The sequence below is a fragment of the Mytilus trossulus genome, chromosome 1 (genome assembly GCF_036588685.1).
Source record: "Mytilus trossulus isolate FHL-02 chromosome 1, PNRI_Mtr1.1.1.hap1, whole genome shotgun sequence".
Classification (NCBI taxonomy): Eukaryota; Metazoa; Mollusca; class Bivalvia; order Mytilida; family Mytilidae; genus Mytilus; species Mytilus trossulus.
The window spans coordinates 54,613,943-54,686,031 of NC_086373.1; the positions used below are offsets into that span (position 1 = coordinate 54,613,943).

Genomic DNA, 72,089 nt, shown 5'->3' on the forward strand with positions numbered 1-72,089 from the left:
AAATATTGCAGTCGATAGCTCATTTAACCTATGATTGATTTCTGCGGTGGGTGTAGCTAATGCATATTTAATAGACAATGTTTCATATCAACACTTATATAACACATACAGAAAAAAACATACATTTGTGCGATAATACCACAGCGCTCGACTATGAAATGGTCCCGTTTGGTTTTACAGTTATGTTTGTTGGTTTGGTGTTTACTTGTCGTTCAGACAGAGGATAAAATTATAAATAAAGAGACCGAAGATACTATGGACAATATTGTAAACAGTATTGTTCAGGTCAAAAGTAAAATCACAAAAATACTGCACTTATAGTCGCTGTCAGCTAAAATTCGTAGCGGTTATCGGTAAAAATAATCTAAACTATCAACCGCGTTCTCTCGAGATATAGTTTTTCTCATTCCATTCATAAATCGCAAAAAGAAAAACCACTACTGACCTACCTTTTAAGTGATTGCACTGTGATAATCCTGACCTTCACATTTTCCAGAATGTTTTCCATTGTAATTCCGCCATCTTCGTTTCTATGAGGATCATTTGTTTACATGTGAAATTCGTCATTTACGCAGTTTCCTGAAATGTTCTTTTCATTGATGTGATACGGTTTCCCGCGCTTTATGCAAATGTTATGAAATTGAACTCCAGGGGAACACTTCCGGAAAAAACAATGGCGGATTCCACCATTGAAAATAGTCTTGGAAAATGTGAAGGTCAGGATTATCACAGTGCAATCACTTAAAAGGTAGGTCAGTAGTGGTTTTTCATTTTGCGATTTATGAATGGAATGTGAAAAACTATATCTCGAGTGAACTTGGTTGATAGTTTAGATTATTTTAATTGATAACCGCTACGAATTTCAGCTGACGGCGACTATAGAGGAAAATCAATTCAGAAAGTCCATAATCACATTGCAAAATCAAATAACAAAACGCATCAAAAACGAATTGACAAGAACTGTCATATTCGTGACTTGGTACAGGCATTTTCAAATGTAGAAAATGGTGAATTAAACCTGATTCTATAGCGCTAACACTCTCACTTTAATGACAGTCTCATCAAATTCCGTTATATTTACATTGATGCGTTAAATAAACAGACACAATAAATAAAAAAGTCAAAATATGGGTACATCAGTCATCATCGTATAACAATTTTAAAAGGGACAATTTAACCGAACACAATTTTCAGCGTAACCACTACAAAACTTGTATTTCAATAAAAACATAAAAGTAACTTATCATATATCAAAGTGAGAAATAGCAAATACTCCTAGCAACCTTTAAAAGTATATTGATTCACAACTTTATATGAAAGTTCAATCGATTCATAATATTTGAGCAAGAAACTAGTCATTAGATAGAAAGTAATGACTGAAAGATTGACACACTTGTAATTAACATGATAAATGAAAACGTTTTTGATTATTAAAGTATTTTTGGTACGCGTAACTCTAGACTATGAAAAGAAGTGCGTATAGACTAGCAATAAAAATAGTTGCAGAAGAAAATATTGAATGTAGTATAGAACCAGAAGATGGAAACTTTAGTCGCGATTCCCTCATTTTTTTTTTATTGTAACGTTGTTTGTCTCAAGTCTAAATCGATTTGTGAAATTTGAACATTGATAAGCTACTCAGTTGTCTAAACAACGACTCCTTAAGAAATGAAAAATATTTTGGCATGACGATGATCAATGCACATATATATGTGGAAAATGAAGTTCACATTTAAATGTTAAAAAAAAATCCATTGTCTGATATATACAAAATAAATTAATTTTCATTGGAAAAATCAATCATTTATAATGACTTTATAAATGATGATATTAACAGATAAATAATTTTATTATTATCATGAAAATATATAAATGATTATTTGGAATTTAACAGGTCAAATTTGGCGACATCACGGAATGAAGATAACGAAACAAAATAACTTGAACATATAATATTGCTTGACAAATTCAAATAAAAGAGTAATGAATAACAGATGTCTCGATGTTGGGGACATAATAATCTTTGATTAAATCATTTTTATACAGTTTTGAAACGCTTTTCGATCAAAGATTAATTGTCCTTGGGGTTAACCATTGATAGTTATATTGAAACCATTTCGAGCTCTATATGCATAAATGAGTAATGAGAGAAGAATTCTAAATAACAACAGTTTACAAGTTGGATGTGTTTTTTTCAACTTAAGAAAATGTGTTCCCATTTTATTTCATACAGACGAAAAAAACAGTTTAATCCTAGTACCAAAGATCTTATGTGAAACCAAGAGATTTACTTATCCTGTCCTATATTTTTAATAACCCACAACAGGATACTCTGCTTGCACCAATTTTTGGCAAACGCCTTTTTCAATAATAAAAAAACAGTTTAAACACTTCATGCAGACATAATGACACAGTTGTCACTTCTTTACAATCGATACAAGGGAGATTAAAAAGGCATTGGGCATTGATGTTATTGGACAAAACTGAATCCTGCGAAGCAAAAGCTTTGAAAAAGATCAATTTAGAATAATATGTTTACCATTTGCTCTTTTTTTTTTTGTTATCTCTAGAAAAAAAATGAGTTCGATGTAAATCTACCTGTCTCTCTTAAACGGAAAACGCTGAATTAAACTTCTAATTGCGGTTTGTTTTGTTTATTCATGCAATCGAGATATTTCAAAATTAAAGTACCAAAAATACATGGTTACTGGTACAAAAAAAGACACATTGATCAATTTGAGTAACACATCTTCTATAAGATTTCTTTTTTTTTACAATTTAAAATATCAGTGTGAAAACTTTCTTCCAGAGACCAAATGACCTAGAATGAGCGTTATTCTAATTTCCTTTAAGGTTTTCAGACCTAGCTTTTAATAAGAATTTTTTTGAGTGTCCATCATCTATTTGTCTTGTTAGAAATATCCACATCCTGCTTCTATAACATATCAAGATTTTCTGTCTCTCCTTCTTTCTCTGTTGTAGTCACACCAAATCTTTCATCATAATTTACACTTAATTTTATACGTTCCCCAGCACCGCCATCTGTAAATATCCAATATGTTTCAATTATTTCATGTATTTTAACTATGTGGCAGATGCGGATAGTTACACAAGTTCTACACCTCAAGTACAAATCAAATAGATATGTATCAATCTGTTACAGACCTGTAAAAAGGTATTGGTGTGACATAGATAAATATATATAGTATATGGACGAGAGGCGTAAGATTATAAGGAGATGCTTAAACTCTTCGGTCGAACAAATCTGAAAAAGCCATAGGAGAAAACGAATATCAACAAGAAGACTAATAGTTAAAACAAAACGCAATATAGAACCTACTGTATGCTATGTATACACAAACCGCACAAAATACTTAGGGCAATAATAGTTACTATGGCAGGGTATCCAGATTCTGTTTCATTTCAGGATTTTTAAATTATGATTCTTGTTAATATACAAATGAGATGAGTTTTTTTTTGTAACTGTTAAACAAGGCAAAATTTAGTATTAAACCAATGGTTTTAAAGGCCTTCGTAGATTCTGGTGAAAACTATGGTTTTTTTTCTTCTTCTAAAAATCAAATCATCAAGTTCAGTTGTAGATCTACATAAAAAAACCAAAAGGGTCAACCAATAGGTTTAACATGTAAACATATTATATCTTAATTGAAACATGGTACAAATGTTTCAAGTGATAAGTGTAAGAACTTAAAAGTAAAATGTTTTCTAATAATAAGGATGTTTTTAACCCAGGCAGAAAACCCTAGCCTTATTTATCGCAACTTTTTGAAACTTTTGGTCCACTGTGCTCTTCAATGTTGTTCTTTTTCGAAATTTTTTCGTCTGAGTGTCACTGGTCAGTCGTATGGGACAAAAGGCACGTCTGACGTATTAAACCTGGTACCTTTCGTTAGCTAGTATTCGTGCGTTTCTCTGTCCTATATGTTCTCCCATTATTTGTGTTGAATTCATGTAATGTTGTCATTTTAATGTTATATTTAACATTGCCACAAAACCAGGTTTAACCCACCATTTGTTTTTTCTTAAAATGTACTGTACCAAGTCAGGAATATGGCCATTGTTATAATGTAGTTTCTGTGTGTGTTACCTTGTAATGTTAACGTTGTGTTTCTGTTGTGTCATAGTTCTCCTCTTATATTTGACGCGTTTCCCTCACTTTCAGTTTGTAACCCGGATTTGTTTTTTTCTCAATCGATTTATGAATTTCGCACAGCGGTATACTACTGTTGTCTTTATTTCTCTCTCCTCGTTTAATCATATTTGCATTTACAGACTAAGAAAATGACATTAAAATTAATTATACTTTTATACATTCAATGTATAACATCGAATTTTTCAAGTTCACATGATCTTAGAAATTCTGATAGGGAATAAAAAATTACTGGAAACTTGATATTAGTTTTTTCTTCTCCTAGGAGATGGTTTACCCTGCATATCATTATGCATTCACTCATACCGTTTGTATCTTTATGACGGAACTACACAACCCTTACTTCTTATGTCTTAGTTATAGCATTAAATATGGGCAACAGTAGTACACCGCTGTTCAAAGTAAAAAAAATATTGAGAGAAAACAAATCCGGGTTACAAACTAAAATCGAAGTGAAACACACCAACTATAAGAGGAACACAGTGGAGCAACAGGTCACACTGAAGTGCAACAAAAACATTCGCTGATGCAATATACATAGAACCGAAAAATTAAATAACAACTACCAGTAAAATTGTTACAGGGGTAAAATTGGAACAAAGACAGAAGGTAGGGGACATATAGCAAGACTACTGATACTTGAAACCGTCAAAGTCAGATTATCCTTGCATGGGAAGAAATTATTTTGATTCACGAATAAAATGAAGAGATTTTGACCCTTGAAGTCCACCTCTCCACTTATTATTGATACGTAATATTTTTGCGATAACTTATTAATTCTAACATTTAATCAAACTACATGCATATTTTTTATGTATGAATTTTTATTTTTTTTGTTCGTTTAATAAAAATTGTATCGAAAATAAATTATCCTTCCATAATAAAGAAGTATGTCGTGCCTTTCAACAGTAAAAGAAAAAAAGAAATGATGAAATTTAAATATGAACTTAATATGAAACCGATTAATAGAAAATGATTTGAAATAACCGTAATTATGATATTATAAAGTCATAAACCTTTCGTATCAGAGGAAGTGATCACATTTTAAACATTTTATGTAAATTCTAATAAGTGGAAAATATCATTTTATTGCCATTTTATATGAAGAAGAACACATTTTATTCACAGCTTCTTTTACGATCATATTGGCTATTAGAACTAATTACGCTATATTGGTCTTGAAAAAAATGTAGATTCTGTTTATGAAGGAAGTTTAGACGATAATTTTCTGTTGTACGTCAATAACATGTATCATAGTAAAAGGCTTATATTTATTCATTTTTTTTTTAAATAATGGGAATAAAACGAAAACAAGTCAATTAATGCTATTTACAGCTTAATCCTTAGTATAGACACTCGTCTAATGTTGTCATTATCTCTTTCTCGTTATTATCGTTCTCAATGAAGCGGAGGTAATAATGTGCGCTGTTTGCCTGAATATAAAAGATTCATAATAGCCAAGACAATCTCAGCAAACGACAATCGCGGTTTCAAAAACCTTAGCACAATGTTATCGCTTAAAAAGACGTTTTTGCACACTATGTTTATCTCCATAAGAACAAAAATGTCAACGAAAAAGGGTTTTCTATTAACCATCACGTTTTTATAGTGAAATCTTACTAAGGGTATAGGGATTTTCGTGCAACTAATGGGAGCATAGACGCAGAGGTATAAAACGCATGAGCATTAGATGTATCTTTAAACCAAAATATGGATTGTTCATGGGCATATTTTATACCAAATTAAACGATGAACAATGCTATGAAATAAACACCTCAATATAACTTGATACAAGGTTTAGAAACTTAAATATTGGACAAAACTGTTTTTCAAAAAATTATCTAGAAACACATTAAAAATTATAATATATATACTAAGGTGATAAATAGATGCCTGATACTCATAGCTAAGATAAGATAAAGGTTTATCAGCTGCTGTTTCGAATTTTAGACTGGTCTCTGTAGAATGTTTTTTGGAGATTATTTCTATTGATGACGGATTTTTTTCATGATAATTATTAATGTAACAGTTGTCTGTTACAGTAGTTATTGTCTTGGAATCCTAGTTTAGAATTCTTTTCATAATATCAGGGCAGATAACATTACGAAATTGTTTTTTCGTGTTATCTATAAAAAATTAATGTATATTGGTGTGTTTGTTCTCGTCTTCAAAACACATGGACATTTTGTCTAGATGTGTTTAAAGAAATATCAATCAAAACTGTACTTTATCTTTAAAGTTCAATACATTTAGTCACATTGTCTTCTAGAAAAACTGTCCCCGCAGAAGAAGAAAATACCATTGCATTTGACCTCGACAAACACGTATCATAATTAAAATGTTCATACGTGAGAAAAAGAGACCAGGGTATATGCATATAATAGTATAAACGATACCATTTTTAGTGCATCAGATACTTATTTCAACAATCAATGTCTCTTCCGTGATGCTCGAGGCCCACATATTTGAAAATCAAAAGCAAATTAAGAAGGTCAAAGAGCTATACAAGTACAAACATGTACAACCAAAGCCAGGCAAGACGACATCAAAACATAGCCATTAAAGGTCATGATTATTTACAGGTTAATCAATTTGATATGGTTGTTGACAAAAAGCAAGCGTTCATGCTTAATAAGAAGAGTTGTTTTGTGTAAAAACTTCCATCCCTTGACGCGAAATTCTGTTAGTTAATTCATTTTGTTATCTATGTATCAAGTATATTGATGAAATAAAATATGTGAAAACCAAACTCTAATTGCTGCAGAAATGTTGTGTGTGAAATTAACACAGATTATCAATATGTACTTCAAGAAAGAACACCAAACCATCATAAAGTACGATTGATTTGTACATGTACGAATATAACATATAACACTGATCTAAAATATAAGTTATCCATATTATCAATTCAAGCGTTTTCATAATGTTTAATTATATTTACTGCACCTAAATGCTATACATGCTCATCTATTGATTTCTCCCTTACCAGAAAACCAAATATTTAAACGTTCAGGTTACAGAAAAAACAATTAACCATGATGGATTTCTGTTTTTCAGGGAATACAACTACAGAAACTTGAAGCGATGTACTTTTCAAAATCGAAGACTTAAAAAAACATTGAATTAATTCTATAATTAACTATTAAACAGAACGAATACGCTGAGTGTATCACTCCCTACTGTGAAAACACTATGCGTAATGTAATATAAGTGATTAATACATAATCCTTTATACTGTCCTAATGAAAATTGAATGCCCAACAGGACTGATGTTTAACACTATTAATCACCAGCGTATACTATAGGTTCATCTACAAACGCTAATTTAGCTCAGTGAATGTTGATGAAAAAAAAAAGAATTAAAGTACTTTAAAACGACGTCATCGACCATGTCTTTCGAAATCAAATGCTTATTTTTCAATTCTGAAAGATACAATTGATTCATTTCAACTAACTTTAATTCTAATTGGTGCTTTACACGCAAAATTAAAGCTGAGAGAACATGCAGCTTCCAATGATTATTTATGTGTTTTCATCTACTTTGAATTAAGTTTTTTTAGTTGTTTTTGAAGTTTCTCTAAAATGTCAATTGACAACAAACTGAACAAAACACAAGTCGTTAGATAAAAACTGAATTAAAATAGTTTTGGTGCCAATAGTCTCTAAAATATTCTTCATCACTAAATCAAAAATAAAACGAGAATTTGAAGTTTCCGATATAGTTGTCTGATCTATAATATAACCGATTGTGACTTTTTGACCGAGTGTGAAATCACATGGTAGCTTGTGCATGCATATAGCAGGAGATAAAACACACGTCGACACAAAGGGTTTCGCTTCATTCAGAGTTACGCGATTCCCTAAGTTGTTGTTTGTTAAATTAATTTGTCTCGTTTCAATCGATTACGAGATTTGAACATCGGTAAACTACTGCCTCCTTAAGAGGTACATTTCAAAGATTGTAGATTGCATTTTTGTATTTCAAATATACCAATTTTTATTCAGTTGTAATATCCGAAACTACTCACTTTAATTAAGGGAATATGCTACGGTTACAGGGAAGGTAATGACGTTGCTAACGTAAACTGTGATTTTCCCGACGTCAAACTCGGAAAAGATGCATTTTTCGACTGCTTTTAATCATTCAAACTGATTTAACTTTGTAACCAGTTTATGACCCCTCTTTTCTTTTTAAATGAAATTCAGTTTGATTACGTATAGAGCTTATTTGTACAAAAAAAAGTCAATGGTGCAATTTTTTAGAAATCTAATAAATATACAGCAAAAATTACGGTTTCTTTTCTACATTCATGAACATTTAAAAACTTTTAGTTATTTCCAAACAAAATATTTCATAAATTTAAAAGATACCTATAAAAAAGAGAACTTCCATGTATAAACAATTTAACAAAAAACAACCTGTGTTTTATTTTAAAACTAAAAAGTACGTCCACAAATCCGATTTTTTACCTCATTTTACTCAAAAAGTAGCACATGAAGGTTCATTTTTTTATTATTACATATTTGATTTAAGTAGGTAAAAATAGCCTATATATCTTTAAGGAAAAATTGTCACAGTTAGAAATAAACTGATAGATATGCCCTTAAGTGTTCCTTACGTAAAATGGATGACATATATTTGAAATGAAGTAAAGTAAGCAACAAAAACAAAACAAACAACTATAAATATATCTTATCATGGTTATTTCACAGTTAATGTGATTATTATAAGAGTTTGTTGTTTCAAATATAGTCTTCTGTTCTGAATAATAACTGATTGTCACGTTTTGGCCGAGTGTGAAATCACATGGTGGCTGGAGCATGCATGTCAGTCAGGAGACACTCACCCTGTCGATACACATAGTATCGCTTTGAAGACCATTGAGAACCAAATAAAACTAGAGGTTTTTTTAAATACAGATAAGGCAATCTATAATAACTTGGGTATAGAACATCCGCATATATTACTTAAAAAAACAACGTTTGAAAATTTTTGAATTTAGGTGAATTTCAGAATATTTTACGTCAGTACATTTAAGGTGCATATTAAATACTAAAGGATCTACTACAAGCCTTGGAAGAAGACCGAGGGATTCCATCATATTAGGTATGATCAGAGAACAATATTTATAACTTATCAAATGAGAACAATATTTATAACTTATTAACAGTACAAGTGTTAGTGTTGTACCGTGTTATATTCTTTGACTCGGGTCGCTTGTCTAGAAGTGAGTCAGGATCCCATGCAAATATACACTACCATAGGACTTCCAAAGTCTAATTAATTCCAAGTAAGAAAATATTGATGAATAATAATTTTAGATAACAATGGAGACGGACGTTAGGGCAAATCAATCATCAACAATAAACACTTCATTAGATTGTATTTATTGTATTACAATATCAGACAATAAATTTGTATAAAGTATAATTCTTCTCAGGAGTCAATTATATCATTTCTCTTTATTAATCAATGAGACGTGTCAACTAACATAACATATAGTTTCCGACAGAACATATTTGCAATAATTAATAGTTCTGGGAAAAAATAACTGCAGACAAATCCTAAGATCATTTGTTGTTTCTTCCTTACGAGTTAAAATTGCATTTAACGTATAGGAATGTACATATAGTATTCAATCAAACCCACTTTACATCAGATTGAATACACTCGTGTATTACGACTTGTAGCCACGAAATTCAGACAAATTTTTCAGTTGTTACTGAGTAAATCTTTAAGGTTGCACTTGCATTCTTTTTAATTTGTTAGTTATAATTGATGCTTTCGCATTATATGTTTTTGCTCTCATATTCAAAAACGATCATTATATTCTTATCAACAGATAAAGAGTTCATGTCTTTTGATTATTTGAATAGTTAGAGAAAAAGACGACTGACCTGACATGACGAATTAGAGGCCACGGTTTTATATGTCAAATACAAGCAGCAGCTACATATTAAAATATAACAAATTGCTTGGAATATATTTTATATCCAGATAATCGTGTATTTGAGTTACAACGCGAATATAACAAGCAGCTGTTTTATTTTTGTTTGTTATGTTTGAATATTTTAGTATTTTATAAAATGAATGTACCTTTTGTATTGAAAAAGTGACGATATATTTAACCTTGTATGTCTGTTTTGTTCACACATCGTTGTAAATATAATGGAATTATATGCGACTGTCATACAGGTGAGAGGTTTAGCGCTATAAAACCACGTTCAATCCACTATTTTCTATATTTGATAATGCATGTACCAAGTCAGGAATATGACAGTTGTTGTCCTTTTGTTTGATGTGTTCTATCATTAAAAATTTTGATTTTGCCATTTGATTAGGACTTTCCGTTTTGAATTTTCTTCGGAATTCAGTATTTTTGTGATGTTACTTTGAAACAAGGAAAAATCATATGTAGTTGCCTTATCGAAACCATTTTGTTTAAATTGCATATCATGTAACCGTTGCTCAAAATTATATTACATGAAGGTATCACACTCAACTTCATATTACTTTTAAGCTTCTCTGTTATAAATCTAAATTCGTTCTATATAATATTTTTTTTTATCTTAAGGGGGTAGACCTTGGTTCAGGGAGATAACTCCTTAAATCAGTTATGCGTTTGTAAAAGTCAAGTTTTATCCATGTATTTTAAGCATTTATCTGAAACAGATTGGAAATAATCTATGTAACCTTGAAGCTTAGAATATATTTATGAAAATGGTTGACACAAACGTACTGGTGATTTTAAGAGTTATTTCCCTTAGCCTAGGTCTACCTCCTTAAACTGTTCGTTGTTTCGGTTTTATCAATCTCTCAATCTTTAATTTACTGTTACAGTAGTTATAGGGATATATTGAAAATAATAAAATAAAATTCGAATGTTAAAATAATACTTACCGTAATTGTTACTGTTCAATACAGAACTACTGGTTAACTGTGGTTTCTTTGTACTAGTAGAATTCATAGTTAGTTTTCGAACATTTTTGGCAGGATGGAAGACTATAATGTACATTTTTGGCGTAAACAAACACACTAGAATGACTGTTGCGCTCAGACTAATTGACACACTTAATGTTGTTATCTGGATCTGTGAAGAGAAAACAAACACATTTCATATGGCTTTCACTAATTTTATACTAAACAAGTACACTTTACATTCTCTCCAGAATTATGTCAGTAGTTTTTTTGCTTTAAATCGATCGGATCATTATAGTTTGGTCTTACATAATGTAAAGGGTGTTGTACCACAACTGTTCCATGTAAGGGGAGGTTTGGGTTCTATCAAATATATTTTATCCCGCCTCATTCTTCATTTTCTATCCCCAAATCATAGGCCTGCAATTAAATGGATGTTGTTTGTTGGTGTATATTCTATTTGTTTTTTCGTTTTTTGTGTTACTTAGGAATCAGTACGAATTGATTTAAATTAGTTATATCTGGGCCATTTATAGCCTTTTAAACGGTATGAATTTTGCTCATTATTGAAGATACGGTATTTAAACCTAAACTCACTAACTTCTACGTTATTTGATCTCTTGTTGAACGTTGTCTCAAAGGCAATCATACTAGATATTTTTATCTTTATAAATCAACCAAACTCAGATTCCTATATTGGTTTTAAGAGTACCGAGGCATATAACTGCCGTCTAATGTCAATGTAGAATACTGATTAAAACAATAAAAATACCAGTCTTATCATGCCCGTAATCAATTTACGATAAAAAGAAACGTACTATTTCTTTTTCTAATTAGTTTCTTTTATTTAACAGTATCAATAAAGTTACTGGGATTTTCTTGTATTAAAGAAACTAGTCCAAGAACTGTCTACTAGGTTGGTATAATTTGCCAAGCTGATCTAATATTAAAGGTTTCATCACAGACTTGTATAACTTAAATGAATTAATCAAATAAGGTTATAATAAATTTAGTGTCTTTGGTAACATGGTTACAGCTAATCTGTCGGCTTCGTCTAACTCTGTTTTATTACCATCAATGTATGGTGTTACAAAACTTCCGTTTTAAGAATCAAACGTGATCAATATACAACTATTTCAATTTCTCAAATTTCATTTATTTTCCTTTTTAACAGTTGATGGACAAATTTAGTTAACCTCAATAAAAACTAAGACATTTATTTGGAAGATCATTTAATTCTCTTGGGAACACTGAACAAACTTCTATAATAAAACAATCAATTACAAACAAATATCGATATCGGCTTCTTTTATAAATGTTAACTTATTGTTTTGACCTGACCCAATCAGAATTAAACCTTTCTATTTAGTAGGGTGCTATTCAATAAGAAATTAAACAGAACAGGCTGTCAGTAAAAATGTAGATTCATAAGATGATATAATCCTATGTCAAGTCAGGAATCGATACGATCTTCCGTGTTGATCCAGGCATGAAATTGTTCTGATACCGAAATGGTCCATAGAGTACAAGGCATAACTGGTTGTAGCAGATGGAAAAGATTACAAAATAATTTAGTCCCGTTATCATTAGTGGTACTGCAGATTTCATTGATGATGGATAAAATAAATACTTGTTAACAAATGATCCGTCTCTTGATAGAAATAATGAAAACACATTGAACTGTCACACTAATGTAGAAATATTGTGGCCGTTCTGCGTTTTAGCAAAATATATAAACTAACGAGATTTGGAATAATGATTGGCAATGAGACAAAAACTACCAGAGATCAAATAACGCGTAGACGTTCGCAACTATTAGTTACTGTTCAACCTTCAATTAATGAGCAAATCGCATACTGTATAGTAAGTTTTCATTGATCCCAATGTGATGATTGGTTTATTTATTTTCTTATGTGAACCGATTTTGATTGTTCAATTGATTTAAGTTATATTTGCAATATCAAGTTAATATAATTGTACAATATGTTTTATACCACAACGGTGTCCAGGACCTTTTAGAAAAACAACAATATCTGGAATATTCTATTTGGACTAAAATATCGTTATTCGATCTATCATTCCAAGAAAAATGCCGCGGTATACATTGTAAGACAGGAAATAAGAAATAAAATGTTTGCCGTTAAAATGGCTATAAATATAGATACATATTGACGAAGGTGTAAGAGAAAAGAGGGACGAAAGATAAATAATAATACACAAGTTCTCCTTACTGAAAAATTGTCAACATCTGAGTGAGTGATTAGTACAGGATTATGACACATATAAATAAATGGGTTGAAGGCTCACGTAATAAATAATAGTAGATGCAATTATATGTAATGACTTTGCGAAAGTAATTTCCAACATTAAAATTGTTATTGAAAATTGTATATGATTTATTTTTTAAATGAGGCTTCTTTCTATCGCGTTTGTAATCAGACGAAAACGAGGGAATTAAAAAGGATATTGCATTAGCTAAAAATGAATCTTTAAAATTACAGGCAATAGTTTAGAATACACAAATTAATTTTAAGCTTGTCATATAAAATTAATATTCCCATCAGTGCATTTTTATTTATCAATAGGCCATAATAAACAGTGATTAAAATGAAAAGAACAAATTCTTTGCTATTTATTTAAACAGATAAATGTAGCACTATAGAACCAGGTTTAATCCACCATTTTCTACATTTGAAAATGCCTGTACCAAGTCAGGAGTATGACAGTTCTTGTCCATTCGTTTTTGATGCGTTTTGTTTTTTGATTTTGCCATGTGATTATGGACTTTCCAAATTGATTTTCCTCTGAGTTCAGTATTTTTGTGATTTTACTTTTTGCATGCTAGTCAAAACGACTATGATAAAACTTTTAGAGCTAATTTTCGAATGATTGTAAAATGAGACTATGGTAGGCTTGCTAGTTTTGTTTGTATCAATGCTTGCTACAGCTTTCTAATTTGATTGACATATGCGCACAATATTCATAGGTAGAGTTAAACCTGCATTTTAATTATAATGCTTAAGCAATCAATTATATAAACAAAGCAAGCAAGTCAACAAAATGTTTACCTTTCTAGCATTAGAAAGTTAGCTCTAAAAGTGTCTCTTTTATCAAGCTGATAATGATTATTGAAAATAACTAGTCATTATCGCGATATATGGACTGCCCGTATGACAGTTGTATTCACTGCGATAGCGACAATGACATCGCCTAATGGTCAGTTCTTGTCGCTTTCTTAGTCAATACCACTGTCCTTTGGGCAGTCCATATATGACGATAATGACCAGTTTTTTAATAATCATTACGTAAATAGCTGCAGAAATCAGTTGTTCATGGTATGGTAAAAAATGCATGGGATTAGTGAAAGAACACAGCATGAGTACACGTTGTGTAAACAGCCTATTAGTGCAATCATCAATTGAAAGAGCATAGCAGGAGTTCCGAAATTAAATACAACCTATTCAAAAGAGCATGAACAAACACAATGTTAAACATAAGAGGTGAAATCCATTGTAATCCGCCTGGTCAAAAATGCACATAATCAATGCAAATAAATGCATTTCAAGGAAACCCTAGTTGTATACAGTCTGGTAAAAAGTACACGTAACCAATGTATGGATAAAACAGAAGAAATATAGTGTTATACATCCTGGTCAAATGTTCTTTGTGATCATAATGGGAGTTATATGTTGACAAGGGGCATGACGTAAGTTAAACGATGGAATAAGATGATTTTTTTGGTTTACAGCCTTGCGAATATGCCTGTATGTGTGAAGTTCCGAAACCGAAGTTATAAATAGTCTACATTTATTGCTTCTTTCATTTAAGTTCTTTATACTGTAAGTGCACTTGAACGTTAACTTAAACGGCCGATTTAAAAATGTAATAATCGATAAATCTTACTATATGATATGGTATTTTGCTTCTTGTTGCCGTATAAAACTTAAAAAAAATATTTATTTATACTCTCGCCATTTGGTTTCTGCAGGAGTGTTGCAATTTTTTCACATCGTTTTATATTTATACAGATACAGATGACATTTCTGATATCTTTCCAGCCCTGTTCCAAATCAGGAATATGACAGTTGTTATCCATTCGTTTAATTTGTTTGATTTGTTTGAGCTTTTGATTTTGCAATTTGATAAGGACTTTCCAATTTGAATTTTCCTCGACGTTCGGTATTTTTGTGATTTTAATGTAATTTCCTTGATGTTCTGTTTCCAAAACAACTTTGTTTCTTGCAGCAATAGAAAGAAAAAAAAATCGTCAATCTTAACCAATAAAAATCTTACCTGGAATGAATTTAAAGTTCCAAAATATATCGGAATGAATGCTAACCAAATTATACATGTAGTGTACATGGCAAATCCAATGAACTTGGATTCGTTGAAATTCTCCGGAATTTTTCTAGTTTTTATTGCAAAGTATGTACATATGATAATGAGTAGCATGTTATACACTAATGACATGAGGAATGATATATCGTCTGTCCTACACTTAAGAATAACCTCATCCCTTCGCTCATTTGGAGTATACAATCTGGTTCCTGGTCTTTCTAATACTAACCAGATAGCAGTGAATAATACTTGTATAAATATGAGAATACTAGCTATCACAATTTGTGATTTTGGACTTATAAATGGCGGTCTCCGTGCAGACCGTCTAGCACTATCAAAAATTCTAGAAATTCGGTTTGTTTTCGTCAGTAGCGATGAATACATCACAGAAAACCCAAAACCAACACCGAATCTTTGAATTCCACATATAAAGGTGGAAGGCTTGGCTATCAGCACGAATGTTATCAAATAACACAAAATACACCCTGACAACAACATATAACTAAGTTCACGTCCCGACGCCATCACAATGGGTGTGTCTCTAAAATTGAAAAACGTGACTATAACGGTACATGTCGAAAATAGCCCTACACATGCTAAAACGATGGGGATTATAGCGTATATTGTATTCCATTGCATGTATTTCTCAGCAAGAGAATGGCAACCCTTTTTATCCAGATCCGGCCATTTACCGTAGCCACACTCCTCACAAGTAAACTCATCTTTTAAATATTGATATTCTTTACACTTAATGCACATCCAACAACACTGATTCGCATTTCCATTTTTCCCAACATGCTTATATTCGTCGAATTCACATGGCCTGCTGCACCTTGAAGATGGGATATCTTTTGTTCCTCCAGCCCAGACGATCTTTTCTGTCTCTAGCTCCAAAGAAGTGGACCAGTTTCCAACTGCCACGTACTCATATAACCGTGTATTTCGATTAAGTTGATAATTCATGATATTGTATCTTCCTAAAGCATCACCTTTCTCGTTAAATTTTACCAGTGCACCGTATTTATCTGTAAATATATATAAAGAAAATGCATAAATACATAAAAGATGCGAGTAATACGTACGTCGACGAGACCCAAAACAACAATTGAATATATTTCTGACCCCAGAACATATGTAGGGATAAAACTGGTTTTAATGAAGGATGGAGTTGACACGGATATGCTCATTTCCAACTTTCAATTATAAGGGGCCGATTTCGATTGCCTATAATCTGACCCTTATATATATATATGCCCTTAAAGTTATTTGCGGCAGAGATGATGGTGTTGAGAAATTATAGATTTAAAAAACGACCGTAAAATGAACGACGTATACATTTCCCATGTTATTAATCAGATATATCATATTTATTAAGGAGGGGTATTTATCTGATAAACTTATGTCTGGTATGGTGTATTACTATAACCATGTTTTACTGCCCAATTGACAAAAGAAACATGAAATAATACTAAAAGGATTCTTTTATTTTTGCATGACTATTATTTGGAGATCTTCAATGTATGCTACAAGAATACAATACAGAAAAAAAAAGTATTAAGTATTGAGATTAAATAATGTGTATGTGTTACTTGTGATATTAAGAATTGGTCCTCTGTGCTGGTCGTATTAATCTTATTTGTTTTGGCTCTGTTAACAGTATGAAGTATGTTAACTGTGTTTACATCACAAGACTGTGGATCCTTTAACTTCCATTTTCGGTCAATCAAAATGTATAATTGAACATTACCGATGAACAGTGTGCACTTAAAATCTCGATTTTGTCCACTCTGGTTCAACTAATATTTCAGCGTAAAAAGTAAAATAACAAAAATGCCAAACCCCAAGGAAAATTGAAAACGGAAAGTCCCTTAACAGAGGCAAAAATGCAATTAGATTGAAATACTGTATCACACACTATTACGTAAACAAGTCTTATTCAAAAGCATAATAAAATAAATAATATCCCACACGTGTTGAAAAAAATTGGTTATTCTGTGACGACTTCGTTCCAGTGTCATTAACGACATTGCATGAGTATTTCGTTGATAACTTAATCTGTTATTAGTAATTAGTATACGCGAAAATATATGAGCAATGCATAAAACGATTTTTCTTTGGTAATGGAATTATACAATGAAATACTTATTGGTCTTGACTGAAGTTAAAAAGAAACAAGCTTAAAATTAAGAAAAATTGGATAAGCTTTTCAATCTAGAGATCGCCTGAGATATCCCTTTACGTGATTGGAAAAAAATGATATATCATTTCCAATGCACTTGTACTGAAATTTCATGACAACTAACTGAAGGCCTCAATTTGTATCTGAATTAAAACACTCAAAATTGTATGATGTCAAGTTGATATATTCGTGATTGACAGTATATATATATTTGTTAAGTTTTCAAGAAACGATCGACCTTCATATGTGGACCAACTGTGATCCTCTTCTTGTCGACTTCTTCTTTTATTCATTCAAGGCAGATTTGAAATAGGAGCCTCTTATGTAGACGAAAAGTAGCTAGTCTTATTCTTTGACTTTAATATCAGAAATAACGATACAACAGATACAGTTATGTATGTCGCATATATAGACACTGGCAGTGACGGTTGAGATCGATTAAGAACAAAACATTAGTTCAAAAAAGATGATTTTAGCTTTACAAATGTTAACTGTCCATTATCAACATTCCAGCAAGGCCAGTATATCATGTATATATCTCCCAGTTAATATAATATTCAATGGCTTTTCATTATGATTTACTTGATCGAAGTTGTATATGAACAAGGAAATTATTAAATCAAGAGATTCAAGTCGTGAAGTTGGAATCATCTCTTGGAAAATTTTACAGACGAATCACGAGTTGTGTTACCGTTTTGTAATTTCTGTATAACAGACGACGATTGATATGCCCCTACATAACTACATAATGTCATTCCCGCCCTTTTTCCCTCGAATTGGACCTATCGAACTATACTTACCATCGGGATATACGACGAATGATACCTGTATAACAGGTGTGGAACATAAAATTTGTCTGCTTGCACAACCATTGCAAATGAGATCATCCCGGTTTGTTTTTTATTGCATAGAAAACTGCTTTAGCTTGTTTATCTTTTGGTCGTTTTTGTATTAGTTGCGTTTGTTAGTGACTCGTGATTTTGTGTGTTCCTTTATAATATATCGCCGTTCTTTTTTGGAATTTTAGTATCCGTGTATAAGTTATCACAATACGTCATTTATGCATTAAAAATAAAACAATAGACAACTTTCGAGTTCGATGCATTTCCGTCAAAAACTCTGGTTTTAGTGGACGTCATTTGTGCGTTTAGGGGCGTCGTCACTTCCCTTCCAATGTTGAGCGAGTGGTTAGAAAACTATAGTTCTAAATTGTATGAATTATTCGGCAAAAATGAATTCTAAAAATTGACAATCAGCACTGCTGTCATTGGGGAATTGTCATTAAGTACCTACAGAACAATCATTCTTTCTAGTTTATCCTGCACAATGACGATCACTTAGACGCTTGATGAACGTTAATAATACAGGGATACAGGCGACCCCCTCTATTTGGTAAATGACGTCATAAAGGCGCGTATAATTGACGAGTTTTTTTCCGGTGACGGATGAACTCGAAAGTGGTCTATTAACGGGACATATCCTTAGAAATAATGACGTCATGATGAACTTACAATGTTAATCTTCTGCACACAATGTCAGACATTTCTTTAGGAAAGAGTGGGGAAACAAACTAATACATTGAAACCAATGAAATGTAAACAAATTTAAAAACTAGATTAAAAAAAATACATGATTATTGTTAAGTTTTCATATGATTCATTATTCGTCTCATTACCGATTATATAACATTAAATCGAGTTAACCTCTACATGTGGTACTAACTCTACTTGCTGAAAATTGAAACTCTAATCGAATTTGTAGCCGACATGGTTTTTCAGTCGCAAATTAGCACCTTATGATTAAAAAAGTCATCGAATGTCACTTCTCGCCTGACTATGTTAACCGATGTTATATTTTATAACAGTTTGGTATATAACTTCATTCAACAGTTTTGAAGAAGACACTACTCAATACCTTTCTCTTTTAGCAAATTACAAACAGTGAATGCCTCCATAAGAAGTACATTGTATGTGTATCATCACGCTCGGACAGGCACAGAAGGAAAAGTAGATGACCACGATTTGTATTATTTGCATATTAAACAATCATATTTCATTCAGAAAATATGCGAAATGGCTTTAAAGGCTATAGCTTTTTGTGTTTTCTGCTGTTTTTTTAATATCTTTATTGTATTATTTACACATTGCTTAGTCGTTAGTTTTCTATGTTGTGTTTTATTTACACTTGTTTGTCTGTTTATATTTTCTTGTATAGCCCTGGCGGTGTCAGTTTATTGTCGACTTATAAGTTTGGATGACCATCTGGTATCTTTCGCCCCTCTTCTATTCATGAATAAAAATAATGAAATCTAAACATATTTGATCCTGTTGTTAAGTGCCATCTCGCATGAATCTTTTGAAAAAATAATTTATTAATATAATCGAACGTATAAATGTACTAATCTTTTGAGAGCTTAATGAAATTATTAAAAATTTTGTAACTTTGTTCATGTCATTAAGTACAATGCGAAAGAACAGTTGAAAGCAAGCATATGGACTAGTTGTGTTTTGTAAACATAGCAATATGTTCTTTAAGAGTACTTATTGCAATAGTAAAATATTATTTCAAACGGATACAAATCAGGAATTTCTAGATATAGTAACTGTAAACATATAGATCAAACGGTAGTCAAAACAAGCTTCTGTTGAAACAGACTTGAAAGATAAAATTTATATTGGAAAAAAATCTTAAAAGATAAAAGAAAAAAATGAAAGGAGTGTGTAAATAAAAATCAGATGACGCAAAATGAAACACGTGTAAACTTTGATTGGATATAAACATATGCTTAAGAAGACAATAACAATCAAAAGCAAGGAGTAAACAAAGACTCACAAAACCAAAAGACATTTACATCAAGTTATAAATAAGAAATAAGAAAAAAAAACGAACTCCACTAAACACCGGGAGTATCGTATCAATTGAGACACATATACTCCATATGCTGGAGCCGCTGGGATGTTGCTACCCAGAAATGGAAAGTTGACTATAGGAAAATTAAAATCATCGCGTTTGTCATAATGTTTGGTATTAAACCTACTATCAGTAGTCATTTCGAGAAAAAGGTATAAATATGAAGCAGATTTATCTGTGTCGGTAGTATTTTTAACTTCAAGTTCACTTGGATTCTTTTTCACTTGCAAAACCAGAAATTATCAACACTTACAACAATTGCAATGAGTTAGTAAGACCTCTCAATAAAGATCTTCCATTAGCTGTCAAAAGATGTTAGTTTATTCTTAACGATCCAATTAAATTCAATTACTTTTTTCGTTATTTCAAATCGGCACCACAAATGTAGTTACTACCTCTGTGCCAGATAATAAACTGTCAGTTGCAGAAGTTACTAACAAACCAGTGCTTTCCTACTGGCATGCATAAAGTAATGAGTTTTGATTGTTAATTTTCACATTCACTGTATATTTACTCTAATTTAATTCATTTAAAAATAGGTATGTACATTGTTGATTTGCTGACTAAATGTTATATAATGTAATATTGAGAATAGGAGTGTAGACATATTGCTTTGTATTGTTTAAACCCTCATTAGTTTCGATGTACATGCATTTTACGCGTTGCTTATGTTTGACTTTTTACAAATTGGTTGTGTCAAGCGTATCTAAATGGACACCATCAATACTGGTGCAAGTTTAATTTCGATACCTGAAGGTATCATCCGCTCGGTAGCAGCACTATTCATATTTAAGGAATGGACGACCGTTACATATTATATAATTTCTCCCTTTTAAAATACTTCATATGTTGCTTATACTGTTAATGTATATTTAAACATATTAAAAGGTATGAGTTCGAATCTCACCAAAGTTTGAAAGCAAAAAATAACCTAACTCGAAACTATCAGACTTATTTAAATATATTTATATAAATAAAGGCAACAGTAGAATACCGCTGTTCGAAATTCATAAATCGATAGAGAAAAAACAAATCCAGGCTACAAACTAAAATTGAGGGAACCGTATCAAATATAAGAGAACCACGATACAACAGAAACACAACATTAAAATGTAACACACACAGAAACGAACTGTAATATAATAATGGCCATTTTCCTGACTTGGTACAGGGCATTTAAAGAAAAAAAATGGTGGGTTGAAACTGGCTTTGTGGCATACTAAACCTCACGCCTTAATGGCAATGTTAATTAGAACATTAAAATGATATATATATATATATACATGTATATACATGTATATGTGTTACGTTCATAATGTTAATTAATAAAAATACAAATTATTTAATATGTACTAAAAAAACGTTCAGCTGCTATCTTTTTTTCAACTTGGATTAGTTAAGTGCCATGTTACCATATACCATTATCAATAATTGGAATCCAGATATTCGTATTCAATATACACTTATATATCTCTATGTTATGTTGGTAAGCACAAGCAATGTATTACCAGTCTTTTCTACAATTTTTACTACTTGTATGAAATTGATCAAATAATTACAATGAATGCATCAGTGTGAAAAATAATGAATACCTAATAACACAGTACTTCGAGCAGCTGAGAATAAATTCTGGGGCTTCCACGAATAATTATGCAGTTTGACATGAAATTACATGACTGTTTGGCATCTGGTATGTAGAGTTCAATTCCTTTTTAGGCATTACTGATTAAATTTTGGAGCCAGGAAGAGTCAAAAGTGAAAACTAAAAACGACAGTTTGAGTTACAACAAAAGAGTCATATAACATTTGTCTAATGTAAACACACATACGAGTCGTTAATTAAGTGACCGATATCGCGATGTTGTTAAAATAGTTATATCACGAATAGGATAACATTACTTAGAAATTAAATAGCTTAAACCAATATACAAGTTGATTGGATATGCTTAGTTAGGATAATGACGATTACGCATTTTTAACCCAAAACGAATCAAGTGAAGAAAAAAAAAACGGAATCTGTGTATTTGATAATTGGTATTTTTCTTTTTCTTTGTAGAAGTAAAAAAATAAGTAACGACACATGCATGACAACCCACAATAACATGGTATCAGACGATAAAACTAAGAAGAAATTCTACTCATTTATCAAAATCTGACAACGCTGGTATTGTCCCACTATACGTGATGAAACAGCGGAAATACAGTCTTCAACACCGAGAACTAAAAAGTATGCAGCATCTTACCACACAGTCAAACACATAGCGAAAGGTGTTCTGAAATTACTGAAAGACTTAAATCTTCACAAAGCTATGGGAGTTGACAGAATATCAACCAAAGTCACGAAGACTACGGCGACAGTGATCACTCTTTAAACAATGCTGTTCCAGACATCGATTGACCAAGGGACCGTTCCAGATAACTGGAAGTTAGCATGCATAAATCAAATTTTTAAGGTAGGAGATAAAGCGAAAGCATTCAAATATCGTCCTGTATTATTAACATCAGTTTGCTGTAAGGTTGTAATGTGTATCATTTACCGCCATATCATCAACCACCTAGAGGCCCATTACGCACCAGAGCCAATGAATAGTAGGGCTCATCAATGCGATCTTGACAAGGGATTGAATTTAAAACAGCAGATTTATGTTTCATGTAACCTGCTTGGTTCAGTAAGGCTTTTGACAAAGTTCCCTTTCAGAGATTAACTATGTAACTGCACTAATATGACGTGAAGAGCATTACACTGCAGTAGTAACAAGTGAAACTGCGAGCTACTGCTCACTGATGATACACCCGCCGCAAGTGGATAATATAAATAGAGTAAAAATATGCAAGTGTTTGGTAAACAGGAAGTTGTCAAGTGATCAATCTGAAAACGCATCACACGGTATAGCTGACTTAGATAAACCCTGAAACCAAATTTCAGAAATCCTTGTATTGTAGTTCCTGAGAAAAATGTGACGAAAATTTTCAACTTGGCTATCATGTGTAAAATCAAACAAGTGTTCGGTAAACAGGAAGTTGTCAAGTGATCAATCTGAAAAAGCATCACACGGTATAGCTGACTCAGATAAACCCTGAAACCAAATTTCAGAAATCCTTGTATTGTAGTTCCTGAGAAAAATGCGACGAAAGTTTCATTGGACGGACTGACTGACGGACTGACGGACGGACGGACGGACGGACTGACGGACGGACTGACAGACAGAGGTAAAACAGTATACCCCCTTTTTTCAAAGCGGGGGTATAAAAAGCTTCCTAGTAGACAGACAACAGTGAGTAGCGGTCGTTTAGTACCATGTCTAGTCTATAAATAAATGTATGACCTACCATCAAAATTCTAGTCTAGAACTAGATTATTTACAGACGATTACCTTGAGGGTACATTAATTGAGAACGAAAAAGATCCCGAGATTTCAAAAGGAGATCTTGATCAACTTCACAGTGGCAGAAAGACGGGATGATAAGGTTCGACCCAGAAAAATGTGACGTCATCCTCATAACTTGACAAACAAGCGGAAAATATGTAGCGCAGATTTTTCCATGCATGGCTTTAATTTACAACAGACTGACCGGGCGAAATACTTGGGCGTTACAATCAGCAGAAAGAACATATATCAGAAACTTCACGAAAAAGGCAAACAACACCTTTAGATTCTTGTGAAGACATATAAGCGATCCCCCAAAAAAATCCATAAAAGAAACAAGCTACAACACCCTTGTCCGATCTTGTCCGCCTACATACTGAATGTGTGTGTACTTTTTTAAATCAAATAATCAAACAACATGCCATAGCCATCGCATCTATATAGCGACGTGCAGCGAAATGCATCTTAAGTGAGAAACTATAGAAAACAACTACATCTATAAACCCGGGCCGGGCCTGCATTCACGCAGATATAAACTATAACCAGTTTTGATAGAGAAGGAGCTTCATGGGTTGCATTTTAATTCATTGAATAGGAGTCTTACATACTTATACGGCCATATTTTTATAAATACGTCTAAAATGAATTTAAAGGCATCTATTACTTTTCAAATTTTCACTAGTAGTTCATATTTACATTATTATTTCTCAGTTTTGATTTATGAGTGACTTACTGCACCTGGTTTATTAATGTTTAATATATGCATCACTCCATATTCGTTTTTTTATCGTGTACTCAAAGTGACAATAATTGCTTCTTTACAAAAACAAATCTTCGTATTTGACACAAGGAAAGGTTCTGATATTTTGCAGTAACAAAATGTTTGTTCAGCAAGTTGAAATTTTTCATGGTGCAAAGCATCAAGTGCATCCCCGTTAGTTGGTGGATTTCGTTTTGCTCAGTCGTTTTTTTTGTCTTTTAACGTTTTTGGTTATTCGCGGTTTTTTTTTTTTTTTTTTTTTTTTTTTTTTTTATCTCAATCGATTTAAAACACCGTTATACTACTGTTGCCTTTATATGTCATACAGTTGTCAGTTTATTTTCGATTTCTAAGTTTAAATATCCCATTTTTTTGTGTTTTATAAGTAAATACACATCTGCCACATCTAATTCGTGATAGATGCATGCTACTAGAACTCACTGTCTACATCATATAGTACAGATAATGTAAATTTTTGCCTCTGTCAAATAGTCTTCCGCTAATGAGTTATGTTTCATCCAAAATATAAACCATACAACATTAATATATAAAAGTTGAATTATTTCTTTTCTTCCAAGACCAGTACATGTATGTAGCAGTTATACATGAATTTCAAGGAACATCGATAAGAGACAGCCTATTAATCTCAGTCAACGATTGTGGACCTTTTAATTCGTATTTCAAGTAGGAGAAAATACACTGAAATAGATCTCATAAACCCATTTGTAATAAAAAAAAAAAAAAAACATAAGAGAAAAAACCCGGAGGATATCGAATGAATTTAGAATTGATCGACCTACCACGTGCATTCCCCGACATCAGACTATGTGTCCAAAATGCCACAATAGGGAATTGGACTTAATTAGTAAATGTTTAGATCAGCTGTTTTAAGACTGTGTTACAAAACAACTGTTAAGAATAACATTAAAAGCAATATGTCTTTGACTATTATTGCCGGTTACTTCCTGGTCTGCACTATAAAAGATTATCTTCTCAGATACACCCACTCTATATCTGTGCATTTTCAATTAAGTATTGTACTTTTGTTTGCCACATAATGTTATAATGAATTAAATTCAATTTATGCTTCGTGAGTACTAATTGTAACTTTGAATATAGTTCCAATTTGCCCAATTTAGTGTTATTACATTGCAGTGTAACCTTTAAGGGATTTGTAAAACAATGAATACATGACGTGTAATCTTTAAGGGATTTGTAAAACAATATATACATGCAATGTCAAATGTTGCTGCAAAAGTCAAAATTGTTTTGATTTTTTTGGAACATTCTGAACCCGTTCCAGTGATGGAGCTTGCTTGAATAATACTGAGTCTTACTCACCTGTAAAGGATGTGTTTAACAAATATGACTTTAATAGTGTCTCTCCATTCAGCTTGGTCATTTCAGCACACAACTCTGCTTTCCCCGTCCTATTTCCACAGACATTCGCATGCATGTTATGCAAGGCGATAGCTAATGCATACACTGCATTATAAATGAACTGGACTTTACTCTCCTGTTTATATACAGAAAGTGACAATCGTTCTTTTCCAGTACAAAACTTGGCCAACGGATTTGTAATAGGATGGGTAACATTAGGCCAACTGCACTTATGAACCTTTGCCCAGTATTCTCTAAACCAAGGGTTTCTTTTATTGTCTTGTGGGTTCAATTTAAAAAAGTACTTGTCGAATTCGGGTAGAAAAGTAGATTGTAATTCTAAAGTCAATGCTCCTTCAGCTGCTCTTTCGTGGTCTGCCACAGCAGCCGTTTGCTGACCCCAACCGTCAGCGGCTATCCAATAAAACCGACCATACATATTTTTCTCATGAACAGCTCTAAGAATACCTTTTGCATCTTCCTGTCTAAGGAATAAAATGATAACTTTGGCATTTTCTGGCGAGGCTGCTAATTTTTGTACCGCGTCAATGTACGAGTTCTTATTAGCATTGGAATTTATTTTGATTGACTCTGAAATGCAAATATTCCTCGCATTAGCTTCCTCTACAAATGCTTCAATACCGGAAACCCCATATTCTCCTTCCGATGCCACTGTGGAAACATATGTCCAGTTGAACTTTGACACAATGTCAACCATAGCCTTGGCTTGAAAATTATCAGGCGGGACTGTTCTAATGAAATAGTCATAACGCTTTTTATCACTTAATCTCGCACTGGTGGATGCGTAACTTATTTGGGGGATTTTAAACAATCGTAAAAGATTTGCAACTTGCTCAGAAACAGAGCTATACGAGCCGCCAATAACACCTGCTATAGCTTTAGGTGTTTTATTTGCCTTTGCTAGGGACCCATCTTCACACCGGAAGTCGGAAGCATCAAGAGATGTAAACGTGCCGCGTATAAACTCTAAAGATCTATCCAATGCAATAGTTTCCCTAGCACACGTGTCAAATATTTCGGTTCCGATTCGTATTCCAGGAAGAATCTTTTGATCTAGATTTATTTCATCCAAAGTAAAGAGCATGGCTTCTAACCTCTGAATACCACGGTCAGGGTTAATCGCACCACACGTTCCGTCTACACCTTTTTGGTGAACAGGAAAAAGACCGCCAAAAAGAAATCTCCCCGGTATCGTGGCTGATCGTACTGATTGCGTCACAGCTGTGCCATGTAATATGCAAATATAGTTTAAAAACACTGTTATCTGTATTAACTTCCAATGTTCTCGGCCAGAGCGTTGTACGGTGAAAGATGTCGCCATTCTCCGTCCATTACTGGTCAGTTATTATTGTAGTATCCCAACAAATATCATTAGTGCTATCAATCAGCTCCATAATGTAACTTATAAATCCATCAACAATAAACTGTTACTACACCATTATCTTGCTCTCTGAAAAGGACAAATTGCATCATTATAGATTTATATTGAAAATAATTTGCTACTATAGCAGACTCGAACAAGTGATGATGGAATTTTTCACTACTGCTTATACCTCATTCATATCAGAATGTGGAGTATTTATCAGATTAAATAACCAATTTTGTCACAGAACCAAGCAGAAAATTCTCTTAATGTAGGCATCCCATCTGTCAGAAGTGACAAATTCTCACGCCATCACTATCACAACCCGACACATGGATTGGAAAAAGTGTTTTGTCTAGATAAATGTCACAAAAACATTGGAAGAATGCGCAGTTTTCTAGAAAATTTCTAAATTGTACTGGAAAAAAGCCACGTACCACTGATGAAAGAGCGCTGAAAGCTACAAGATTATGTTGATCTTAACAAATTACAAATGAAAAGTAAAGAAGATTCGTCACACAATCTAGACATTATTACAATTTAATCAGAACATGACATGGGAATTCTCTCAACTAAATTAATTTTGAAAATTTAGGTTATTTTTTTTTAACTTAAATAAAAAAAAAAATCTTAATGAAAGTAAGCTTATTTGTCCCATCTAATCATCGTCCTATGAAGGCAAGCGTGCATTTTTTGTGTAATGATGAAACTATCTCAAATATTTTCTTAAAAATAGAATCGTAGCAATGTAACTGACGCAAGCAAAACAAGCTGCGCAATCAATTAACTCTTTCAATAAAGTCAAATTAAAAGATAACTTTACCCTAACTTGCCATTTTCGACATAGATTTGTACAAGAAAAGAACATCGTTGAAATGTTGCACAGATTTTATTTCTCTGGTCGTCGGAAAACATCATCTCGTAATTAATAAATATCACTTATACAAGTGAGAAAGAAATTAGCTTTATTTAATATGTTACTTTTCCTCAGTATAATCTACCACTAAGTCCTGGTTCTCAGTACGAAACTTACAAAGAATTTTCTCTTCAAATTACATACAAATCTAATTAGAATTAGTTGCATATGTAAAACGTTAAGCGCAAATGATAATTTACCAATTTAACATAGGAACATCTCATTGCATATTCAGCAAACCCATTTATATAAATCTTTAAATTAATGATTGAAAGTAAATATAGGTTGTAAATCTTTCTTTCTCCTAACTGTTTTAATTATGTGTTGTGCGTTCTTTTGCTGAAAGATAATCACAAGCCTTGTTTATTGTGCTTCATATAATACCTTTTACAAACGTCTTCGTAAATTGTCATTTGGGAACTGGTTACAACTTTTACAATATAATTTCACAAAACATGTCTGCTTGAAGACTTTTATTATATACAAACACTAATATTGAAATCAAGCACGATTCATGTACTGGAGCTTCTATGGGGAGAATAATTAGACAATTTTACACTCGACAAAATGCTGCAACTCGACCATTTAATTCGAGAAATGGAAAGCTACACATACATATAGAGTCATGACCAGCCAGTGGGAGACAGTATGCTATACAAATCAATTATATGTCCAATATGTCAGCTGGGATGGTTAATGATTCAACTATTATGTAGAAGTGACAATATACTTGTATCATTAGTTTATTCATAGGTTTGCCCCGTTCTCATCGCTGCTATATATTGATTAGATCTATAAACTATTAAGAGTGCGAATTGAGTAATTTTCACTTAGTAGCATAATTGAAATAAGAAGATATTACATGATTTCGAATGTTCTAACAACCCATAGACCAAAGTAAGAAATGAAGAACATTCAGTCACAGTTCGGCCTTCAACAACGACTGTATATTACATAGTAACCTATAAAGGGTCCCAGTATGAATAAAATGTTAAACAATTTAAAACAAAAAAAACAAAAATAACGACCCAAATTTTTCCTAAAACAATACAGAAAAAATAACTACATATGCATGTAGCAATAAGTAAAATTACAAAAATACTGAACTCCGAGGAAAATTTAAAACAGAAAGTCCCTAATCGCACTAAAACTGTTAATATAAATAACTATTTGTCTTTTTTAACAATAGCATATCGATATTTCAAAAAAGTATATGAATTCAGTTTATTTGTAAATATAATGTTCATATTTTATTCATTATCGTTGGAACTCAAACTACATGACTTTTTGGGCTATAACTGTAAGCGGAAAAGTATAATTTTCTAAAGATAATTATGATTGTACAAACAAACATGACTGTGTTGTGGAGAGTTGTCTCATTAGCAATCACATATAAAAAATAATACCGAATAAATGCTAATAAGATAACAACACTTTCAATGCTTTACATTTCTTTCAAAATAAGTTTTATCATTTGTAATTGTAATTGTAATAAGTTTATTGAAAATCAGCATATAATATAATGCTATAGCATCAACAACATATATAATATAATGCTATAGCATCAACAACATATATAATATAGTAAGCGACATAATATAAATGAAAACAGAAAGCAAAATAATATTTAGATACATTGTTATATGTAAAAATCTTTAATTTTATATCGTAATGCCGTCTGAAATGAAAAAAAAACAATGATAGAAAATGTCTATTGGGCAAACAGCGAATACCACATCAATAAAAAAAACATACCTTTAGTTGTTTCAATTCGCTCGGCTGATTTTTATTAAATATGTTTGTTTTTAGAAAGGTTACTGCTAAATTACTGTGTAACATGCTCGCTTAACATTAAAATATTTAATTTAACGATGAAATTATGATTACATTCACATGGTGTTATCTAAGAACAAAGGACAGTCATAAGTAATATAATTTTGTTTAATGAACTGAAAATCGTTTATAATTTTGGAGAATTGTCATTTCACAGACATTTGTGATAATTCGTCATATTTATCTTTTTATTGAAGCAATTGTGTCGTTTAATTTAAAAACATGGCCTTAGATGTGGTAGAGAAGCGATAAGCAATTTATGCACAGTCTAGAGGGAAACATTTATGAATGAATTAATAGGTGTACGAAAAAACAAACAAATTCATTTAAAAGGATAAAATCAATGCAAAAGGAAGGGTAGTTCAGAAGGATAAAAGTCATAGAATTGTGACTTAACTTTAACACTAGCTTTTGCTTGCATTACCTGTCGCGTAACAAAAAGCACAAAATATCTGTTAACAATATTAGGCTTTGAGGTAAAAACACTTTACTAAGTACTCGAAGTACAGATTTGTGCTCGAAACACCAAATACATTATTTTGATAAGTTGATTTCTACGTCTGGCCTCCTGTACACGTTTGTGTCTGAAAAAAATAAAATATTTTGACTTTTGTCTTGAGTACAATAATCGTACTCGAACGTTTTATGACCGCACGTTCACGGGTTGAAGTCATAACACTTTGCTCAGTGCTCGGAGCACAAAATTATGCTCGAAACTTGAAATATAATTTTGATTTGTTGATTTTGGAGTATGAGTACAACAAACTGAGTCTAGGTGTAATTACTTTAAGGGTTGGTCTTAAAGTCATAAACATACGACTTCGATTACCGTACTCAGACTCAAAAATTTGAATATGTTTGTCTTGAGCACAATGGTTGCTCTCCGGGAAGGTGGGAACTGAGGATAGTTTTTATGACAGAAACCCAAGATATATTGAGGCTGGAATTTTTCTCCAGGTTTGTTTCTGTAACCAAACCGTCGTACAATAGTAAACCTATCATTTCTCTTCTATGTTATATGTACATTTATCTTACCTCCTATAGATTTATGGGGATATGATTGGTTAACGTACTACACGTGGTGACTATATATATTTGGTATAGGGAGCCCTAAAAGATAAACGGGGTTACTAAGGAGATCCCCGCTTTTAGGAGTTACTACCCTTTCAAAACAAAAAAGAAATGTGAAAGGTTTAAACAGGTGAAAAACTGATAATGAACGATTGCAATCCATTCATAAAACAAATTTAACGCTAACACGTTGTTATCGTTGGCATTTGTTTTTACATAGATAAATGGAAGCAGGTTCTTTAACATGTTAAAACAAAGTATTTATAGGCCGAAAGTCTTAATACCACACATTTGAATGAACAGTTGAAGCAGTTAATTATTTCAGTCTACTGAAGAAGAGTCATAACGGGTTTCAATAAATCATTTCGCCAATCATTGTCTTTGCTAATTTTGCAACTGCAAAAACTTACAAAGTTTTGATGACTTTTATCAGGTGTGTCGACAGGTAAATGTCATCACGTCATGCCGTTTCGTGTATTATCGTTGGTATTTGTTAAATCTAGTCAAACTGAACAGATGAAGGCTGAGAGAGGTAGGATTGTTTCGTGTCCGACATATGGCATATACACGACACATGCTGTATCGATTATCGGATTTTCTGCTTCTTGATATATATATATATATCTATATATATATAAGTACGTCTGAGTCAGTGACAACCCTACAACAGATGGATCCATCGGATCGCCATCAATGATGGTGATACATGGCTGTGTACATAATGTATATACAACTCGTCTAAACATCAACCCAACAATGTAAGATCTGTAAATTTGCGAAAGCAAATTTACAGTTCTTCCCTCGCCGGGATTCGAACCCATGCTACTGTGACACCAAATCGCCTGCACTGCAGCCGTGGTGATACATGGCTGTGTACATAATGTATATATTTTTACAACTCGTCTAAACATCAACTTTGTTGGGTTGATGTTTAGACGAGTTGTATATATATATATACATGTATATATAAACGAGTCTAAATTGAAAACTACGTTCAAACCTATGATTGCGTTGGATAAAAACCGCAATTTTTATACGTGTGCATGTCAAACAAATTTCGATGTAGAAGGGTCTAAAAACAGCACAAACAACATTTTCCAAAAGACTATAAAGTGAAAAGTATATTTAAACAAAACGCATTTGACTAACAGGTCGAACAACTGATGTTCTTTAACCCTGCTGACTGCCATTGACGATTGCCAAATAAAATTGATCACAAGATGTAACAAAACGGATCTGAATATAAAGGACAAGGTATGATAAGGGCCGTTTTTGGCCCCCATTTTTCCAGAAGTTTTAAACTTTAAAGTTGAAACCCACCACGCTTGTGTAATGCACTTCAGTATCTGTTCGTCCCTGTAGAACCTTATTTTAAGGTGTTATGTACTCAATTATGTTCAAACTTAGAGCTTGAAAAGGCTTAAACGACGAAAAGTGTAAGAAATCTCCAATTTTGTCATGTTCGGAGACGAAATTTGACATCAGCGCCAACGTAGACCATCTTGAAATTTATAACCATCAACTGTACTCTTCTGTATCTTTCCCATAATAAAATATCATGGTGGTCTACGTTGGCGCTCATGTCTAAAAATTTGAAAAATAATCCGATTGTTTACATTATTTTGTCAAGTCATTATAATACGTCATAGGGAACGGCACGGGTAAGAAATTATTCCGGGATACATAATCGATCAGAATATCACGTACGGATAGTATTATGCCGTATCCAGTCATCAAGACATGTCACTCTCTTAAATAAATATGTTGTACGTGAATTAAGTCCAATGTTAATCAAAATAGTCTAACACTATGCAGCCAAATACAGAGTTGTGTCCCTTGAAATATGGTGAATTAATTTTTATTCATTATTCTTTTCAAATATTCAACGAAATCTTACAACTGAATTTTATAATTAATTCACAATATATTCAAACTCTTTTTGCCGTTCTGAAGAAAATCATTTCATCAAAACTTATATCTTTTGCACTTTGAAGTTTTCTATTTAACCATCTACAGAAAAATAGATTTATGTATCTTGTCTATTTCGTGAAGCAAAGCTAACATTATATCCGACCGTGCAAGGGCTGTATAGCCAGTCAAGGTCGTTAAAAACTTCCATTTGTTGTTTGCTTACATGGAACACCATGCAAAACTTTAAACGTAAGATTAAAAAAGTGCAATTCTCTACATTAAATAGATGTGCAATGTCCATAATTTAGCACATTCTTCAATACAAAATTTAGAATATTACTAATAGGCAAAAATCTATATACAGTACTAAACTAGCACGTTATGCATCAGTGCAGTCAGCATTGAATCCAAAGTATGAAATGCAATTATAAAGATAATTCCATGTAAAGAGCAGTTGATACTGAATTTAAGTTAACTACACTTATACTATACTGTAAATTATGTGTTCCAGCCTTTTCATATATCGGTACACTAATGATTTTTCTTATATATGTGTCAGAGCACTCTTTTGACAAGCTGTAACCATGAAATAAAAGTACACATGTAGCATTCAATTGACTAAGATCCTATTTGGATTTTCAAATAAAACATGCTATAGCGAAATAACGTTTAACATATTTTACTTTTTAATGTCGAGCACGTTCGTTAATTTAGATCTGTCCGTATGTCCATCCATCCATCCGTCCGTTTGTTTCTGTCCGGACATATACGTCTATTTATCTCCTTCAGTTTATTACCTAAAAAGCTTTTTATTTATAAAAGAGGTGTGTAAGTCTACAGGGTTTTGATTTTTTTATAAAATTTTCTTTGAATGTCCGGTATATTGACACATTAACTTTTTGGTACAAGCTATATATATAGAGTCGGTTACAGAGGCGGATTAAGGGGAGAGGGGGCAGAGGGCCCGGGCCCCCCTTTTGAGAAATAAAATGGTTGCTTATATAGGGAATCACTGAAGCGTGACAAAATCGGGCCCCCTCTTAGGCAGTTAGTGGGCCTTCACTTATGAAAATTTCTGGATCCGCCACTTGGTTATCCTACAGTTTTGAGATACAGCATAAATACCTTTATTGTACACATAATTGAAGCATGCATTGCCACCAGATTTTTTTTATTCTTCAAATATTCTAAAAATGTCAGGCTTTTGGACTTAGTCAATATTTCTTGCTACTTAGAAAACAATTAGGTTAGTTGTTGGATATTCACCAAAAACGGTAGTTGAACTTGTTTTCCCTCTCACATGCTATATGTATTATTAAAGACACAAATTGCACTACTAGAACTACAGTTAAATGTCTCTAATGCAATAAATAAGATTTTTTTAGTAATTTCAAATATTTATTCAATACCGGAAAGGTTGAACTTGGTGACTACTACAGCCGATATCATTGAGTGTGAAGTCAAAGGTAATATATTTAGTTAGTTTGTTTGTTAGATGAACCATAAAATCATTGTTAGATCAGGTTAACTACCCTCCTTTAAGAATATACTACTCCAGCAGATTACCAATCTTTCTATCTGATGGACTATGCTACTTCGCAAAGAGGGTAGTAAACGTGACATAATAATGACTTTACGGTTCAGCTAACAAGCAAGCTTACCAAAGACTATACCTTTGGCTACACACTCAATGAAATCGGCTGTAAATCATGAAAATTGAAACCTTTTGGCTGGACATTCAGACATTCAGAATGAAAATAATAAATAGATCAACATTGAAAGGAGAAATTAAGGTTGAAAACGAGTGCACCCGCACGAGCGGGGGGTCGAACTCACAACTTCAGTGTTGACTAGCTAGTGATTACAGAAGTAACTTCTTAGACTACTCGGCCACCAAGAACCTTAATGATCTTTAATGAAGTCTACGTTTCTTATCAAATTCAAATGTTTTTGGGAATAAAATACTACTTACCAATAACTGTTTCATTAAAAAAAAAGCATAACATTTTGGATAAGATAAGGAGATGTGGTATGATTGCACATGATTCTTTACACCTACGATCAATGTGCTAATTTCAGGATATATATCGTAGAAATAATATATTTATAGAGAAGCTTGAAGATGTTCATGCCTCTTTCGTCTACATATCTTCATGAGTTTTTATCGTCATACTGTATAAATCTGATACTGAATCTTTAATAGTAGTTTTAATCCATCTGAGTTTTTTAATGTACCGGTAATCATCATGTAAATGTGAAATGTTATATTCATAACTTTCACTATTATTTATGAATTATAAGTGTGCCACTTCTTGTATAACTTGAAGTTTTTTAAGCCCCATTTATGGACATATATATTTCCGGTCTGTGTGTCCGTCTGTTCGTTCGTCCGTTAATCCGTCCGCCCGTCAGTGCGTTCTTCCATCTGTCGCGCTTCATGTTAAAGTTTTTTGTCGAGGTAATTTTTGATGAAGTTGAAGTCCAATCAACTTGAAACTTAGTACACATGTTCCGTATGATATGATCTTTCTAATTTTAATGCCAAATTAGAGATGCTGCTCAATTTTCATGGTATACTGTACTGGGGACACATTCTTATATAATTTGTATTTTTGCTTTTTGTATTATTAAACAGACCGATTCCTTGATAGCTATCTTTTATTTAATACTAGAATTGAGAACGAAATAGGGAATGTGTCAAAGAGACAACCACCCGACCATAGAGCAGACAACAACTGAAGGCCACCAATGGGTCTTCAATGCTGCGAGAAATTTAAAAACCCTGAGGCAGCTTTCAGCTGGTCCCTAATCAAATATGTATACTAGTTCAGTAATGTTTGGCGTCATACTTAACTCCGAATTATACACAAGAAACTAAAATTAAAAATCATAAAACACTAACAGAGGTCAGAGGCTCCTGACTTAAAAGCTGCAGGGTTAAACAATTTTTTTTGAGATCTCAACCCTGTTTTTGGTAACAACATATGATTTAATATTTACTTCATCAATATATTAATATGATACCAAAAAACCTACTTCGGTATACAAAAAAAAAACAACATTATTTAATCGTTGCTAAGCACTGTTTTGGTTGCTAATCTTTTTATCAGCATGATATACAATTGACTTCCTTTCATTTCTTATTTCTAGTAACATTATATTCTTGCATGTTAACTAAAATTAGAGAGATGTATATACATGATTATGGACTTTCCAAATTGATTTTCCTCTGAGTTCAGTATTTTTGTGATTTTACTTTTTAACCTTTCTATAAACCTGGTTTTTTTTTTATTCTTGCATGTTTAACTTTTTTATAAACCTGTTATTTTTTATTCTTGCATGTTTAACCTTTCTATAAACCTGTTATTTTTTATTCTTGCATGTTTAACCTTTCTATAAACCTGGTTTTACTCTAATTTGTACAATTAAAAATCAAAAGGGTTTTTCTGTAGTTCAATTTGATTTCTATCTTTTTCAGCTGTTGCTAAGCAAATTTTAGGTTGCTGTGGTCAATTCCATTTTCTAGAAGAAATAATGATGACTCAGACATCATATATACGAAAGAAAAATCATTTACGGTAGCTAAATCTTTAAATATTGCTATATTTATACCTCATATGACCGAAATTACAATTTTTTGAACCGTTGCTAGGCAAATTTTTTGTTGCTAGGTTGTTGCTAAGCATTTTTTTAAACTGAAATTGAAGTGACTTTTCCTTTGCAAACTCAAGTTATTGTTAAACAAACAATACTATTTTGAATTATGCTAATGTGTAATGAGAAATCAATGCATATGTGATAATTTGGCTATTTATTAAACCCGTTGCTAGGCAACCTTCCTTTCACCGGAACATTAAAAAAAATCATAGTTTTTAAGAGTTTCTATCCTAAGGCTATCAATGATGTATATATAAACTTATTTGGGAAGGGGGCCAAAAACGCCTCTTATCATACCTTGTCCTTTAATACGTCACAGAAAAAAAAAAATTGTTAACTTGTGGCTACGATGTTGCGCCACAAACGTTCGGTGTCAATATTTCTTTAGTACACCAGATCTAGATTTCGACAATATATGTCTCTTCAGTGATGTTAGGGATCGAAACGGTATTTGGAAGGCCATATAATTTACTCTCAATTTCAGATTGACTCTTGAATTTTAAGAGACAATATAGGATGAACGGATCATTTAAACCGGAGGGAAAATATGATACATGCCCAAACAAAAAATATAAACGAGTCTAAATTGAAAACTACGTTCAAACCTATGATTGCGTTGGATAAAAACCGCAATTTTTATACGTGTGCATGTCAAACAAATTTCGTTGTAGAAGGGTCTAAAAACAGCACAAACAACATTTTCCAAAAGACTATAAAGTGAAAAGTATATTTAAACAATATATATATATATATATATAAGTAAAATAGCAACTGCCAGTCTCAATATGACTTTTGAAACGTTTTGCCTAGTTCAAAAAGGGTTCATCTTGTGTCGAGCATATGCTTTTTACTATAATTATAATATCAGACACATTAATAAAAGATTTGAGATTTATCTGATTTTTACATAATCTTTTTAAAAGCTTTTCTCTTGATCTTTGCTTTAAAAAGTTTTTGAAGAAGGCTATTATATCGTGTGTCAACCGAGTGAGTTAAAGATTAAGAAAAAACATGAATAATATACAAATTTCCTAGTATATTAAATGGTAAATCATGGAAGGAAAAATATTTCAAATACATATAACTAATACGAAAGAAGGATTTCTCCGAATTTTTTTATGATCGTAAATGGGAAAACCATATAATTATGATGACGATCCATAAAATACCAACTTGAGGACAAACTTTCGGATTAATTTAAAACTGTTTTTCGTAGATAAACCAAGTAAATGAAAGAACTATAATTCATTTTCTGTCATTAAGATTTCCATTTCCTTAAGTACCTTGTTGACTTTTGTTTTAAATTGTTATTTAAACGAATTGATACTTCCAAACAGAAAATAAAATAATACCTCATTTCATTAAGTGGCAAGACATCAAAAGTCTATTATCTCGACAACATTGTGTTTTTATATGACGAATTACAGAAACTTTTCAAACCTGAATGGTATAAGGGTATTTTCTATTTAATTCTGTTTAATATATGATTGATCTTTGACTTTGTCGATCAATGTCTCGATACTGTTTTCGTTTGCCTCTGGAAATTTTAATGTATAAATACAAAATTCTAATAGCTAATTTCTGAATACTAAATAGTATTATAGGTTTGTTTTAAGTATTCCTTGCATAAAGCAATCTGTATACTTTAGTGTAAACCGCAAGATAAATCTGTGTTTGTACTATATTGGTTACTGCCTCCTCAATTGCTTGTACAGTATTATGTTGTTCGACAATAAATATTTTTTTTGAGCTAACTTTTAACATGAAAGAGCAGGGATGTAAGTTTTCCCCTTTAAACCTAAAAGACTTTTAAAAGAACAAACATTTATATGTTTGTATGCCAGTCGACAAAAAAATGGTCGGGGTTTTCGTCTTCAAAGTCTGTCACTGCTTCGCTAAAATGTAGAATGCAAACTGATCTAAATGTTGGCTACTAAACACACCAGCAGTTACTATACTCAAAACTATACATAATTATAAAGTTATTCAAAATACAAGTATCATCTTAAAAATACATGAAGCATCTATATTTTGTCAGAATATTCCTCCGCCATTTAAATCAGGTTATTTAGAATTCATCTTTGTTATTTAGTTTTTCAAAAACTCTTTGTCGCATTTTAATGATAGTGGAAGTCTTTTAAAAGTATTGCTTGTATCATGCATGCAACCGTTTACTTAGTAACATGTGGAACTAGTTTACTTTAACTCTGATTTATAATTGCCAAAATTATCTTTGAAAATTTCAGTAGTTGTAACTCAGCATTAAAGTAAATATTTGTAGTTCATTTGTTTTTAATGTGGACTAATGTTTTAAGCATTTCTTGGTTTTAAAAATGTTTACATAAGCCATTCTCTTCACAAAGTTATGTAATTGCTTCATAAAATAGATTATTTCACCTGTTGCAAATAAGAAAATGCTTAATTAAATTTCAAAATAAAGCAGTGCATATATTTCAAATCCCCAATCTTTCACAGTACACATAGTTGATTTGGAACATTCACAAGAGACCAAGTCTTAAATTAACTTTTCGTCAGATTTTTTGGTATCCCCTGGTTATATCTATTAAGTGCTTTCAAAGATTTGGGTCAGTTAACCTCTACCTTTCCTTTGGAATTGTTATTACATAGATTTCAAGAAGCCATTTTGTGAAAAAACATTTATTTTCCTGTGTTATTTTCCCATAGTTTCTGAAAGAAAAGAGCTGCAAATGTTAAATGTATGAAAAAATGAAAAGAATAATGTCCTGCCAAATATGCAATGGCTTGTTAAAAAAATCATTTTTCATGTTTTTATTGCTTTTCTAGTTCCGTCATCAATATTTTAATTTAACAGTCTTTAAAGAAGCTTTTTATTTTGAAACAGACGCAAAACAGTACATTCTTAAGGACAAAAATGGAATATAGTTAAACAAAATAGATTTGAAGAGCGTCCCCTTTGGACATCATCGTGATATAAGCCTATATAATGTGCTATAGAATTTGTAATTAGTTCCTAATTTTAGCTTAATGAATATACAACTTGTTCTTTGGAGCATTATAAACTGCTCAAGATGCGTAAGAATATTTAATCCTCGAAGTGAAAAATATTAAATGTGACGAACATAGTTCTAATCAAACATGAACTTTGCCTGAATAATAACAACAATTTAATGACATTGGAATGTCATAAGTCATATCTAAAGTGTGCATCTATATTTAAAGGTTAGAAATAATCCGTTGAATTTTCCACGAATATTAAAGTTCAAATAAAAGTCATTTTGTACTTGGAAATCGTGCCCACATCTCTCTAATCGTATTTAGGGACTTAATTGTCAGAGAAATCAGAAATGTTGTCAATTACCTCTCAATTTACTGCACTAATGAGTCAAAAGGCATTACCACGAGCACCAAATGGTTACCTAAGCCGGGCTATACTTATCTTACCCGAAAAGCCTCCTGTCGAATTCATATATTCTTAACGCGCTGCTAGGTATTTCTCATAGATGAATGTATAAGGACACTCGGATATTCCTTTTCAATAGAATCATTTTCATAACAGCGTGGACAATACCATTTCTTGGCGCGCTAAGGTTATCAATTAACTTGGTCAGATAAGGTGAACGTTCGTCTTTAAAGCACACTTGTCATATCGTAGTGTTATGGACATTTATAACTGTCAAAGGTTCTAAATACCTAAATAAATAATACTAACAACTAGCAGAGGACCTTGTGTAATGATTTAAATGTTGAATACTTGAACTTTCTTTTTTTTTTCCCTGCATGTACGTTTCTCTTTTATTATAATTGAATCCGTATTGGAAGGCGCAAAATCACTGTTATCGATAGCAGATGACAACCAAGTTAAAGGTTCTAGATGATTCAGTATTATTACCAAAAAAGGTATTGCGGATGTCCACGCTGTTATGAAAATGATTCTGTCTTTGTTGTAAATTACTACAGATAAAAACACCAATAGCGTAGTACCTGTAACGGTACGCGCAGGTGTCCGACTGAACATCATGTAATGACGCATCTTTAGCATACTGTTTGAAGATATGAATGTCTGAATAGTATTGGCATATCCATCATGTATAAAAAGGTTTGAATCTGAAACTGAAACTTTTAACGAAAAAAAATCGATTCAGGTTTTCGTTTTCCGGTTTTTGTGTAATACTTTTTATTTTCTACATACAATTTGACTTAACTTACATTTCATATACATCTGCAGGTAGATATAACTTGTAGGTTTATAAAATGGGAAAACACACATTGTAAGGTTACCATAAATTTCTATTCAGTATATAGGTAGATTTGATGCCATATAACTTCGAGTAAAGAAGCTTCCATAAAAAGCAATTTCGCATCCTCAATTAAAAAGAACTGGCTTAAATTCTTTCAGATGGTGAATAGAAACTCCCCCCCTGTGATTTAATTACAAGTAAATTACACGCTTCCATTCGATCACAAACGTTGGTAATAAACCTGAAGGAAATTTACTGTTTTAAATTTGCCGTTGAAAATTTAAAAGCAAAAAATCATTACTTTCATTACTTAATGCAAATTAAAATGTCATCTAATTAAAAACGGTTTTGCATTTTCAAAGTGACAAATATTTCCACGGACGAGCCTAAAAGAATACTTACGCTACAAAAACTGTATCTTTAAAGAATTTGGCGAGTAGAACCTCATTATTTTTTGTAACACCATTTATATGAGGAGTGAAAGTGAGAATATGCCATCAATTTCAACGACCAAAATAATTTTTATTTGAATTTATAAAAAAAACACGAGATAATTGCATTCAAACAATAAAAGTCACGGAAAAAATTGCAATGCAGACTAAAAAAAATTTTTTTTTTCGGTTCCATGTACATGTATATGATAATTTGGTCCGATATCAAATTAACTTTGCCATAATCTTTTAGTGATGACCAAAGCCCATTCATGTAACAACCACGCTATGTAATACGAAAATGACTAAAAAAGGTGATGGTTTCAAAAATGTTTTTGAAGAAATTGCTGCTGAAATAAAAATGCATTTATTTATAAACTGTACCTTTTAAAAAAACGTGTAAAATTACTGTTATAAATCTACAGAAACGGTTCATTGAGACATTGAGTTCTTTAGTCAATGACAGCAAGAACTAATTTTATGTGTACATTAGTTTTAGCCGTTATAATGATAAATTAAATATATTTCTATTTTATATATGTGGTACAGTATGATGGCCAATGACACAACTTTATTAAAGAGACATAATGACGTAGATGTTAAAACTATAAGTCACCATAATTTTATGGTCTTCAACATGAGCAAAACTTATTCCACATAGTATATAATAAAATGCTCCGAAATGACAAATGTAATACAATTCAAATATGAAAACTTAACGGCCTGATTTATGTACAAAATTTAGATGAATATCGCAACTGTAAACAGAATATTATATAAAATATATTAATCTTTAAACAATAGTCTCTGTAGTATCAGTACATAATGTCTACACTTTCGTTGAAGAGGTTGAGTGATGTCAATATAATATGGAATAAAAACGATTGTAAGATACTTAGACAAACTCATCAAATCATTGCTGACACCATAATACTAGGGGATGATGTAACCTTTTAATAAAACATCATTAATTTTATCTGAATTGAACAAATAATGAGTAACTGTTCAATAAAATCAAAACCGACTGTGGTACAACATCTGAAACATTCATATAGAACCGCTATTAATTCTCAAGGCGTTTTTGGAATATGCATCAAAACGTCATGTTTCTTTAAGAAAGGCAATAATCTAGACCTTTGGGTGTTATAAACATGTTTAAGTTAATACCGTATGGACGATAGACGTGTCTATGCAGTAAACATTTGAAAAGGAAGAAGATGTGGTATGATTGCCAATGAGACAACTATCATCCAGCAAAGACCAAAATGACACAAACATTAACAACTATAGGTCACCGTACGGCCTTCAACAATGAGTAAACATGCACATTGAGACATCAAAAATGGAATTGTCCCTGTAATCAGGAGAGACATAGATCTGCATATATCACATGAGAATTCCAAACCGGGACAGGGATTAATATGAAAATAAGGAAATGTGATTCAAAATGAGACAAATAGACACCACATACCAAAAGGCAAGAATATTAACAACTACAATAACTACAGGTTACCACGATGTTCGTCAATGAGCAAAATTCATATTGATAGTGAGCTACATGAATGATGATAGTGAGCTTCATGTATGATGAGCTTTGTGATAACCGAACGAGAAACAATTAGAAAGTAAAACCATGTTTGCTTATTCTAAAAACAGTCAGCGGAAACAAACAATTATGACAGACAGTAACCAACTTTGGGACGTACGGACGGACATAAAGACGGACAACGGTAAATTAATGCCCTTTTACATCACAGCTGGGGCACACATAACTAGTCGCAAACATCGTCGGACGAGGAAATGAAAAAGGACTTAAACGCATGAAATGCTACTTTATTTTTTTTATGCCTGGGTATACAATCAGTTTCCTCGACGTTCCTTATCTTACTATACTGCATAACGATGCCTTCATTACATTTACATCAATTCAGTTTCGCGCAGTATCATATTTAATTTGAGTGTGTGAAATTACTTCAGGGTATTGTTTTTTTTTTTTATCCAGGTGATGTGATACATGGATCATTGCTAGCAAGAACATTATTCATTAAAAGAGAAAATTACAGGATATGTACACAGCTAAAGGATATAGCTAAAAGGGGTATACTAAATAGTAAGTAGGGTCTCATTAAGGGTATACAATCCCATTGAGGTGAGAATTTATAGTAAATTGTCGAAGTTTTTAAGTTGATTAAAGAAAAAAAGAGAGAAAGTTTGTTATAAGCACTGATTGTTTAGGGTCGAATGGTCCACAACTATCATTTAAGCAGAGCGAATCAAAGTAAAAAGAAATCGATACTTGCTCTCAACAAAAAGTTTTTTTTCTGAGTAGAAGTGTAGGTACAAACGTTACGTTCATGAACTTTGCAAAGAAATGTTTATTTTCAGTTAAAATGATATTTTTTCGTGCTTGATTATATACATCTCTAAACAAATAAAAAAAAATGTTAAAAGATAATAAATATATAAAACATATATATGACATTAATAGTAAATCATTGTGATAAAGAACCACAGGAGGTTATATCAAAACATGTGCTTTGGCGTGCTAAACACTAGGAATAAAATTGAGAAATGAAATGCGGAATGTGTCAAAGCGACAACAACCCGACCATAGATCAGCCGAAGACCACCAATGGGTCTTCAATGTAGCGAGAGACTCCCGTACCTGGAGGCGTCCTTCAGATGACCTCTTAAAAATGTATATATATACTAGTACAGTGATAATGGATGTCATACAAAACTCCGATTTATACACAAGAAACTAAAATTAAAAATCATACAAGACTAACAAAGGCCAGAGGCTCCTGACTTGGGACAGGCGCAAAATTGCAGCGGGGTTAAATTTGTTTATGAGATCTCAATATTTGCATTGTATTATAGAAATAAAAAATAAAAGTTTTTATGTCATACTGGTGAACTTCAAGGTTAAAACACGGTGTCGGTCGCACTATAACATCATGCGTTCTTCATTTGGAAAGTTAACCTAAACTGAGAGAACCATCCACCCAAAAGACGATAGTGATGCGAAATTGTAAAATATTACTAAGGACTTTATGGTGTTTTTCAGGCGTCGTTAATAATTGTTAAACTTTTTGATAAGGTCTGATTAAAAGAAAAAACTAATGGTACGTCATTGTTATTTGGTAGGCAGTTTTATTCACTACCATTTGCCAATTTCGTTCACTTAGAGATCATGTTTTTCAAAGTTTCAATTTATGAATTATGCCATTGTACTAAAACGACCTCTCGACAAATACAAGGATTATTAAATGGAGTTGATTTGTCTTTTCTGTTTAGCCTTTTGTTCTATTTTGACCCTAAATTTTCAAATCAATATGAACTAATTAGAAATGTTACTGTCCTCCTAAGGGAACTGAAAAGAATGGCCACATCCATTTAAGGTAATTTAGCATCAGGGAGGTGGTAACTAAGTTTCTAAACAATTTCTTAATTTCATAAAATTAGCTTTATTAAATTTTGATTATTCAAATTCGTTCGGTATCACAATGTTTCATGCAAACGATGTTAGATTTTCACCAATTCCACTGAAATATGTGTCTTTGCAAAACAATTACACAAATTATGTATCTCCGATGTCATAAACACTGTGAAATAAATAAGTTCACTACAAAAGATAAATAACTTTAGCAAATACAACACGAAATCATAGAAAAATAATTTAAAAAGTTAAGAATCTGGCAAAGCTGTAAGTTGAATGTTTTGCTATTCTGATTAATATGTTTTTTGTGACATGAAGACTTCCGAAACTTCAATCATACATGCTATATAACATATTTTATGACATAACAAATAAAATGTGAGGATTCTTCCATTCGGATCTCCTAAAATTTGAGTTGTTTACTGTTAAATGACGGTTACACAAGTCAGTCTTGTGGTATCGAATGGAAGATATTGCAAATAGCGAACGAATTGAACTCGCCGCTTTAACTGCTTTTGTTGTAAATTGAACGATGGAAAACACATAAATATATTCAAAAATACATAACCCACACCAAGATGACAATATCTTGGTCAAAAACGTCCCAAGAGTACATATATGAAATCCATTTCAATAGACATCGACTAATACTAAAATAGCTTTCATTTAAGAGTACATTATAATGGCCACTTAGACTGAAAGTATACACTGACAGGAAAGACGTTCCAAAACTTCCTGTCACTTAATCTCGTTAGAACCTTTCAACTTTATTAGGAAATTTTATAAAGAACAAAAACAATACGGTTAAAAATATAACTTACCAGGAACACGGAAGCTTTTATGATGAATTACCAGAACAAAAGTATAATGGCATTACTGCATGGTTCAAAAGTAATTGTTTAACAAAATAACCTACATGACGATTTTAGTTTATAATTGTCGTTTCTAGAAAAAATAATATCACACATTTAAATGCTTAATCCTATCCTGTTTCTTTCTAGGAGTGATATTCAGAATTACTCTCAATAAAGCAATACACGAAGATTCCATTAACACCTCTTTGATTCCAAAGTAATTTCGAAGTGCTTATCAGTTGTCAACATATCTTGGGGCACTGACAGGTTGCTTGCATATACTAAAAGCAAATCATTCCATTAATTTTGTCAAATGTTAACTAAATTCTTTTTCATGAACAATGACGTGTTGCGTGATATTTGATTTGATGATTAAAAATGTAACCCTGCATAGAAAGTTATGCCGTGAAAACAGTATTTTCGACCTCCTATCTTATAACGCAAAGCATATTCAGTCACCTCAAGAAATCAACAGGCACGTATATTGATTTTGAAATTTTACTGGCTTTAAAATATTAATGACAGAGCGAAATCCATTCGGAAATGAGAGCCATAGCACAATCATTTGATATGTCCGGAACTATCAAACTGCAAAAATACACCATCAATAATTCATCCAAGTAGTGACATTGATTAGGTTGTTTTTAAGACATTTCTAATGTTTTGTTTCATGGAACTATTTCTCTTAAGTGCTAAAGAGCGAAACAGTATTAGAACTTAGAAAACCCCGATGACATTTATGGGATTTCTTTAGCTTGGCAATTTTATTTTAATTAATAAGGAAAATTATGTGCAATAGCGAAAAAAGCACTAAGAACATAGAATAGCCTTGTATTGTACATGTATACGCTGCTGCATTTGAATGAAAACACGAACTTGCGTGATGGTATTGAATATGGTTACATGTACTTTGACGAATGAATTTTCAAATAAATCTTGATTTCTATTGTTGGAAAATTTCATGTCTTCTTTCCATCATGATCAACTTCATTAACAAGGATTGCAATATTTAATTATTAAAATTCTGATTCGTTTCTTTTTTTTTTCCAAAATCATCAAGCAACACCTTTGACTTGCGATCTGTTTATTACACAATCATGTAATGTATTAGTTTTCCTTAGTTTTGAATTCAATTTATACTTTTTGTTAACCATGCATGATAACTGTTCTGTCTCAAAATATATATCGACACAAAGCTGCCTAAATCCGAAAATAGCGCGATTGGTTGTCTGCGTAAATATTTTTGATAACAAGGAGAGTGTCTGGGGACTTTTTGTGGTTCATACCTCTGTCGTAATCTATATTTGTATTTGTAGTCTCATTTACAATTATACTAAATTTTAGAAATATGCACAGTAGTGATTTAAATCTCATAAGCTCAACTCGATCCGGCGGTAGGGGTGCACGGATGTGCTTTTTTGATAGAAGAAACCATGGTATTAGTTCATTAGTCATAAACAATCCTCTCAATTTCACCAACAACAACAAAAAAACGAAATAGTGCACATGTCCATTCCATTTCTGAATAACGTCGGTCCCAGTGATACCAAATGCAAACTTCATAAGACAAAGGTAGTGTTTCAAATCTAATGCATAATGATTCATAACTCGAAATCAATAATTTAACTAATTCAGAATTAATTAAATTAAGTTTATGAATAGATTAATTACCATGTATAATAATTGTACAATTACTTTACATTGTACTATCGGTCCGGCTCCCAATGTAAGATTCATTGTTTCCAGAAAACCTCACAGCAATGGTTTAGATTTAATTCAAATTCATTTTAAAGCAAACGTTTCTAGACCATAGTAAAACAGAATTTTGCCTTTAGTTATATTTATTCATTTTATTGGCTCGATTCGATACATTTTCATTAGATTTTATTATATCATAGAAACTAAATCATCGCTAGGTAAATATACCGACTTTACCTTTTTAAATTAAAAAAAAGGATAAATATTAGTAATAGATATCGACCACATCACTTGACGATTGCTATTTCTATTGGTATTCATGTTAAATCTAATTTTTTGATCTCTTGAATAAAATGCGTATGACATTCCAGACGGAGACAAAAGTTTCTTCATGTCTGATAGTAAGTTGGAAATTCCAGAAAATCTTAAACTACAGGTAGACAAAAGTTTAATAGTTGCCATATTCAAATCAGGTAGAATATTTGCAGGATGAATTTAATATATCAATATTGTGAATGCATATGTTATATGCAATTTATACCAGCCTGCAACTAAGATTGACTGTGTTATACGGATATGACACGGACTTCTCACACCAGAAAGTTGATTTCAGTTGGAGTACCCATCTGCAACGTTTACAAATCTTGAGTAGTCCGCAGTTGGGCAAGTGCATGCAAAACTTTTGCCCGTGTCCAACAGACCCGCATTTTTCCAATGAGAATCAACATTTCCAAATCTTTACCCCGCGAAAGTCCTTTCCTATTAGCCAAGTTTATCTATCATTTGTTTATATGTTCTCGATTACTATTGGTATGTAACGCTATTTTATGTACTATTGGCTATTTCGCAAATTAAGGTCAGTTTTTTTATTGGAAGAGTAGGGGCGCCCTAAGAAACACTCGCATTCGGTAGGCAACTGACAATCCTAGTTATTTAAGATCGGAGTTCAACGCATAACACATTCCACGTGCGGGCTTCGAACTCACAACCTCAGACCTTTTTATTATATGAGATTATCCAATTTCAAAATGGCTATTAGAAAAAAAACTCATTCATGATAGACTTGAAGATAATACCCGAATTCCATGAAGTTATGAAATATATAGTTTTTAAGAATTTAAGTTTTGTCGTTGACGCCAATACCGGTCTCGTACTGCGTTTTTATATCAACTCGGAATTGAAAATTGTAAGGATTCAATATGGTATAATATCCAACTGACTCTAGAGCAAGAAACTTTAAGTTAACATATATGACTTGTTCTTAAACTGCATGACTGTTAATTTTTATGTTCGAGGCACACGAAATAAATATTTGCTAAGAAGAATAAACTCTGCTTGAAATGTTTCAAAAACAAATTTAAATCTTAGCTTTATTATCTTGACCTTACTACTTGCTGATTGTACTAAGGTTTATGTGCAAGATGGTTGTCTTAAATGTTACAACACCCCTGTTGTCGTCACTTCATTTCCTATTTCCCATGGTCATATTTCTATAAAACTTCAATTTTATGAATTATTTAGTATGGTCTTTATCTCGCGAACTGAAGTTATCATTTCAACACAGTGGGGCGCATACAATGCGTGGAATTTGTAGGCTTAGAGATTAAGAAAAGAATTATCATATTTATGTAAAAATCATATGGAGCATTGGAAACTGATTTTGTAAGGACATGAGTGACGTAACAAACTTTGTTTGATGCTTTCAAAAACTTTTTTTTTTTAAATGTGGCGTAATTTTGCAATCTTATTATTTCATTCTGACAAAAAGCTTAGTTCAAAAATTGAATTAATATAACAGCTTATACAAACGATATTTCAGAAAATATAACACTCACAAAAGGGATTCTTTGACAATAAGTTATATATAATTACTGCTACCAATATATGTTTCAGTTTTGAAGATTTTGCTGCCCTGATCAATCAAATTCAGCTTTAAAATTACACTTTTGGTATATAACACATTTTCAAACTATGGCCTTTGTTAGTCTTGTATTATTTTAATTTTAGTTTCTTGTGTACAATCTGGAAATTAGTATGGCATTCATTATCACTGAACTAGTATATATTTGTTTAGGGGGCAGCTGAAGGACGCCTCCGGGTGCGGGAATTTCTCGCTACATTGAAGACCTGTTGGTGACCTTCTGCTGTTGTGGGTTTTTTTTATTTGGTCGGGTTGTTGTCTCTTTGACACATTCCCCATTTCCATTCTCAATTTTATGATATATAAATGAATTAGGGTAAAAGCAATATAGAATAGGAAACAATCTAGTATATATTTGTTTAGGGGCCAGCTGAAGGACGCCTCCGGGTGCGGGAATTTCTCGCTACATTGAAGACCTGTTGGTGACCTTCTGCTGTTGTTTTTTTATTTGGTCGGGTTGTTGTCTCTTTGACACATTCCCCATTTCCATTCTCAATTTTATACATAATTGATTATGAGAAAATAAGAATATTCTTAATCAAACCAAAATAACAATTAATTGTAAATGACAATTTGATTTAGAGCCATGGATGAAAGCAATAAAGTTTGTTTATTTTAGTTTGAAATAACATAAACTTTATTTACACAACATCACTGGGACTTTAATTAATATTTTATTCTCCCTAATGCATAAAAACTTATCAATAGCAATCATAAACGAAGTTCATATTTCATTGTGTACATAATCATTGGAAAGCACATTCGTTTAAATGGAAATTCCATGAAATAGAAATGGAAATGTACAGGTTTAATAGTACGATTTGCTCTCTTACCAATTGAGTCATGATTGGAAATTTAAGTTTATTTAGTCTGATTATTTCCTTTGAAAGCCCCACCTATGATAGTAGAAGGGCATCGTGTTTAATGGTATGTGCGTCCGATTGTCCCGTTTCAGGTTAAAGTTTTTGATCAAGGTAGTTTTTAATGATGTTGAAGTCCAATCAACTTTAAACTTAGTACATATGTTCCCTATGATATGATCTGTCTAATTGTAATGCCAAACTAGATTTTTGCTCCCAATTTCAAGGTCCACTAAACATAGAAAGTGAGAATGCGAGTGGGGCATCCGTGTATTATGGACACATTCTAGTTTATTATTATTCTTTGAATGGTATTGTGTATGCCAAAACAATTTGTTTATGTCAGTAGGGCCTCAATGGTCAATTGGTCTAAGAAGTTAACCACTGCATCATAAGCTAGTCAACACTGATGTTAAACGTTCGAATCATGCACAGGGCAGGTGCATTCGACTCCAATATCCAATCATAATCGACTAGGACTGTTAGTTTTATTACCGTCCTCCTACCCTTATAAAACTGACCGTCACGAAATAACACAACAAGTGGCGTTAAACACAAATCCACCAATCAACTTATCTAAGGTGTAATAAGAATAGTTCCAGAGCGTAGTTTCATGTGGTATTTGATAGTCTCAACTATATATAAACAAAGACAATTTAAGGTAAATTATTAATAAGCAGTTATATACATTTTTGTAGGTCTGTTTAGTGTTCCTATCTAATTTCTGCTACTGTAAGTTATATGGTTCGCTACTGACCCCCTACGGATCCATAGAGGGTTAGTAAAATCCATAGGGGGTGAGGCCGGAGGCCGAGTCGCCTATGAATTTTATTCACCCTCTATGGATCCGTAGGGGGTCAGTAGTTAACCGTATAACGAATTTATCGGACGCTGGACTTTTTCTGCGGCGTTTTGTTGAAAAATAAACAATGAAACACAACAACATTAACAGATGACGTCGCCATTAACGCGTCACGAACCCCATATGAAACTTACTAACCCCATACGGTCTCATAGGGGGTCACCACGTGACGGCGTTTAACCAATCACAACGTGATAATTCGTCTGTGGTCCGATAAAAACGAAGAGCAAGATATTCTGTAACTGTAGTGAATCGTTGATCCCACATAGCATACTAATTCTTACGTGTACAGGCTACGTGCTTGTTTTTTTAAACATCTTTTCACATTACTCAAGGCATTAAATTTTGTTATTTAAGCAATTAAAGCCATGATTCAGACTACTTTGAAACTGCTGTTCGTTTAATAGACAGCTTCACACGTGGGTTATATTAAGAAGATTTTACCCAGATTGCCTGTGTGTATGCATTTGTAAGACGTTTCTTTTGAAGAAACACTGGCTACAGCATTCTACCAAGACATTGTTGTCTTTTTTTTTTTATATATATAGAAACTATGTAGATATATATATATCTTTTAACAAAGACGTAGGTGGCACTTGCATGTGGTCAATCTTGTTTAAAACAAAATCTTTTAAAATTTAGTCAAAACATGGCGTTGTCAATATATATATATGTACATGTATAAGAACATGGGCTATGAGTAACAATCAGTTTATTTTTGATTTGCATGCATGATTTGGAATCTTTAGCCTCTTTCTTATATTGAAGCTGAATGTGACCAATTTTGCGTTTTTGCCTTGAAGGTACAAAGGCGACAACGCAAACACGTAAAACTTGGCATCACCCGCCTTCCATTATACAAGTAGTATTAGCCAATGTTATGATTTTCTCCAAGTTGAGGTATATAGTGTATTTTTTTGGTATGGACGAAAAAAATGTGACACATGTGACGTGCACGCTATCACACTTTCGTCAAATATAATTATATAATTTCGCAATCAATTACAAATTTTGGTGGGAAATGATACCCTCTAGATTTTTCATAATTTCACAATTTAGTGTTTTTTACAACAATTAAACGAAAACACGGATTATACAAGATGTTAAGATTTAAAAAAAAATACATAAATGCAATACAAATATGGAAAAAACGTAGGGATATTTATTCAATTTTTTTATTCACACTCCCCGGATAAAACCAGAGGATTCCGAATATCTGACAAAAAGATGAAAACAACATATCATATATGACGGCAACAGAACCTTGACAGACAAGTGAATCATTATTTATATCCCCGTTCTTTGGTCAATGGTGGATAACTGTCCATTAAGCAATCAAGATTATTGTAATTGTTTCACATTTGGTTATGTCAAACCTTTATAACGGATTCTACTAAACTATAATATGAATTTTACTAATTGTTGAAGGCCAAACGGTGACACAATAGTTGCTTACATTATCTTCTTGACAATCATACCACATCTCCCGATTTGACTTAAAACATCTCCTTATCTATATACATTTTGTACCACGTCTCCTTAATCTATTTGTATATGCCGAAAACAATACCATGATTATAAAACATGCTTGTTTAAACCACAATTGCATAAGATTATCTCGCCATCTGCGTTTTATCTTTATTTAAAGGATGGGATTTTCAATAGCGGTTACATTTATATATAGTCTTAATTAATCCATCATAGTTCCAAAGCAATTCAGATCATGTAAAACGTAAAGCTATCGGATTTAACGTTAAACCCAGTAGATTTGTCTGGAAATCTTTTCATAGAATAACGTGTAAAATCATTGAATAAATTTTGAGATTTGAGATAAGTGTAACTGTGTTGTCTGCACTCTAGTAAATTTTGCAATGATAATTTAAATTGCAATCATTGAATCCGCAAGAGACGGTTTGTATCAAAATAAACATTGAATAATTCAGCGGATATGTGCTTTATATAACATCTTTAAATTCTTGCAATAATTCCGTTTGGTTTGTTTTAAAACATCTAATAACTTTAAAGATTCAAAAAAAATTTAATTGAAAGATCCAAAATACATCTTGTTTAAATTCTAGATTCATTTATCAAACTAAGTCTCGGCTAGAATATTTCAAATAATAAAAGGGTCTTTAACAAAATATGTTGTATAGGAAATATTGAATTCCTACATTAATTTTTTTATTAATTAATTATATTTAAAAAAAATATCTTTCTGCTGACGATTGTGCATATGTATTTTAGTGAATGATAACCTGGTTGGTGTTTAACGCCACTTTCAGCACTGTCTGCTATTCCGTAGTGGTAAATTTTATTGGTGTAGGAAACCAGAGGCCCCAAAAAATTATCACCAACAGGAAAACGAACAGTCCTAGTCAACTTATATTGTAGTCAAACGCACCTGACACGTTACGTGCGGTATTACAACTCACAACCTCAGCGGACAGGCTAGTATATAAGTATAGCAGTTTTAAATGTATTTTCATTTGATGAATTATTTAATGGCACCATAGACATAAATACAAACAGTTTATAATGAATTTTCATTATGGCTACGTACAGAAAAACATCTGAATTCGAAAAAAATATGTGTTTGATGATGACTTGTCAGATCAAATTTGAGCTTTCTGTTGACCAACTGTTTTCGAAATTACACCCTAGTTTTTACTTTCGGGACTATTCTTGAAAGGCCTGAAAACTAGAACTTATGTATAGCATCATGATACTAATGATATCTTGATTATCTTCGCGGATTGTACCGTTGGCCTTCTTTTCTCAAAACGTAGGTTTGTAGTTTATTTTTGATAAATAACGTGATTCTATATTTCGCCGTGTTAGCCACACTATAAACGCGGTGTATCACGTCTTTGGTACACCAATGTTGCATTTCATTTGTATTCATTCTTCTAGTTGTAAATAGGTATTGTAGGAATTAACTAGTTCGTTTACTTGTTATCTTCAGGGTACTAGACAAACCAGAAGTTGACGTGCATACAATACGATGTCCACAAGACAAACAACGTTAACTGTCCATAAAAGACCAACAATCAAGCCACGTGGTCCACAACCAATACAGGTGTTGAGATCAGGAACATCGGAACGATAACCACGAAGGTATGATCTTCATTACACTAAAGTTAATAGTTCTGTACGGGGAGAATTTATCAAGGCCACGGCCTCTTTTGCATTTACATGTAGAGTAAAATTACAAGGCATTATTCAAATGAAAGGAAGACCGAACTAAAGCAATAAAATCACTTTCCAAGAAAATCTAGGTCAAAATTTACAATAGGATGCATAAGCTTTCATGACATGTTGTTGGTGTTCAGAATGCATCGGTTAAAATACTAAACTTACACAACTGGTTAAAAGGTTTAAATAAATTATGGCTAGGCTGCTCCTTTAATCAAATATTAAATGTTCGTTAAATAATACGTTTTTCTTTAATTATTTTAAAACATTTCGTAGATATCCTTTAAATGAAAGATTTTTTAAATACATTTTAACATAACAAATTATTAAACTGTATCTATGTGTTGCCTTTCAAATGTAAATACATATGATTTAGTTCTTCGCGTCTTTCAATACAAATTTTACAAAATCATGAAACAAAAACTTGTATTAGTCTATTCAGAAAATTTTGCAATATAATTTGAAAAAAAGCATTTTGCAAAGGTACGTATGTGTTTATGTAAAAATAAAAGAGACTATCATTTGTTTGTTGAACTTACCGTAAAAATTCGTTTGGACGTCACACATGTGATGACTATTATACTAGCTGAAAAATACTTCGTATAATTGGGCTAATTTCCCGGGTTCTCAAACGAGGAAAAATATTGTTCAAAACGACTTCAACTTCAGAAATAATAACAGAGTATACAGTTATGGAAACACTTTTAATTATTAATTATAAAGACTCACCGAAAAGTTATTCAAAATTAGTTTCATTAGTTAGACGTACTTTAAGATGTTTTTGCGAAGCTAAGCGTTCACCTATATGTACTAACATCTAACTATAATTGTTTCATCTTATGTATAAAATATCTATTGGTTCCTTTCGTATCTTGATCACAAAATCCCTAAAGGACGAACATTAGATTATTTCGCCTTCTGTTTTTTACATTTTATATGCAGTTTGACAAATTATTCCAAACTTTTCGATATAATCACTTTCTAATAATTTATGATACATTTTAGTGGTAAACAGCGCTGTATAACTAGCCAATTGGGAGCTCAGTGTGACAACTTGTTACAATATACAGAATATCTATTCCTCCTCCGACATACGGAATACATAATATCTGCGAACACAGACACACAGAGGTACTTAGACTAGTGTGAATATGACTGGAACTTTCATAGTTTGATATCATGGAATTTTTACATCATTCAATGTTTACAAAGTGTTTATGAAATTCAATTCAATTCAATTTCAATTTAATTCAATTCAAAGTGTTTATGCAATTCATAATGACAACAAAGCAGCATGGCTAGTTGTCAACATTGCTGAAGTATAATAAAGAATATTTTTTTTTGCTTTATTTTCATTTTTTTTTAAATATGCTGAAGTAACATACAACCTTTGAATTCATGTACATGATAATGCATTGCAATACATGCTTCCAACCAACTTTACTAAATTCAAATGATCCTTATACATGTTATAATACGAAGAATTTGATTTTTGCATTAGCTCGCTTGAGTTCTGTAATGAGACGAAAGATTTCTAAGAGCATTACGTTGTATCGTAGAATTTCATACCTGACATTTAGTTTGCGTACTTTGCGTACCGATTTAACTGTGGGCAATGACCTCATTATACAACATAACAATTAACCAATTAATTTTTAATTAAGACAATTTCATAACTGAAATACAAGTAAGAGTTTGAAAATAAATACTTGATTTCTATCTGGGTAGAGAAATCTGATTCTTTTTAAAGTCAACAGAAATTATTAAACCATAAGCTTGTAACAAGGGAATTCTATTAAAAGATTCATTAATAGAAATGTTGTTAACAACAAAACATTTATTAAGCAGCAAGGGTATGGATTGAATTATGCTGTAACTAGCACTTATTTACCTCAAAGAAAGCAGTCATCATGAAGCAACAATGAACTCTACAAACCAAGATTATTTTTTAAATCTATATTATTACCTAGACAGTTACAATTCCTACCAGTACAGGTAAGTACCACCAGTCTATCAATTATATAATAGCCTGGTGATACTTGTACTGGTAAAATATTGTTGTGAGCACAGTCATTGTTTTTTTTTTTTATCACACTAGAATATGCGAAAGGTAACCCGGATCAGGATGAAAAGTCTGCTGTTGGTGGTCCTTTAAAATGTGTTGTTACGTCAACGCTTCGAAGGAAGGAGTTTACATGGAGAGTTGGTTTTTACGATTAACACGAAAATATTAGCGTCATTAATATTGTTATATTTTTGGCGAAATTAGTAGCAACACCGAAACATCGTTCGACCTCGTACACAATGTATGTTCATGATCAAGTTTTTGCAAGGAACACGTGTCGTACTTTCTATATCTGTTTTCATACGTACGCATTATCCTACTACTATAAGGAAGTACTAATTTGATTTTTTATAGGGGAGCGCTCGGATGAAAAATTTTGTCCTGCATTTTTTTAGTTGTAATGTTTGTCTTGTCATTTTATTTTTCACTCTTTTCGATTAAGCTTTTTTTCTCTTTTTTTTCTAAAGTTGCTCATCCTACATTTTTTTCAAATTAAAATTTTATACTCGTGTTTTAGACATACTTTAATCATAAATTGGTATTGCATGTCGACATAAGTGTATCTTAAGTGCATCTTGATAATCTACGTAGAATACAGCTCCTGCCTGAAGCAAACAATTTCTGTTCTGATTTACATGATATAGCTTGCCTGACTTTGCTCTATTATCTATGAACGCTTTAGAATTTGAAGAGTAATTATAGTGATTGCTTGTGATTTAATGCCAAGAGGTCCGTAGTCTTTTAATTAAATGAATTATCCATGCTAGTAAAGTTTCCTGATTGTATCGTGCATGGAGAGAACACCATACAGCATGGGCCTCGGTTAGACTGGCCTGTATTGTTTAGATGTCAAACTGTCGTGTTGATTTACATTTTAAAGTATATATAAATAGATATACCTAGTAGAAATGCGTATGTACTAGATCGAATTAATCTAATGGCATTAATTTTCAAACTTTCAGGGAGGCCTCGGGATGTTTTCAATTTACAAACTCGTTGTAATCTTAAACTTCAAGATTTATTGGACTTAAAAAGTAAGCAAGTCTTTCATTATCTTTAAATTTTCATTAATAATCAATGTTGGTATACTTAAGAAACGAATTTGCTGATTGTACAGGAAAGTGCATAGCTCTGAAAGATACATAGTTTACTGGATTGTTCAAGTTTCATTTACCGACACACATGTTCTCCGGGTTGACGTGCCAATTGCAGTTAGAATGAGCATGTTGAAATGTAACATTCTCTAACAGAAAAAATATCTGGAACTCTGTGTATTCACGTATTTTACACTTGTGTATAATTAGTCAATTTGTAACATAACAAGCTAAATCGTTCTCCATAAAAAAAACTTCACCGTTACGAAAAAAATCAAGCATGCAAATTCTCTTGAGATCATTTACATGTGACCTTCATAATTACGAAAACGTGTCGTTTCGCCCAGATATTTATTTGCTCTAGTTCGTACAATGTATATAGTAATCATGCATGATGGTACTTGCAGGATACTTAAATATGAACGCATTGTCATATCGATCATGATAAATTTAGAGAATTACTTAAACATATCTCCCTATTAGTTTGAAGAGATCACTGTATACGTACAATCAAACAAGTTAAAATGATTAATTTTTGATTTTTTCTTTACAGATCAGGCAACAGCAAAATACAGCAACGTATCAAATTTTCTTACACCTTCCTATATTCGCGGTTTCAGACTATAATGAAGTGTGGAGTACAAAAATAACTTCAGTCATTACATAGGATTCAAACTTGCTCACAGGAAACGTTATATTGGTGACATTAATTTAAGTTTAATAAAGACTCATCAGTGAACTCGAAAAAAATATATTAAAACAAGCCCAAATAAAGTACGAAGTTGAAAAGCATTGAGGACCAAAAATTCCAAGACTTGCGTGTAGTAATTTTAGGTACTTGCGCAATGAAAACAATCGTTTTCCAATATCAAAGATTTGGCTTTCAATATATTTTTACTATCTGTAACTCCACAGTCTTTTTACCCGTTCCTATTGTAAAAAAACGAAGTGCAGATAACTCTCTAACCTGAAAGTCTTTTTGTTAGATGAATTTCAAAATTCGTGGTGGTTAAATCTATAGTTATGTTAGTTTCGTTTTTTAGGCAGTGATTTGAGTTTTTCAAAAGGGTAAAAAAAAGTTTTTTGCTCACACTTAAAACAGTATTTGATGAAGAACCGAATATAGTTGCAATGTATACATTGCTGTTCCTACTCGGGACACACTTACCTTTTCAACGTAAACGGGGGAAAGAGCTCTTGTATTACGCAGGGAACTAAGATAACAGGTATTATATGTCTAAGCTATATTAATTTTTGTTATCTAATATACTGTGCCCATCTACCATAACAATGGAAAGAACGTGCTTTGCATTCAACTGCATTTTGTATATGATTAAATGATGATTGCATTATATATATATATGATATTTAACTGACAGAAAATCCCTATGGGTTGATTATAATATATATACTTTCCGTTCGACAAATTATTTACTTAGTCAACACGTACAGTTAGGTGAATTTTATAAAATAAAAAAATCTGTAATAAGTAGCAATTTGACTCTTATGTTATTATGTTTCATATTAACTTAATTTATATTACTCTTGACATTTAAAGATGTATCTTTAATTACACAGGATTGAGGCAGTTGGTGTTAATTACTTGCGTACATACTTTCGTATAGGAAAAGAGAAACTTTAGTATTTTCAAAAGCAATCGAATCCTCCAATGACATTTCTCTATAATAAGGAAGTTGTGTCTGGGTAAGAAACATATTAATAAGATGAGCATCTTGCATTTGTCGCCGGAAATAAATGTATGGTTCACTTTTCAATTGACTTCCTCCCGTAGATACCCTCGGATTCCAGCAAAGAAATATCCAATAAAAGCTATTTTTCTGAAGTTTAATTTTGCATAGGAATGGAAAAAGAGGGGGCTTGAAAAATCAAATCCCGGGTCAATTAAAAAGAACTAGCTTTGAGAAAAACACAACACAGAAACTAAGATATCCTTATTGAGAAAATTGACCATATCTAATCGGTATTTATGAAAATAGTTCATTACAACATACATTTTATTTCAAACAAAAACCTTAAAAAGATTTTCTGGAACAACCAGTTGCCTTTTCCGATAACATAAAAGCAGAACAAAGATTAAAAGAACTCTGAAGTTCTAGTGTTTGTAGTAAGCATGCATGTCCATATATTAAAACTGAAGTTTTATGTGTACATGTCCATCTAAACTGGAGTTTCATATAGAATACATTCCACGAGGGCATTCTTGGTAAGAATAATTTTGTATTAAGTTATTTTGATAAGAACATCGCGTATCTATATATAATAAACTTTACTTATCGAGTGTATGCAATCTGATTCAAAATAAAAATGACAGCTCATCCAGATAAAAACCTTAAAAATTGATGTGTTTAGATTTGTAAAGCAATAATACATTGTATACTATGACAGACAAATATTATACCGTGTATAAAGGTTATAGAAGTATAAATCTCGGTAACAGATGTCAATATATAATTTGTACTGTACAAACTTACAACTTCAATGGGGAAAAATACATATATAATTAAATATTAAAATTACAAAATGTAAAAAAAAAAATGAACAAAATAATATATATACATTATATAGGAAATAAAATATCTTACCTTATTCTAGACGGAGCTCGTTCAGAGCCAGGTAAACACTGTGGAATAACAGTGATATTGATCCCTGTGTCTACATTGACTGACGATCCAGTCAACTTTTGCGTGCGTTATATCTACTTTCACAATTTGAACATAGGTTGTCTTTCAGATTGTAGAATATAATAGATTTAAAATTATACCTTACAATGCACTGATGGACTTAGTGGTTTAAAGTATGCGAGAGCAAGTAATGTTGCTGCTGTTTTATAAAAATGAACAATGCTAAATCGATTAAGTAGTAAAAACAGAAAAAAATCAGATCAACTTCTTTTCTGTGAAAATACGTCTGTGAATTATTAATGAAGCATCTATATTTTTACAACGCATATCATAAACATACATGGAAGATTATGATTTTTGATATCAAAATACGAATATTAAAAAAAAAATTCTATAAAATATCTTAAAATGTGTCGCGTTTAAAATTTGAGAAAATTCACCAGGAAGTTTGCAAATATTTTGTATTTCATCAGTTCAGAAGAAATAAAAATCTCGAGTGTTAGCCGGAGTGTGGTGTATATTTATATTTTGAATATCTATACTGGTCCTTAGATAGTAGACACTTAAGCAGAACAGATGAAGAGATTCAGTACTGCACCAGTAATTGATCATATCTTATTGTAATTAACTTAATATATAGTAATGGGTTGTAAAATTATTGAATACAAGATACGGAAATACATAAGTGGTTAAAAAAGATAAAACTCTTCACAAAGACGTTTGCTATCCCTGAGGATGTCAACTGTTTAAATAATTACAGCAGAGACACACAGCAGAAAATAAAGTCATTAAAGGGTTTCAGGTAATTAGTAAGACTACTTAAAACACTATAAATATTATAATCGAACAGAAGAAAATATAGCCCCTTTAGGGTTTTAGGTAATTAGTAGGACCTTTGACAAGACAACTAAACACACTGTAAATATTATATCCGGAGTAGTAAAGATTTTTCATATTAAGTAAAATCACATTCCCTCCAGAAATCATCAATACTAACTGTGCTGACCTAGAACGTATAATTCCAATAACATCGGTCAGGAAGTCACAAATTAGTTACTGTATTATATTGTATATTATTTTTCCATCTGCTTCAAAGCTTTTTTAAGCTGTGTTAAATGTTGTTCAATGTGTTATATTGTGATTTATAAAGTCGCTAAGGATTTCTCGACAACACAAGTTAAAAGAGTGAAAATATTGAAGTTTGTAAATTTTCTGGCATTAATATATTTATACATCGATACTTTAAAATATGAAATGGAAATTTATTAGTATTTGCGCATCCAAAAGGCATTCTAGGATTTACCTTTATGAGAACAGCTCAAACACGCATATCTAAAATTGAGGATGGAAATGGGGAATCGGTGTCAAAGAGACAACAGCCTGACCAAAGAACAGACAACAGATGAAGGCCACCAATGCATCGAGAAACTCCCGCATCCGTTTTGTGTGGGTATTGAAATTAAATCAGGAGCGCCCTTTTTACAACGGATCTTTTCAGGGAAATGCATAATTTTAGAAAGCTTCTTTTAAAAAAAATGAATGGTTAGTTTCCTAAAAATATTGGTTGATACGCTAAATGATATACGTTTATTCTAATAAAGAAGATGAGCCTTTGTTGAGAAAATGATGTTACTCATAAAGTTATCCCTGCAACTAAAACTATTTTAACATAAGACAAAAACTGCATGATCTTGTAACGGATGAATAATGATATCAGATCGTGATTAAACACTTCTATAGATAACAATAGCATTAAACAGATGCTTTTAGAAAATCTTTGTTATATTTCAAATTGTGGTTGCATTTGAAATTTCAGTGTATTATATCACATTTTTGCTCCAATTTATCTCTATACCTGGTTGGCGAGAATAAAGATATATATATACAAGTAAGTGAAGTTTTTGTAAAAGAAGTGTTTATCGAGTATACACTATCATAAATATATGAAAACACAGGTATTCACTTAATGGTACAAAAGTTATAGTTTCCTGCACAAAATAGTGTGTATAAATGAACCTACCTGACAACTTATAGTATGTTATGGTTGTACAAAATGCATGGGCGGTTTGGTTGATTGTCTTGTCTTGTCCCTGGTTTCGCATTTAACTCTTGTATAACAACAAACTCACCAGAAAGACTGATGGAGCCTCTTGTAACGAAATTGAATTCACTATAAATCTTTTGTGCTCTATTAAAATGCACAAATAAATGATTCATTGGAATCCGTTGTTTGTTATGAAGATTTTTTGCCACATTAATCTAGATAAAGCAATTCTTTCTATTTTATCACTGTAACAACTGTTTCTCAGTTAATTAATTTGGTATTACCTCTGTGAACATACGTTGAAACGAGTTGTGGTTATAACATAAACAAACGTTAAAAGAAATGTCTCTGAAGTTTGATCGCATCTTTTGATATCAAACTCTTGATTAAAATATTTCTTTGCTGTTATCAGCATGGACCTTGTGTTTCAAAGTCTTAATCATTCTGTAATTTGCCCACAGTTTATTTTACTTCTTGCTATAGTGCGGTCTTTCCTTTTAACTTGTCTGTCCATTGTTTCTTTTGTAACTTGTTTGGAGCATGCGTTTTTTTATGTCATTTAATTTCGTTCTATGAGCATGTTTTGAATGAAAATTATGACGTCAAAATGTGTTCTTAGCACAAAAACCTATAATACAAAGATACGTGTTTGAAATAAAAGTTTAAAAAAAACAATCTAAAGCTAGTTTCTTAATCTTGTTTACTTTCTATATATATATGCTTTTGGAAAGAAATAAACACGGACATTTGTATTTAAAAATGCTTCCCATTATAACCAAAAGTTTTTGCAAATGTCTGAATCTGTCGGGATTAAGGATACTGAGAAAAGTAGTAACTTAAAGGATGATTCAAGTCACAACGAAAGACCAGATTATTTTACTTTCTTGTTGTAAAAAGTTTATTTCCAAAATTAAATTATAGGATTAGTTCGTCTATATATAAAATAAAAGATGTGGTATGATTGTCAATGAGACAACTATTCACAAAAGACCAAAATGACACAGACATTAAAAACTATAGGTCACCGTACGGACTTCAACGAAGCCCATATATGTCTAGGTTAAAATAAAAACAACACTGTTTTGTCTAGGTAACAGACAGGTAAACTGTTTCGTTCAATCCTTTTTGGTCTCCTGCCTGACCAACGAAGTAAACTCTATACATTTACATTCACTCATACGTGCATAGATGCACGTTCACAGACTTCAGTGTTTCAGATGAATATATTTTATGAATATCCTCACTAAAGATTAGCATGGTGAGATGATTTCTTCTTTTGGTTATGTTGGTGTTAGTGTGTCGTCATCCTTTCACTTTTTAGATCTAACATTTCCTCTCTCTTATTTGGCTTAAGCATTTAACTGTTAAGTATGTACTTTTCCACGATAAAAGGTTACTGTTTACACGTTAGTATACCTCTATTCAAAAGTCATAAACTGAATGAGAGAAAACAAAACAGGATTACAAACCAAACCTGTTTTGGTAAAATATTGAACCACTTGTAACCAATTGGCCGTTTCAGAATGTAAAGAATCAGGGGTAATTTCATTGATCGTACTCCAAAATGGAAATAACGTCGCGTCATTGGTTAAATGTCCATTGTTTATGACATTTTTAACCAATTTGGACGTTTTGGTTTACACTTTTGAAAATATTTCCCAGGATGCATTTGATTCTGAAACGGCTAATTGGTTATGTGACGGTCATCCTTTCGAGAAGGCAATTAAATTTGGTAGACCATTATGGCGTATCTGTGTCAAATATCAGAGGGGCGAAATATACCAGAGGGACAGACAAGTGCATTGATTGAAAATAAACTGACTACACCATGGATAAAAATGAAAAAGACGAACAGACAAATAATAGTACACAAGACACAAAATAGAAAACCAGACTTATAACACGAACCCCACTAAAACTGGAAGTTATCTTAGGTGCTTCGGAAGGGTATGCAGATCCTCCTCTACATGTGGCACTCGCCGTGTTGCTCATGTTATAACAAACCAGGTAGATCGTTATTCGGTAGGTCACATTCATGAACAGGAAAGGGGATTGTAGTTACGACGTAAGAAACATGCATATCCGATATCATTTGTGAAACGGTTATTCCATAACAGTCAACCAACTCGTGATGGCGTCCGTAAAAGTTACGAAAGGATTATTTCAACTTCACCAATTGGAACTCTTGGTTTAATAGCTTCCTTGTGAGCAGCATCTCTTTATAAAAAAAAATCATGATAGGAAATACAATCCCGGGAATATCGTTTCAGTTGGTAGATATTTACTCCTTATGCAGGCGCTGCTGAAATGTTGCTACATAGAAATGGAAAGTTCACAATTGGGAAGCTAAAATCATCTCTTTTGTCGTAAAGTTTTGTTTTTAACCAACCCTCATTGTCAACTTCTAGATGTATAAGTCAAGATATGAGACAGACTTAACTGTATCTGTTGAATCTTTAATATCTAGTTCGGTGGGATAGATGCGTTCAACATAGCCACCAAATTGTGATCTATTTAGTGTATTCTTATATTTTACGGAAAGTAAAGAACGTACATTGTCATACAAGTGTTATCGAAAAGGGGACATCCATAATTTTTCTTTCAGTATAACAACAACTTCAATCAAAGAAATTACTAGACCTGAGATCTATCATTTCATCTGAAATATATGCATTGAAATGTAGGTGAATCGTGCTGAAGGAGAATTGATATTTTGCAATTGGAAAATTGAGTTGAAGTGAATGACATTCTGAATAAACTTCCATACCACATATTTTCTGTTTATATAGCATCAATGTGGATAACCTGCATTTGTCATGTTTTTCAATAACACATATTTAAATCGATGGAAGACCCTCTTCCTGTAAATTATAAAACAATCATTTTGCATTGAAAGTAAAATAACAAAACGAAAATTATCTCTTAGTGTAAATACGATTCATCCATTTGGACTATGACGCCCTCAAGGTGTTTCTAATTAGTATATATGTTGTGTACAAGTTATCATTTTGTACAAATTACAATTTGTACAAAAAAATTGTACAAATTATAATTTGTATTTTGACTTTGTACAAATTATAATTTGTACAAAAAGTGCCTGTACAAATTACAATTTGTACAAAATAAGGCTTAATTTCACTTATAACTTGTACAACAATTTATCATATGGATATTGTGAAAAAATGTATTGATACCCACTATAAAAACTGTTCAATGCTATTTTTAAATTTATATTGATTCCTTTATATTGCCTTGAGGTTATAAATTGAACTTCTGTTCACTGTTCTTTCACATGGTCATTTACAAAAGTAAAAGTTAAGGTGTTAAAAAAATGGCTAGTATTGTTGATCAACAGGATAAATTTTATCAAGAAGTTCAGCAATTTGCTGCGAATAATACATCTAAGCACAACCATCTTTATACTAGGGACAAATTGAATGAGTTAATTTCTAAAGTTAAAAATGCAAAAGAGGCATCGAAGAAAAGTGACCAAGACAGACATTTGCTAAAGAAATAGGATATTATTGAAGTTGCAGATATTGAAAAGCTCATCAAAAAAGGAGGAAATGGTAAGTTTTGTTATCCGGGAAAAAATGTATGTACTAGTGTAACTTCGACACAGAATAAATACTATGACAGGAAGTGACATAAATGTAAGCAAACAATGCATCTTTTCCATTGTTATGTTGAAGGCAGTAAGAATTAATTCACCTGAATTTTATACAGTGACGTTTTTCCTATTTGAAATGACTTCAAATGGTCGAGCTAATGTATTTTACTTGTAAACATGCAAACTATAATTCTTAGTGGTATTGAATCATGCATTAATGGTATGACATAAATTGATTTCAAAATGGGTGATTCTAATAATCACGTTGATATATTTCATCCCATATCCATATTTTATTATAAGATATGCAAACTTTTATTTTGAGGTGTACGGACAGTATTAATGATATGAAACTAGAGGCTCTTCAGAGCCTGTGTCGCTCACCTTGGTGTATGTGCACATTAAACAAAGGAAACATATGGATTCAAGACAAAATTGTGTTTTTGTGATGGAAATTTGTTTGTAGATTATACTTTACTGATCATTCTTGCCACTTACAATTTTCTCTATCTGTAATAAACTTGGCCCTTTAGTTATAGAGGAAAATATTTTGTAAAAACTTACCAAAATTTACCAAATTCATGAAAAAATTTACTGTAAAGGGCAATAACTCCTTAAGGGGTCAACTGACCATCTTGGTCATGTTGACCTATTTGCAGTTCTTAATTTGCTGAATATTATTGCTTTTTACAGTTTATCTCTATCTTTAATAGTATTCAAGATAATGATCAACAACAAATTGTGCCCATAGTACACGGTTGCCCCACTCCCATTATCATTTTCTATATTCAGTGGACCGTGGAATTGGGATGAAAAATATAATTTGGCATTCAAATTAGAAAGATCATAACCTAAGGAACATGTGTACAAAGTTTCAAGTTGATTAGACTTCAACTAAATCAAAAACTACCTTGAACAAAAACTTTAACCTGAACGAACGAACGAACGAACGGACAGACGGACGGAAGAACGGACGGACGCACAGACCAGAAATCGTAGGTGGGGAATAAAAACAGATAAATTTCTTTAAAAAAATACAAATTGGGGGACAGCAACCCAACAACCAGTTGTCCAATTCATCTGAAAATTACAGGGCAGATAGATATTTACTAAATAAACAAGTTAACCCCCTTGTTTAATTTGCTTTAAATGCTTTGGTTTCAGAGTTATAAGCCAAAATCTACATTTTACTCCTATGATCTATTTTTAGCTATAGCGGTCATCTTGGTTGGTTGGCCGGGTCATCGCACACATTTTTTAAACTAGATACCCTAATAATGATTGTAGCTTAGTTTGGTTAAATTTGGTCAAGTAGTTTCAGAGAAGAAAATTATTGTAAAATATCACAAAATTTACGAAAAATTGGTAAACAAGAATGTGTCCTCAGTACACGAATGCCCCACTCGCACTATCATTTTCCATGTTCAGTGGACCGTGAAATTGGTGTAAAAACTCTAATTTGGCATTAAAATTAGAAATATCATATCATAGGGAACATGTGTACAAAGTTTGAAGTCGATTGGACTTGAACTTCATCAAAAACTACCTTGACCAAAAACTTTAACCTGCAGCGGTACAGACGAACGGATGGACGGACGAACGGACGAACGCACGAACGGAAGCACAGACCAGAAAACATAATGCCCCTCTACTATCGTAGGTGGGGTATAAAAATGACTATTTAGGGCAATAACTCCTTAAGGGGTCAACTGACCATTTTGATCATGTTAACTTATTTGTAGTTCTTACTTTGCTGAACATTATTGCTATCTACAGTTTATCTCTATCTATAATAATTTTCAAGATAATAAGCGAAAACGGACAAAATTTCCTTAAAATTACCAATTCAGAGGCAGCAACCCAACAACGGGTTGTTCGATTCATCTGAAAATTTCAGGGCAGATAGATTTTGACCTGATAAATAATTTTACCCCACGTCAGATTTGCTCTAAATGCTTTGGTTTCTGAGTTATAAGCCAAAAACTGCATTTTACCCCTATGTTCTATTTTTAGCTGTGGCGAACATCTTGATTGATTGGCCGGGTCACGCCACACATTTTTTAAACTAGATACCCCAATGATGATTGTGGCTAAGTTTGGGTTAATTTGGCCCAGTAGTTTCAGAGAAGATTTTTGTAAAAGCTAACGACGGACGACGACGACGACGGACGACGACGACGACGGACGACGGACGCCAAGTGATGAGAAAAGCTCACTTGGCCCTTTTGGGCCAGGTGAGCTAATAATGCAATTGACTTTGAAAAAAGCACAATCAAGTTCTAGTTGCTACGGGTTCATTATTAGATTGTTTATATCCATAATCGGAATAAAGAACAATTGGTAAAACTACCACGTCTGACTATTAAATAGGTATCTTTAGACCTAAGACTGCAAAAACATGTTGTAAATTAGTTCAGGCAGGCACTAACAGAACAGAATGAATAGAAAAATAACAAAAGACGACGAAAAGACAAACACGTCTACAAAAACTTACAAAGACTTAACAAAACAAAGCCTGTTAAAAAGGGTTCCCTCGATTAATTGACAAATTCTGTTCCACCAATGCATCGTGTTTAAAATTGTCAGTAAAATTTCACGATAAGTATCATTCACATTGTCACAGTCAACGAATTTTCAACTTCGATGAAAGCATGAAGAAACTTAGGTAAAACTAGTCTTTCTTAGACTAATCCCTCATTCAATTTTTTAAAAATTATGACCTTTTTACTATCATATCAACTAAAAAACATATCCTTCTTTTGGAACAAAAATGTTGTGAAGCTAGGTCCAAACTGTTTTATAAAATATTAATACTTTTTACACGAGTAGCGTAGTTATAAAGAAGAACACCCGTATTGATAAATGGAAAATGCAAGTTGTTTTTTTTTTATCTGAAAAGAGGGGATAATAAAAAATCATAAATCCAATAAAACCAGACAGCACCTGGGACAAAAGGGAAAAAACCCATTACATGCAAAGTAAAAGTTGTTATACATACCAGTATAATAATTGAAATGAAGCGTCCAATTTGATATAAAGACAAACTAAATCCTAGGCAAACACATCGCATATAAGAGAAAAGCAAAGGAACAACAGGAACACTGAAGCGCAACGTAAAACGTTTGTACAAGTATTATTTGTTTTAAAACTAATAAGAAAAGATAAGACAAGATTTATTTTATTAAAGTGTCACCATCCATTACAATATCAATATATATATATATATACACATAAAGTCATAAAAACTAACATTTAAGTAAAAGGATGCCTGCCGAAAACGATTTATGAGACACTATCATTAAAACAAACATCTAATACATACATAAAATGACAGCTTTGTTACATTTAGAAAGTATTTCGTAAATAAAAAAATAAAAAGAAACAAACATAATTTCTAGATGACATGTTTTCGTCGATAAAACATGTGATAAAGGGAACTAGCTAAAAGAGGAACCATATTCTCATTACACATAAGATTACGAAGTTTTTCAATATCGCATAAATACTCAAAATCAACATTCAAAAGACAGGTTTTGGCATATAATTCATGTCTGATATAAGAGTAAAAACAACAATTAAAAAGAAAGTGTTTTTCATCCTCAGTTTGGCAACTATCAGAAAAACACGTAAACGGTCTTGTGGATCGGTTCTGGTGGTCTAGGATATCGACCTGTTTCAACTTAAAGTTATAACGAACCAGCTCTGAATAGTGAGAAAGTACGTCGGTGGCATCTATTATTAACTTCCTTTACATAAGGCTCCGTACCAATACAAGTTTTAAACAATCTATAAAATCTTAATTTATTACCATTGACATTATTTTTTATCATTCCATACTTTATGGTGCCTAGATTCGTTTACAAAAGTTTGTATAGAGGCCCATACATTACTCATTTTAATTTCATCTTCTACATTTATAATCAAACTATATTTTATATAAATTTTCAGATATTTAAAAATCCGTTATTACAACTCAAAAACTGCGCTAGCGGTAACTTCGAAGTGTGTAGTATTATTTATATGCATGACATTAAACGATTGACCGCATATATATATGGAACTCATTGATAAAAAAAACCATGATAATTTGCAGACTAATACAATCTAATATAACATGTCTTGTTAAAGAAAGATATTTTTCATAATTTCGTTACGGGATTTACATACAAAAGAAATTCTATTAAACGTGATACAGACACAATCAACTGCAATATAATTATTAGTATGGGAAAACTAAGCTTGTGGGTAATAAACCAATGTGATGAAAGATTTCAGATTGCATTTCTGAAATGTGAGTGGAATATTAAACTAAAGATAATTTGAGGTGCGATAATTGAGTTGAGGCACATTGTACACTTAAAAAAAATATAAAAATGAAGTAAAAACTATAATTTATCATTGTTAGGATCTCAATATCAGTTTTTGAATTTCAATTATATTGGCCTCTAGCATCACTTACAATGTAAGATATATTCGTTGTCAAAATGCGCATCTGGAGTGGTTAAATTGGTACAGTTATTGTTATTGTCAACACGTTCTGTTGTTAAAACCAGGTAATTTACTCTTTCAATTGGAAAGCGAAATAATTGTCTACATGCGTTGTTTTAATAAGTAAAATCACAAAAATACTGAATTCCGATTAAAATTCAAAACGGAAACAAAAATGGCAAAATATATAACAACTGTCATATTTCTGACTTGGTACAGGCATTTTTTTATGTATACAATGGTGGAATGTATTTTTTTATAAAAAAAAATAAGTAGATACAAAGAAAGCAGAAAGACCGTTCAAAATGTTTCCGGGTCATCAATGCTTGTTTATCAATCAGTTATTTGTAGAAACTCCATGGTTTCAGAGAGAAGAAGACGACCGACATTAAAAAAACTATGAAAACTGGTGAACAAATTATTTATGAAAAAAAGGTAAAATCACAAAACTAATGAACTCAGAGGAAAATCAAATCGGAAGGTCCCTAATCCCATGTTACATTAATATCAACATCAGCATTGGTTTCATTTTCAATAGACATTTCAGGTTCCAATCAAACCTGTCTGTCTTTTAGAGCTAATTAAACATTTAATAGAAATGGATGATAACAAATAAACTCATCATAGATACCAGGAATAAATTTTATTTTTACGTCAGACGCGCGTTTCGTCCACAAAAAACTCATCATTGTCGCACGAATCCCATAAAGTTATAAAAAGGCCAAATAAAGTACGAAGTTGAAGAGCATTGAGGACAAAAATTCCAAAAATGTTTCGCCAAATACAGCTAAAGTAATCTATTTCTGGGGTAGAAATGCCTTAGTTTTTCAAAAATTCAAAGTTTTGTAAATATAGTTTATTTATAAATATGACCAGATCAATAATTTTTGTCAGCACAGAAGTTAAAGTCGCTAATTTAGTAGTGGTAAATATACGTCGTGCAAAGAAATTCAAAACACAATACATTGAGACGATTTTTGACGTCAGGAACCTGTCACTGATTCTCCGTATACCTGACTGGAAACTAAAGGCAATTGTAGTATACCGCTGTTTGAAAGTCATAAATCGAGTGAGAGAAAACAAACCCGGGTTGCAAACTGAAACCGAGGGAAACACATAAACTATTAGAGGAAAACAACTAAGCAACAGAAACACTGAAATGAAACAAAAAACAACCATTCGAATATACATTTATCACTATATAACGTCTAAAATAGTGCAACAGTTAAAATAACTACAAGACAAAAAAGACCATTTTGTACATTTCGACAAACATTATACAAAGACAAGTGTAAGCAAGGAACGGACTTGATGTCTCTTTACCGATATGTTTTTTAAGAAAGAAAAAGAATAGTATCTGATTCTTAATATTTATGATAAGTAATTGCAAAAGCAGATAAAGAAGGGTGAAAAAACAAGTTTTTATTTGAATTCTTATTTTCATGAAATTAATGTCTTTTTTATGGGATTCGTTGTGTTATCAAAATAATTCATCGTGATGCATGTATCATGTTCATTGAAATCTGTTTTTAACGTCGATATGAATATCCCAACAGAACAGACCTACTTAAATTCAAATAATGGGAATAAAATATACATCAATAATCTAAAGTCAATTACTCTTACTTTGTGATATATAAATATCTCCAAAATAGAAAACAGTATCAACAAATATCATTATTGTTTAATATGTCATTGTCAAATATTGCTATATAATTTTCCTATCTTTGTATTATATTTATTCAGCGAATCATTATGGACATTATTTCTCACTTTGTGTACTAAAAATTAAGTTGTGTTAGATTTTGTCTGGTATATTGTTATTTAATTATGATTTTCTATCAGTTATTAATGTAAACACATTATATATAG

At 32.0% G+C, this 72,089-nt stretch overlaps 1 protein-coding gene across 1 annotated transcript; it reads right to left on the reverse strand.

Annotated features, from left to right (window-relative positions):
* Positions 1-2,006: 2,006 nt before the first annotated feature.
* On the reverse strand, positions 2,007-60,299 carry LOC134727531 (metabotropic glutamate receptor 3-like). Its single transcript, XM_063591914.1, has 5 exons — positions 60,037-60,299; positions 25,987-27,496; positions 15,384-16,453; positions 11,073-11,262; positions 2,007-3,042 (listed from the first exon to the last, which is right to left on the reverse strand). The coding sequence occupies exons 2-5, from the start codon at positions 27,365-27,367 to the stop codon at positions 2,936-2,938; spliced, it is 2,748 nt and encodes a 915-aa protein (XP_063447984.1). The 5' UTR covers positions 27,368-27,496; positions 60,037-60,299; the 3' UTR covers positions 2,007-2,935.
* Between the last annotated feature and the right edge of the window lie 11,790 nt (positions 60,300-72,089).

Excerpts from the sequence above, each read along its gene's own strand:
- LOC134727531 (XM_063591914.1), bottom strand. The coding sequence starts at position 27,367 with ATGGCGACATCTTTCACCGTACAACGCTCTGGCCGAGAACATTGGAAG. Across the intron at positions 11,263-15,383 it reads GAACTTTAAATTCATTCCAG|ATCCAGATAACAACATTAAG; the intron begins GTAAGATTTTTA and ends TTCTCTTCACAG. Across the intron at positions 3,043-11,072 it reads ATTGAACAGTAACAATTACG|ATGGCGGTGCTGGGGAACGT; the intron begins GTAAGTATTATT and ends GGATATTTACAG.